At 36.5% G+C, this 72,089-nt stretch overlaps 3 protein-coding genes across 3 annotated transcripts; 2 read left to right on the top strand and 1 right to left on the bottom strand.

Moving 5' to 3' along the window:
• The first annotated feature begins 10,311 nt into the window (after positions 1 to 10,311).
• Positions 10,312 to 33,903, top strand: LOC145765175 (uncharacterized). The gene is made up of 8 exons (XM_082576949.1): positions 10,312 to 10,331; positions 30,737 to 30,898; positions 31,147 to 31,283; positions 31,564 to 31,681; positions 31,804 to 31,922; positions 32,084 to 32,219; positions 32,479 to 32,556; positions 32,736 to 33,903. The coding sequence occupies exons 2-8, from the start codon at positions 30,847 to 30,849 to the stop codon at positions 33,512 to 33,514; spliced, it is 1,419 nt and encodes a 472-aa protein (XP_082433075.1). The 5' UTR covers positions 10,312 to 10,331; positions 30,737 to 30,846; the 3' UTR covers positions 33,515 to 33,903.
• Positions 33,904 to 48,133: 14,230 nt separating this feature from the next.
• On the top strand, positions 48,134 to 53,659 carry LOC145765495 (uncharacterized). The gene is made up of 7 exons (XM_082577323.1): positions 48,134 to 48,274; positions 48,884 to 49,038; positions 49,456 to 49,643; positions 50,144 to 50,235; positions 50,971 to 51,162; positions 52,320 to 52,542; positions 53,314 to 53,659. The coding sequence occupies exons 1-7, from the start codon at positions 48,208 to 48,210 to the stop codon at positions 53,474 to 53,476; spliced, it is 1,080 nt and encodes a 359-aa protein (XP_082433449.1). The 5' UTR covers positions 48,134 to 48,207; the 3' UTR covers positions 53,477 to 53,659.
• Positions 53,660 to 55,292: 1,633 nt separating this feature from the next.
• Positions 55,293 to 68,827, bottom strand: LOC145765011 (glycerate kinase-like). The gene is made up of 5 exons (XM_082576743.1): positions 68,686 to 68,827; positions 64,627 to 64,792; positions 58,786 to 58,946; positions 57,932 to 58,104; positions 55,293 to 57,626 (listed from the first exon to the last, which is right to left on the bottom strand). Exons 1-5 carry the CDS (start codon positions 68,795 to 68,797, stop codon positions 56,757 to 56,759), a joined length of 1,482 nt encoding a protein of 493 aa, XP_082432869.1. The 5' UTR covers positions 68,798 to 68,827; the 3' UTR covers positions 55,293 to 56,756.
• Positions 68,828 to 72,089: the final 3,262 nt, after the last annotated feature.

Genomic DNA, 72,089 nt, shown 5'->3' with positions numbered 1-72,089 from the left:
GAAGCATTGTCAGATTGTCGATGGAATACTCCCGGCACATGCACTTTCTGGCTGTGACACCGTCGCCTCCTATTTTAAATTTGAAAAGGCTACTGCATTCACAACACTTCGATCGGGGCACTTACTTAACTTGTTGCGTGCACCAGGGCATTCAATGAAATCTGTTGTTCAACAGGCTACCTCCTTCATTTCCGCGTGCAATGGACAAACAGACTGTAGTACAATGTCAGAGACAAGGTTAAAGGTATGGCTGTCACAAACATGCAAAGGGTCATCAACACCGAAATTGTGCACCTTGCCACCAACAACTGAGGCATTTAAAGAGAATGTTAAAAGAGCTCACTACCAGACTTGCCCCGAACTAGCCCCACAGATGGTACTATGTCTAATAAAGTGTGGATGCCACAGTATTATTCCATGCAGTTCACGCGCTTGTAGTTGCAACTCTGCAAATATGAAATGCACAATATTTAGCGCCTGCTATAATCAGGGTTGCTGTAACCTGACATCATAGCTGATTGCATGTCTTTGTGATGCACATGGGCAACACAATGCACAACAGTGTAGATCATTTGGCAAAGTAGTACCCATCCTTAATAATTATGAATTGTATAATGCGCTTTTGGTAGTCGGTGTGAGAATTCAGATTTACAATTAAAAAACATTTGTTATAATATAACACCTGTGGTCGTTTTCCTTTTCATATTTTCCTCCAAGGTTGAATAGTGTGTGGGTACTTTAGTGTTAGTTAGAAGATACTTAGTTAGTAATTAGTAGTTAGAAGATACTTTAGTGTTACGGCGGCCATCTTGGAAATCACCATTGTGTAATACAATATTAACATAATACTTAGTTCCAATGAATAGCTTGACCCCTCCAACCTAGGTAGACAAAAATCACCTTCCTAATGTGAATGGGTAAGGAGTTATGGTCATTTATAAGTAATGGCGGCCATCTTGGACGCCATCTTAGAAATTATCATTATGTAATACGATATTAACGCAATACTTAGTTCTAATGGATAGCTTGACCCCTAAAATCTAGGTATAGAGACAGAAATCACCTTCCTAAGATGAATGGGTAGGGTGTTATGGTAATTTCTAGGTAATGGCGGCCATCTTGGACGCCATTTTGGAAATTACTATTATGTATTACGATATTAATGTAACATTTAGTTCTAATGGATAGCTTGACCTCTACAACATAGGTATAGAGACAGAAATCACCTTCCTAATGTGAATGGGTAGGGAGTTATGGTCATTTCTAGGTGATGGCGGCCATCTTGGACGCCATCTTGAATTTCTCAAATTGCTCAAAGGTGACAACATGTCATCAAGCAGTTTCTGAAAATAGAGACCCTTGGCTACCAAAATCAACAGTAAAAAAAACTTAATACAACAATGCAAGGCCAATCGTCTCTGCCCCCGGACTATTACTTTCAATCACTTTAAACAGGAGTTCGATCGAGAATTGCTGATTTAAACTCAGCAGTTAGAACTTGGATAAATGGCCTATATGCTTATGACTATGGTGAGGTGAAGTACTTAAACTGCAATGCCTTAAACGTTTGGTTTGAAATGTCAATTTACGCTAAAGAAATCGGAGCGAGCCTACGCATATTGAAACCAATACTTGCTAAGAATTAGGAACCACTCCTTCGCATTTTACTAGTCTTTTCAGTAGGCTATGCTTTCATTGCAAGCATATTCAACCGATCTACACACCTGCTTGTAGAAACGAATTCTTAGAATTTGATAATAACAGTTTCTTAAACTCGTTGATTGTTCACAAATTAGTGTCTGCTGTGGTAAAGGGTGACGATTTCACTCTACAATTGTTATGAAAACAGTTCTATCAATAACGTCTTGTTCCTTTAACAATTTTATTTTTTATGTTACGGTAAGTGAGTTTCTGTATTGAGGCTACGTTTTATAAGTTTTTTTGTTGTTCTGGTTGTCTTTTCATCACTTGAAGTGCAAATTATACTTTTGTATTTTCAAAAAATATTGATTTCAACGGAGCAATTTTTATTGTCTTGTTCACTTGCACAATGTACTGTATACACTACACCAGAGAAAAGTATGTGCTGCGACACACCAGTGTACCGTGAGAGGGTCGCATGTGTGCCGCAAAATTGAGTGCTTTTGACGTTGCAGCCGTAGCGCAACTGATCAGTGAACTGATTCTAGCAATTTGTTTTGAACAGATTTCTTCATTTTGTCTTTGCTTGTGCCATATAAATAGATACAGACAGCCCGTGTTCTGGCCCGCCTGCCGTATGTTGCACACCCCTGTACTTGACTATATATATACTAGGTTATAACATATAATATTATACAGAATAAATACAGTCTCTTATTTATACAAAAAACTTAAATTCAAAACCCAAGAATGTTGCTTGCCATCTAGCGTAATAATAAAAATATAAGCAAAACTACAACGTAGGCTACATTAAAGTAAAAGACTTCGTCGCTATGCTGTGAGAAGCATTGTTACAAAGTATGAAGCGTTTTATCGAAGAATTGAGATACTGCTGCAAAATGAGAAAAATTCGAAGTTAGTGAGAGCTTAAAAAAAATTGTGATAAATGCAACTATTTCGTGTGAATTCAATACTGTGTAAGTTTTTGTTAAAGTTTTTGCTATCCGTATTGTGGAAAAGAAAAATGTCCAGTAAGCTACATTTGCAACAAAACGTGTATTTGGAAAATTCCATATCTTCCACTCATTTACGTAGTTGTCTGAGCTTGAAATTGCATATGCTTGTTAGATTATAATAGTTTCACCACATATCAATGCAATAAATGTGTCGTGGTCTACAAGAAAATGTATAGCTACTAATCGCAGAGCAATACGTACGTGACAATTGGCTTTTCATGGCCTGTACAATCCTCTTTTTGTATAGGCCTCACAAAATACTAAAACCATGGCTAATTCTAACTCTTTGGTTCTGCTAGATAGAACTTAGATGATACTGTAAATTGGTTTGGATTACAGTCACAGGCCTGGAGATAATAAGCAAATGGCTATATAATATGAGTTTACTGAAAGGATAACATTTCACAAATGTTAAACTGCGCATGTGCTTGACGCATGCTACACCGCAGATTAACAGCTTCCTGCCTAAAGTCAACAACAGCGCTTCAAAAAATTATTGCTCGCTCAAAGAGACTTCTTCCAACCATTTAAGGACTCGACTTTTTGTTGACGTTGATAAAGCCTTGCTACTGACGCAAACAAGAAGCCGCCATTCTTTAATTAACTGTAATAAAATCTTTTAAAATTATCTGTGGAGTTCGTTGAAATGTTAAGTGTGTTTCAACAAGAGATGATCACATGTCATCGAAATGGCTTACTATTAGACAAGTCTAAAGTTGTTACAACGATCCAATGGAATGTAGCGAAACATTAAGAACGAGCCAAAGTCGTAAAATCTTACGCTAGTTTCAAGTATTAAATTGTTTTGAATTATTAAATTGCGTTTCTTGTTAACCTACGACGAGCCAATTTGGCGATATTACGTTTGTTTAGCTATTTTGTAGCGTGTCTACACAAAAACTGAAATGGAACGCTAGTTTTAAGCCTACTGAATTACAAACGTTTGGTATTAATTCGAAGCTTTGCCTTTTTAAGAATGCTCTGCTAATAAACTAAGTAAAAAAAACTCTTTTGATGGTTTACCGACGCTTTGCGTTCGAGGATGTAATGTAGTCTACTGTATGTTATAGTTTGTATATCAACATTAAAAACAAAGCTTAAGGCTTTGCATTTTTTTGGCAGTCTACTTACAACTGTACAGTCTATGATCAGTACTCGCAAACACTTCAAGATGAGTTGTATAAGCTCAACAGATTTTGTCAGAGTTAAAAATCAAAAACTTAATTTTGAATTTTTTTGAAAATTTGCGTTAATAGTTTTCCACTAATGTCGAGCGCAATAAAATGCGAAATTTCAAACGTAAAAACAACAGAAGTTTATGAAATTTAAAGGTTTTTTCTCACTTTTGTTATTAGTGATAGACTGATAGTATTTTCGATGCATTAGGTTCAGATCAATAATAATTTTATTCAGGTTCTAAAATTGGTGAATTCAAACTCGATCGATTCTTTTTTGAGTTAATCAAAATTACAGACAAAATTTTTCTTAACCTAGATTTTACGTCTTATTAGGCCTACTTCACATGTTTAGATTGCTTTCATGCAGTATGCTACATTGACGAATATACTTCCCAATATCAAAAATATTACTTTGGAAAATAGGTTCTCAACTTATTCTTCTCTTTTACCTATCTTCTGGGATTTAAAAATAAACTTACCCCCACCAGATATTATGAATTTGAATTTGGATATTTTTTATGCAGCTTATTTTCCTGCTGTATAGTAAATTTAACTTTTTCATACTACGGGTTAAGTTTACCCATTGTTAGGGATCTTTGCTTTAAAAAGTAAGATCTTCAGCTAGAATGCTACAACTCTGACCACTGCAAAAAAGTTGCTCGGCAATCTAATAATTAAGCTTCAACTAGACCATTTGAACACAAACTTTCGCAAACCGTGTAGCTTTTGTAATCTCTTTGTAGAGATGAGTTTTCCATTGAACATCATTTTTTTGGCATTATATTTGGTGAAAGGTGCAGTAAACAGACGCACTTGAAATTTTTTAATTAGCTCAAAACATCTTACAGTATAATGATTTATGAACGTTTGTTATCGCTCTCTGTACAAGTTCATATTTAGTTTGTTGAAAACCTAAATTATCACACTGTAATTCCAACTGAGATACAGACCGGTGATTATGTCTTTATGTTGAGTGCTTTGAATTGTTATACTGTGGAAGCATTGAAGTTATTTGGGCTCAGAAACGTTTTAATTTAGGACATTCCAAAAAGTGGTTTTCACCTGAACGATTTTATCGGCAAAGAAATTCCAGACAAACGTCAAATTGCCAAACGTCAAATTAGTTAACCGCTAATTAATCATTCAAACTCTGAACAAACCATTTTATTCATTACAGAAACACGAAGACATTTGAAGCATCCCACTGAAGATTAAAATAGAACATAATATTCTTTCTTATCCGTGAGTACGATGCTGCGCAATGTTATCACGAAGCGCAGTCTTTAAATTACTATTCTTAAAGCAGTGGTTCTCAACCTTTTAGTCTTGGTGGACCCCTTTTGGTACCTTCGAAGCGGTCACGGACCCCTAAAAATTTATATTAAATTTTGGTATATCGCGTCTCCTTATGGAATCATATGTTACATAAGTTTCAAAGCAACACACTTGGAAGGATTTGCTGAATTCGCAACGCACTTGATGATTGATGAGATTGACGAAATTATGTTATAATAAGTATGAGCTATCTGTTGGCACACAGGATCAAACATCAGTAGATGTTTGATGATGCTCATTTGATGTTTTTCTATAAATTTTATCAAAAGTTAATAGAATACTTGCGACCATTGAAAAGAATTTCTCCCTTTTTTCATTTGTAAATCAACATTAGATCAACATTAATTCGTTATAATCACAGCCACTGCAAAACTGTGAGTGGTGATGGAAATGCAAACGTTATTCAGCAGTCTAAGTTAATCATTGATCAACAATCTGTTGTCTCAAAAGAATTAATTTAAACATAGCCAACAGAGTCTTTTTTTTAAAGGGTTTAAGTTATTTAGTGTAGGTATATGATATGTTTTAGTTAAGAAACCAAACCTTTGTGCTATGTCCTTTGTAATTTCAAACGACGCACCAATGCGTTGCGACTTACAGTTTGAGAATTACTGTAGGCTAATACATAAACAAAACACAAACAAATTTTCAATTTCGTAATTTGTTAATCATTCTAAAAACTCAGAAACTTTCACGGACCCCCTGAAATCGCTTCACGGACCCCTTGGGGTCCGCGGACCCCCGGTTGAGAACCACTGTCTTAAAGTATCAAAAATTTAGTTTGCCCTATACGTTCAAAACATAGATATAAATCGCTTCTAAAGTACATGCATTATAATAAAACAAGTCACAAGCAGACATCGTCATCTCCTTTTTCATTGACGTTTTTCAAATTATTTTATCTCGAAAACTAGTAGACCACCAGCGTATGAATTGAAAATTTAAGATTGCATTGAAATTTCAAAGTCAAAAAAGGTTACCAGTTAAAGAAATTACAAGGTATGTAAAATGTAGATATTTTTACTATCGCTATTATCAGGGTAAACGTTGTTGCGGTTAACTGCAGGTTTAGTGAAGAACACGCAGTGTCAAAGTACAAAAATAAAACATAATTCTGGACAAGACTGGAATGCCATCCTTAAACATTATTGTCTATCACAAGATACGCCCACATCAAGTCATTTTTCAATAATAAATACCTCTCCTACGCAGCCGATTTATCAGAGCGACGATCTTGAGCATATCGATATGCACAGCCAACGTCAAACATTGTAATTTCCACAGCAAAGTGTAATCGGCTTCTTCGACATACATTAGAAGTAAAAGCAATCCGAAGTCCGCCAAACAATCCAGATTGCGCAAACATGTTCTCCAATGTGGTTCTTGGGACAATTTGCTGACGGCAATGCTTTCAAGTGCAGAGCAATCAAAAATCCTTATAATGGGCTTCCGTATATGGTATTGTGTAGACCGATTTCAAAAATTTTATGCACCGTAACTTAAAATAGCTTGCGAATTTAATGGTAGGCTTGCAACCACTAATCGAGTTGCCACAACTGAATAATTTCTAAGTTAATTTTATATGAACAAAGAGCTTAAAAAAGTCCCAATATTTCAAGTGTTTGCAAGAAATAATGGCCATGTTCTGGCACAGGCCAGGTTGCCTTTGCGTGTCATGATAGTTTGTCTAAATGTTGTGCAATGGATCAATGACTGGGAAGTGGGGAAACGTCATTAAACTAGGAAAAATCAAAAAAGAAAAGCGAGATTTAACTGTGATTCAATTTTCATGTTTAGCAGCTGCAGTGACGCAAAGTCTTGTATCTGTTTAGCGACACCTAGTGTGCGACGGGGGTGTGATGATGCAACGGCGTTGGTTTTCCAATTATGCAAATCTGATTCAACTCTCGGCTTCAGCTGGTTGTTGAAAACACCGCTCACTTCCACCTAGGGTGTAATAAATTATATGGGCATAATTGCCGCAGGAAAGGCGGCCGAGAGAAAGGAACTGGCCATGACCACCCTACTCTCCTTAGTGCCGAAGGCCGAAGTACAGTGAGAACCTTATCTTCTCATACCTGACACTTGAATCAAGTATGGGCCACCTTTACATTTTAGTGTAGGTAATCCTTACCAACAACGACACGACAGCTCAAGACATAACAAACTTCAATGCCGAAATTTTAAAGTGACAACCCCTGTTATTAGGTATCATGTAATTTGTTTATGTGTTCACACAATGGGTGAAGAGTTTAAAGCTTCTACTTGCAGGCTACGCGAACTAGCTGGAAGTTTATATACCGTAGTTTGACTTTTGCAGCAGCAGCAGCAGCAGCTGGGATTAAACTTTCAAAAAGATGTTTTTAGTTCAGCGATAAAGGTTTCAAGTATTAATCAACATAAATGCAACATGTCTGTGGTACAATAAATAAAACAAATGTTTCAATATTTTAACGCAAAAGGGAATGGTTGTATCAGCTTAATTTTATGCATATATTTTACTCGAGGCCCCGAATGAACGCAAATGAAAGACTCCAGAAGATAGTTTAGTTTTATTCTTGAACTTCTGGACGTCCTTGACTTGAGTGGGAATCGAACCTCTCTCGAGGTTGTACTACGGTGTCAGCAATGTACTGGATAGAAAACAAAACCAACTGTAAACTAGATAGTTTGTAAAACTAGTATAGCAAAACTGCAATGTGAAAGTAGGTAATAACTTAATAATTAACCCTTGCGCATCAACAAAATAATTTTTCAAAAAATGCGACGTAATCGCTTAAGTCTCCTGTGACAACACGTGGTCTGGACGATCGAAGAACCAGCAACCTTCAAAACGTCGGTCGGACGCCATTACCGCTCCGTCATGAAGTCAGCATTGCGTAGATGACCAGTGGACAACGTGCTGCAGCCAACATGTTAAGTTAGACTGAATGTTACCCAGTGCTGTATTCTACAACATAAAGACAAATCGAAACTAACAAAAAGCGCATTATTATACGCCAGAGATCCATGTAAAGAGTGAGATAAATTTTCAAATGCGTGAAATCGCAGGAATGTTTGATAAATGTCAATGAGACAAGCTATCAAGTTGCTTGTAACCAAATGCACGACATTGGTCGTGACTCACAGACGCGGACGTGATACGAAACACGAAAATTTTCACCTGCAATGGCTGTAGTCTACATTTAAAGAAAGATTTAAAAGCCGCTGACTTTCGAAGACCATGCTAAGCAAATATAATCCGTCCTTTTTACAATGATTCGACGTATGTAGACGTTGCATTGGAAAAAGCGGATACGCAAAAAACAAATGCATTATTTTAACGTTATAACTATACAACAACAATGCAGTGAAGTAGACCATGGCTATGAGTAGACAAAATATTTGTTAGGAAAGCATATGTTATAAATCCACCAGCTTGTTAAATCTTACAACCTTGTTACAAATTTTTGCTTCTCTTAAAGATAAAAAATCGTTTCGTTTCGACCAAAGCGCGTTTGTAGTGGTCCGCTGCAGTGCATGATGGGACGCAGCTGCACAAGAATACGTCATTCAATAGCAGCCTAATAGATCCCGATCGGAATAAACAAACCACTCCCAGGTACATTACATGTAAAAACTTGGTTCTCTGTTTGAAATGATTTTGCCAGAATACAGTTTGCATCGCATATGGGCGTATTTTAGCCTCCTGACTTAAAACTCAAGTTATGCCACGGTCATTAAATGACATTGCGATGTTAGTTTTAGTTTGCCCACGTGCAGTTTTACTGCTACTGGATATAATTTGAAAACCACTTAGTGCTTTATGATAAAGGACAGAGTCATGGTACAGCAAATAGTGCAACAAAGATGTGCTTTGAAGGTTATAACCCCTTGGGAATTGGGTAACGCAACAATAATTAAATTAACAATAACAATATAATACCGTAATAATAGTGATAAACAATCATACTTCAAATGTCAAGGAAAATCGTTCAGACATCTCCCATAGCAAGCGTTGAGACAATTTATTTTGCTTGGTGTCTTGTGGCACTCATCCACTTTAACCTAAATCTTCAACTACCAGGTATAAACGAGAATATGACGGCTAAGGACAGCCCCTTGACTAATGGATTCAGTGGTAATAAGAACTTGTTCTTCGATGAACAAAAAAAGGTAATGATAAAAAATAATAATGAATGACAAAACACAATGGCTTTAAATTTTCTTCATGGGTTAAATGTTCACAACATGGCAACTAAATCTACTTTTGCAACATTCACTCAAACCTTTATTTGCTTTCAGAAATAATTGCACCTTAGAACTAAGCAGAGTTGATTCTTGCTACCATACGGTACTACATTATAAAATTTATAAAACGAACCATTTGGTGGCTTTCAAAACCGCAACTAATTCGTTGCATTTCCTAGGAATGTTCAATTTTTTTTTTAAAGAAATGGGCGTCGTGCTCTAGCCAAATAGTAATTAATCTCAGTAGTGTATTTATTTATAGATTACAATCGATTGCTGCTTGTTTTCATTTTGTTGCAGCAGAAGCGCAGGCATTGTCGTTTGCTCCTTTTTTTTTATCCTAATAAGGACTTGTATAAAAAAAAAATGAGAAAAACGTATCTATTAAAAAGATTTGCTTTCTGTAAATTGTAGCTGATGAAAATATCTTTCAAACTTATTTTTGCAGCAACAGTGGCAACGGTTAATTACCATCATAGTTTTTCAGGCCTTTGTGAACAAGGTCTCCACCTAGCTCAAATGTGGCGCCAGTTACGCTGCGAACACTGCAATCCGCTTACGTGAATCATAACTACATCAACTGCTAGAAGGCACTTAGCAATATTTGTGGTATATTTATCTCAAAACTTATTCGCATCAAAACAAGTCTGTGCTCAGAACTGTTTACCTGTTGACAGAAATACTGAATAAACGCAGACAAGGCGAATCTCATCGGACAAAATTATCAAAATCAATATATCTTACTGACTAAATTTAGAGTAAAAGAACAAGAGGAAAAATATTTCTATATTCGTTTCCAAAATCCAGTCACAAAAAGATTGGATCTATTCGATGCAGTTGTCATTGTTATTCAATTACTTGAAATGGTTAATTTCATGGTCGTCTATATTTTACCTCAAACAAAACACAGCTGGAGTTAAAATAACAGGAGGTATGTCATGTATTAGTTTTTATTACGGTTTTTTAATAGTTTCATTGGTATTACAAAACATATTAATAGCAAGCCTTAATTTATCCAGAGCAATACGGATGTTATTTGAAACTTTAAATTTTGGAACAGGAACTTTTAGCTACAGGTGTTGTTGGCTGTTGCAGCCACACGAAAATGTTGCGGTTGTTTTAATGTGTTAAAAATTTCGACTTCTTCTTGCTGATGGTGCGGCAGCACTTCATGCAACAGCCCCAACTACTGCAACCAGTAGTAACATTAACAGGGAGAGGAAGGGGCAGTTTTACACCCGAACCCTGGATCATTTTAGGGGCCGGTAACTTTTCCAAGCCGCTCGAAAACGAAGAAACTGTCCGGTATTTTTTGGATATAGTGTTTTTTCTGGCCCTGGATGATTTTAGGGGCCGGTAAGATTTCCAAGCCGCTCGGGAACGAAGAAACTGCCCAGTATTTTTTGTATATAGTGCTTTTTCTGGCCCTGGATGACTTTAGGGGCCGGTAACATTTCCAAGCCGCTCGGAAACGAAAAAACTGCCTATAGGATTCTTTGGATATATTGCGTTTTTCTTAAAAGTATCTTTGTTTGTGGCTAGAAGATCTCATTTGCACTAAGCCCAAATTATCTTCTCAAGGGCCTTGGTTGCACCCAGTGCACTATTTAGCTCACCACAGGTAGATTGAAAAATAGTACAATGATGGTTGATGTGCTGTGCAGTTTGAGGTTCACCGCAGGTGCAGGCTGATAAGTCACACAAGTCCGAGTAAAACGTGTTGTGTTTGAACCATTCATATCAGCACTTAAGAGAGAAGTTACGAGACCAACCCAATTCACAGTCCTTCCCAATACCAACACTCCACCAGGAGCAGAACTATCTCGGAAGGAATGGATGAAGCTCAATCGCCTGCGAACTGGGGTGGGCCGTTTCAACAGCAACATGTTCCAATGAGGCCTCGCCTAGTCACCATTTGGTGTATGTGACTCAGATTCTCAGACTGCACACCACATTCTCTACCATTGTCCGTATATCGACCCCAGGACAAACATGTGGACCTCACAACGCTCGATGAACGCACAATCCATTGGCTGCTGTGCCTGGATGTAACAACCTCAAGCGCAAACAGAAGAATGTCAGCACTGAGACTATGTAAAGTCACAAAAAACCGTGATAGCTATGCTGTTAATTTAACATGTATCCGCTTTCAAACGGGACAAATGTGGATGTGGTAGATGAAACTAGGAGTACGACAAATGAACTGACTCAGGCTCTGAATGTTGAAAATTATAACCGAGTGTATAAAGACGTTTGAACATTAGACCCTATTGCACTGTAAATACACATATGAATCAAATTTTCAATGCAACAATTTACGTAACAGTAGTTGGCTTGAAACGACAGAGTCTCTCTACCCTTGGACTGGCAAGGAAAAAAACTCACATGAACAAAAATACCGTTACAAAGCAAAGCTACTTTTGTATAGGCTATAGCCTACTTGGCTTGAGTAAGCTATGTGTTGAAGCCTACAGTGACGAGCCAGCAACATACTGAACAAATCTTTCGAGAATGTTTAAAATAACTGAAATTTGAAAAAGTTGTTTATTTCGTCTAGGTTTAACAACAAAAATAGAACACTTGTTTATGACGGAGATAAACAAGCGAAGTTACGTCGATCACTCAAGCTTGCTTACCATAAGTCATTGGATTAGTTAATCCGTATTATTTCTAAAATTAGATTAACGTTTTTTCATTAATGAGCAATGTTAAGTCGGCTATGTTGAAACGTCAAACTGTTTTCTTGACCTTATATCGCCTTTTGGCGATAAGCTTGCTGTATTAAAGCCAAAAATTGAAGTTTAAATACGACATTTCTTATTTACGTTTACAAATCAAATAGCGTAGCCTACTTTTGGTGGTAGATGGTAACTTTCGTCGTCGTCGTCGTGTGAGCGTCTGGGGCCGAGGGTCTATCATTTCACCACCCCAGATTCACGATGTTCCCGGACTACAGTGGAAGGCTACTAGAGAGCAGCCAGTCTTTGGTTTCATCATCCATGACACGCAGACCTTCCACTCCGTTAGGTGGTTTGAAGGTGGAGCAGTCATTGATGATGTGGTCTGCGGTCTGCACCACATTCACAGGAGGAGGAAGAGGCCATTCCCCATTGGTGCATGGTTGAGCAGAAAAGCCCGACGCCCGTACGGAGACGGTTGAGGCGCACCCATGCCTGTCTTGGTAGTGTTAGACCGATGGGGCGTCTCAAAAACTTTGATCAAAGGAAAATCGTTAACACAAGTCTACATGCCATAATGATAAAAATCGCTATAAGCAAATTAAGGGTGAGAGAGCAGTTGCAACATTTTTTTTCAGGAGTACGACCCCCTCTCAGAGCATATCACTAATCTCAGGACAAAACCAATTGCACTCGAACTAACATTGTTGCCTTAAAAGTTATTAATGAGCAAAAGTCAATGTTGCCAATCTGTCTGCATGAGTTATATAAGGTATTTATGCATTGTCCTACATATGAAAACGTTATGATAGATGGCTGGTTGGATTCTCGGGGTGTGCCCTTGAGCAACGCACGTTAAAGACTGCTCTTCATTCAGTGGCATCCAATGGATGGAAAAATTCTCCGGCAATAACATTCAACAATCGGAAACTTCACCTTGTCAATCTCGGTGACCGGGCCTGCGTCAATGGTTCAAAGCCTCTACTTTATGCAAAACAGCCAGGACATAAGCTGTTAAAGAAGCTTTTCCTGTCCGAGAATAAAGATTCAATCAATCAACCAAATCATATTGCTGCAAAGTGCAAATAAAAAAATAAAAAATTGAATTAAACATCAAGACACGGCCTATATTTTGATTTGTCTTTCAGCCACTCCGTGGTGGCTAGCTCTGTGGTTTACCTGAGGCAATATTTGAAAATCTTTATTTGTCTTCAATGAGAATAACTTTTCATATTTGAGAGGAAGCTAAATTTAACTTTTCAGATTTTTACTTGGTAACAGACTTGGCACATCCACTAAGTGTTTTGTTTCGTTAACGTCCTTTATTTCAGGACAAATGTTGTAAACGTCATTTCTGACAGAGCAAATGGCACAGCGGACTTGACACGGCATATTTTTCACAAAGCAATGAAAATGTTATTTTGAAGTTTATTTGAAATTTATTTATACAGTACAGTAGCCTACATATTGTAAGACAGGGGTTCTTAAACTTTTTGGGCTGCTCACCCTGTGGCGTAACTTGTAAAACTTTGTGCGCTCTTTTCTCGTTTAAGTTATAAATCAAAGTCAAACTACATAAATTTTACATCTTTTGGGCTCTAAAACAAATAAAGTTTATTTTCTCTTTTCCACCATACATAAATCAAACAGTTCAGTAAATCCCAATGAATTTTCTCACATTAATGAGAAGGAGCTCTGGCTGCTTTTTCAAACTCTTCACGACCCCCAGGGGGGCGCGCTTTCCAGTTAACAACCACTGGTGTTAGAGCTAGTAGCCTACTTATGCTACACTGCACAAATAACTTTACAAGCAAAGGAAGGAACAATTTTAGGTTAGGAAATGTTTCAAAATACTAGGCTACTACAGTATGTTTCCAAGTGCAAGAAAATGTTTAATTTTTTAAGCCAAGAAACATGTGAGTTTCTTTGGCCGATCGGCAGTTCCATGATCTTTCTTTTCCTACTATGATTCAGTTTTAATACATTATCACAAAGTAAACCAGTTTGAGTCATGGCCTACATTTAACGAAGCGGCTTTCTCTACAACGTGAGAAAGCAGCCGACAAACAGTTTCTATTTTAATTATGTTTTTGTTTCTTGACTTTGCTCCAGTTAGTATCTTTAGGAATTTTTTTTTTTACATAGAAGCTCAAAGTTATTGATTGACTCTAACCCAGGGATCTCAAACTCAAATTATTTTGAGGACCAAATGAATGTCGCATGCGGCCAGCGGGCCGCACGTTTGAGACCCTTGCTTTAACTTTAATATTCAGAGATTTTACCAAGAACCATATCCGCAAGTTTACTAACAAAATTAGACCTTATTGAAAAAACTTGCTATTGTAAATGTAACTATGTGATACTAAAGTTTGGCTCGTCTTGTGTAACTTAAATTACCTTGTAACGTAAACAAAAAAAATTGCCGTTTCAAAAGAAAAAAGGTAAATTCATATCCGACAAAAGGGAGTGATAGTTTATTTATAAGATGCTTATTTGCCCAATTTGCTAAAACACGAGTATTGAAGTTATCAATCTACTAAAACAATGGAATTTATGATCAAATTAACTTTTAAACATCCAAGTTGTCCATATTGCATACATAACAAACAAGCAAGCCTATACTTTAAACTGTTTTTTTAAAGACATTCTCTGTTGTCATATAAACCTTGCATTTACCTAATAGACATTTCTGTGAATTGTGGCAAGACTTTTGCTTGGTACCAGTCGTCGAGGACTTGGGAACGTATTACGAGCATCATTGAACTCGTTACATTCTCACGCGATGGTGTTTAGCGAATGTAGTTACTTGCTAATCGGTTAGCATATTAGATCCCATCTGAAACATTTGAATATATATTTATAACTTTCAAGGTTGGCAGAATGGAATTTACAGAAAGATTATGGCGTCGCTGATCAAAGTTAATACGGGTTACGTTTCGTTCTGAAAAGAAGATGCTGCAAAAATGTGAAATTTTAGTTTTTGTACTGTAAACTTTTATATAGTTGGACAACTACGGCGAGAAGTTCATCGAGTGTTACAACGAAGGTAGTGGGATTGAACAAGCACTTTTGTTTCGACTATGTAACCTTGTGCTAAGCCAAGAAGTTGAAATCGCGGATTTCTTAAATAAAATTTCAATCAAATTTTATTCTATTTGAATAAGATAAAAGTACACCAATATAATTTATTCAAGGAACCAAACATGTTTGATTTTGTTTTCTGTGTCTATTCCATCATTCATTTGAGTCATTATTCATTGGTTCTTGTTTTACTTATCATTCTTCGTCCAGAGGCTAAAACGAAGGTTGCAAGACATCCGTTTTTAATTTAATACGATTAAAAGTTAGAAGATTAAGAGATTGTTTCTGTTTGTTTTTAAATATTTAGAATAGTTAAATATCTAAAAATTTAGAACCTCATTGCTGGTTTGTATTTTTACAGGAATTATAAAGCATTAATTTAAACGGCATAGTTGAATTTTCTTGGTTTTGGCTAGAGACCGCTACAAAGCCATGTATACTGCTCTAAAGGCGAGTATTGTAATAAACACAACTGCACGAATCATTTTATCCGTCAACTCTTTTCAACATGTATGCCATTTTCAAACGGCTTATAAAACGACTTAAATTTTAAAAAACTGCTTGGTTTATTTTCACTCAAACTCTTCTCTTTTATGTTCTCAAATCTTTTTCTTTAAAGCAGCGGTTCTAAATTTTTTGCCTTGTCGGCACCACCTGAAATTACCAACCAGTTCTCGCACCCCCTCCTAGGATTAGCTGAAAAGTAATAGTCCCCTACAGTTCAAAATTTTTGTTGAAACCTGGTAAAACAACTTTGCTTCTTACGTCATAGTATAACAAACCTTGATAATTCAGCATCCCGCACCGCCTAGGCACAGGTCTCGCACCCCATAGTGGTGCGTGCACCCCTCGTTAAGAGCCCCTGCTTTAAAGGATAGTGTATTGCATTCTAAGTCGTTTCTTTATTTTGATGTTCAGTTAAATGTTCATCTAGGGATATTGTGCTGGTAAAATCAATCAGCAGTTCTCTTTCGTGTGTTTATTTATTTGAGCATATAATATTATTGCCATTATGGAAAAAAATATATACCAAGATTGACAGATAGTAAGTTGGCGAATAACATAAGCTATACAAAACAAACTTATTTGGTTTGAACTACTAAACAAATGCACCGTATTAGGTTTGAAATGAATCGCAAGCGTGTGTACTGTGTACTTGTGTAGCCTAAGCAATTCACATCGCAAGCATTGTCTTTGATATGAATTTTGTTGCAAGACAAACGTTTTCAAGGAAGTCGTTACCACAACTATAAACGAAGAGCACGAACAGAAAATTGTGAGGGGAAACACGTAAAAAAATTATTATTGAAAGGGGCAAGATGCCATCACGAAGTGCTACAGTAAAAACAAACAATGGAACCGCAAAATGACTAGTCATGTCATTTCTTTTTAGAACTAAAAATTTTTCTGATGTCATAGCGATAGGTTATGCAAATTATTACCACTTGTCAAAATGAAACAGAAAGTCTTACAGCCTAAAAACTTTCCAAGTAGGTTTAAAACCTGCTGGTCTACCACTTACAGCAGCAATGGAATAAACTTCATCTTCTGCTTGCAAAGCCTTTTAAAAACCCCTCTTCAAAAAACGTAGGCTACTCATGGCAACAACTCATGGGCAACAACACAGAAACTGGTGTCTAATTTTTGTTTTGGTTTCTCGATTTCCACTTGGACTGAGTGTAAAATTGAAGTGATACATACACGTTGAGAGGGGAGTAAATAAAGGTTTTGCCATCAGAGTATTTTATTGAAATTAGATAACTATTCACACTCCTTAACCAATCAATGGATTTATAAACTAATGCAAACAGACTGTTTCTATCAACCTTTGTATTTGGTACATTACAATTCAGCTCTTCGGAGTTGACTATATTTGCTTTGTTTCTATTTTTATGTTTGATTATAGTATGGACCATCTTGGTCTCATGCAAATAAATAAATAAAATAATACAACCTAAGCAAAGATGGCTTCCAGTTTTCCTTTATTTGCAAAGTAGAATTTTTTTTCTTGTTTTCGATCAATTTTACCCAGGCATGCAGAGCAGCCAAGAATGAAACTCTGTAAGTCAACTGGTCGGGTTTTTCGTTTTATTTATAGATTGTCTGCAATTTTCTTTACAAATTGTTTAAAAAAAATCTTTCCACGGAAATTTACAACAGATTCTTTATGACTTGTATGATTTCAATTCAATTTTTTTTGTAATTTTAACCTACAACTAAAACACTAGAAAATTAATTCTGGTGAAAGCAGCAGTTCGGTGATCAAAGATACTTTACATTTTTTAGTTCACTCATATTTGAGGTCGGACTAATGTTATTTGATACGAGTTTACATTTTTCTTGTTGGCCATAGTCCACTTGTAGCATTTTAGTTGGATTTTTAAAAAGTTCCACCTAGATGTTTGCACGTGTTCTATTCAATGTTTGTGCTAAGAATTTATGCATTATGCCATGTATTCGACTTTGGTTGCTTTTGTAAGATGTTTCATTGTGTTCTGAGTTTTGTAGTTCATCATGCAGAATGAGAGCCGTCGCCAGACATGGGCTAGGCTAGGGAGTCGACTCCAAGTTTTATAAACCGTGTTCTAGCCTACAAAGTTTTACAAGTTCTACAAAGCTAAGACGTGTTGAGTTGACTTCAAGTTCGACAAGTTTATATTTTGTAAAGCCTATATCCAGAAATTGAAAAAGATAACTCATTTGGCAAGAGTGAAAGCCACGTGAAAAGAAACTTTCCCTCATGCAAGAAACGGGTTTGTGTTTTTGAATCAATCATTTCTTCGCTGATAGGAATTTTTTTTCAAAGTTTAAACAAGATATGAAGCTTGAACCAAAGTTTGAACTAAACTTGAAACTAGATATTTGACTGTACGCGAAAGGTAGGCTACTTTTGTTTTCTTCTTTTCTGACAATGTGAATAACATGGTTGGCTGATAGATTTTCGCTAACTGACTGGTTTCGTTTGACATCAGTGCTCAGTGCAAAATTAAATTTCAGGCCTATGTGTCACTGTGACAACGCCTTGATTCATTTTATTGATGTGTACAATTGGTTGCGTTTACAGGAAACATACCATGCATAAAATCTGTGCAATTTTCCCAGCAAAGCTGAATTTTACTTTTGAAGCGCGTTTTTAAAAATGTGAAGGCGGAAAGTACCTGCTGCATTTTCATAGCTTATTCTTTTAAGCAAAGTTAGTGAGTACCAGATGGGGTTTTTATTTAAAAATTATTGCTGAAGCGGTGTTTTTTCTTCAAGCGATACTTGATCTAGGAGGTTATATTAAGCGTTTATTTAGTGCTTGTTTCGTAAGGGATGCAATCATTAACGAACGATCCCGGGTGGTCAGCAACGTTGCAAAAAAAGTCACAAATTTAGACAAATTTCTACTGTACAACCATTTGGGAAAAGTGTGCTAAACATAAAGCAATAAAATTACTTCAGCTACAACAATTAGTCTACAAGCTTCATGTAAAATTTTCATTTGATACACTCACATTGATAAGCACAATTTTGTATAGTGAAAAATATAGCAAAATATAAGTAACGTTTATGTAGGCCTACAACTGTACCATGTCGATTAGGGCATGTTACAAATACATATTTATTGCAAATTACCTAGCCATTTAGTTGCTTAAGCCTATTTTGAATTTGAGTAATTCTTTTATGAAACTTCCCAAATCAACACGATGCAGTTCAGGATGCAGTTTCCCAAAAATCTAGAAAATATTTAACTTCATACATTTATACAACATACTGTACTATGTCGATTTGGGCAGCCATAAAATATCACATTACCTGTATCTCATCTTACTGATCAATATGTTCACGCAACTGCCCAGAGCCACATAATGTGGTTGCCTATTTTATTGAACATAGCCAATTTATGTGTTTATTTATTGTTGGTAGCCATCAACTTAATTGTAATAAGCTATTAATATTCGTAACCACATATATAAAACATTTTGCGAATTTTTATGCATACGTCCAAAGTAACAGGCTAACATTAAAAAAAGCTGTAAAACCTCTGGGCACGAAATTTAATTCACGTGCAGCTGAAAGATAGCTTTCTTTTTCAGGAAGATTGAAAACTTACATTCATTTATTTATGAAACATTAACGCTTATTTATTTAATCCATAATTACTATTGAACGACGTTTCACAAACAAAGTTGATATTAGCTCTGTTGATATTTTTGGTAACCTGCATGGTTGAGAAAAATACTTTTAAGATTTCGGTATTGCGTCTGTCCGGTAGTTAATCTAAAAGTAAACTTTCTACAAAACTCGTACCACTGCGTAAAGGACAGCGTCATCGTGAAGTGTGGAGTTTCTGTTAGCCAGGTCACAGTAACCAGTTTCACAATGGCCCTTTGTGCAGTTATAATTCATCTGTTCTTAATCTCAGCAAATAACAGTTTCGTACATAGATATTTGGGCCAATTCCGTAAAATCTCGCAGATTTGGTCAATTTTTGTTTTCGTTTCCCGAAGATATGTAGGTCTCTTGCAGCTATGAATACAATTAGAGCATGCTTTGAGTAAGAACATGCAAAATGTTCGTTTCTTTGATGACATCCTTGTTTCAAAATATTAGTCTTGCTATTTTTAATTCAATCACAGTGTAATAAAACCATTCCGGAAGACTTTGACAAATTGTGGCCAGTTTGTATATTTCTACAAGTGTTAGATTTTCCTTCTACGAAAACTCTTTTTGGTAGAAATTGTTTTGCGTGTTGCTGTCAATCAAATTTACGACCAGGGTATAGTGAATTTTAATTTTGAGGGCTGTGTGTAATTTTAAATGACAAAAATATTTAGAAAATGCAACTCAGTGTCCCGCCGTAACCTGTACCACCTAAGGCTCTTGAAATTTAGAGAAGTGAAATTGTTTGACGTTTAGCTTTCCAAAAAAGTAATAATGCACAAAATCATAAAACATCACACGCTTTAGCATAATTTAATAAACACCAACAGTGTGAAGAAAAATAAAGTTTGACGCTTCTCCTTTTGACATTGAAACAAATCTGCACCCTCACGTGATTTTGCTTGATTTCACATAGTTTTGGTATAGAGACATTTTTAGATTCTTGCTATCAAGCTACTTTTAGTTAAGAAATTAATACATTTAAAACACTGTGGGCACCACAGGCATGCTGTTACCTTTATACAAGCTCTACAGAAACTCCTGAAACTCAATGAACTAAGAAGATAAATAGAATAGACGTTTTTGTTTGTCCGTTTTAAACTGTGGTTTTATGACGTTGGTGCAAAGCTGTTCCAAGGAAATTGGTTTAGTTAATTATAAAAAATATTTTTAAACTTTAACAGCTTTTTCTGTCTATAAACTCTACACCACATTACCGCATCCAGAAATTGAATCAGAATTGGAAGTTATAGCAAGAATTCCTTCACTTCACAAACTCCAACAATTAATTCACAAATCTTCCAATAAAATCACCCAACAGAAGTTAATTATCATTTACTACTTTTTACAGAAATGAGTTCGACAAGAAATTAAAAAAAGCAAATAAAATGACCTCTTTTTTACTTTTGTATCTTATTTTACAAGGCTATTTTAATATTCTAAAGTGCGACTTTTACTGTTTCGAAATGAAGATCTGTGATGTGAGGACAGTACGACAAGTTAAGTGCAAGAATGCGTTTTGAAGAGGCTGTGTTATTTTATTGGCAATCAAAAGAGCAAAAATTTTAAATACGTTCCGTTACAGACCGATTTGTGCTTGTCTATCTAAACTATCGACACAGCACTACCTTGTGAAATCTTCACAGAATAAAATTCAAAATGCTGAAGCAAACTACAATAGCCTGTATGTGTTTAAACTATTACGTTTTTTTCATGAGCATGACTTGAGAAAGAATCTTTTCCACTTCCAAACCGCAAAACCAATTAAATTCCAATCTGCTGTTTTGTAAAAGCGGTTCAAGTTTTGTCAATTAGGCTAAAATTAATTCAATTCTTTTTTATTAAAGGTCTTTCAAAAAGCGAAAATGTATAGCGGAGCACGAAAGCTTTGTAAGCTATATTTATAAATAGAAATAATTGATCACTAAAGCGCGTTTTTGGCATCACTCAGATTATTTCGGGCCTTTTAGAGCTAATTTCTATCTGTGGAATGTTGAACAAAAGACTTACTTTCATATATCAAGGTTTCTTCATAAGTTTTCAAAATCAAAAATTTCATTAAAGTCGAATTACTTCTCAAAGACTTTAATGCGGTTGTCAAGAGTCGGAATTCGTCGATTTCTAAAGCCTACTGACAAAAAAAGCAAAGCTTGTGTGTAAAGAAAATGCAATCGTGGTCGAACGAGCTTATTGCTTACCAAACGAAGCCAGATATGTTGACGACAAATGCGTTCACCTTCATTTCTGTTAGTCAGGATAACTTTTCTTGTATTTTGGCAATGACTGGTTGAGCTAGAGCGTTGCATTGGTTGCTCTACCACTAATTGCTGTAAACTGTAAAATCTATAAACGACTGAAACCACAAAAATGTGTTGTTTTACGTATGCTCTGTATGAAGCTTGTGTTGTCAGCAAGCTTACACAACTTGATGCAATAACATTCAAGATACGCACAAACTATACTGTAGGTTTACTGTAATATTGAAAACAAAATTTTCCAAGAAGGATCAAATTTTGAAATATTTAGCAAATAACTTAACGTTTTGCAACCTGAAACAACACCAGGTTGAGATAGCGAAAGTTATAGTCGGACCCTATACAGTTGTTTCGTTTTGAACTTCAGTCAACGAGGTCTTAACTTAACCATGTCATTCACCCTGTACACGTACAGTATCATGTATAACCCAGTTGACAGATATGGAAGGTGTTTCCGAAACGTTAATGAAAGAAAAAAACCGTCAATCCGTTTGATCAAGCCAATCCCACAAACGTGGGATCCGTGAGAGATTGGAGTAGGAAGTAGATGTGGGGGTGATGGTTATTAAAAATGTGACGGTACTGTTTATGGATTTAAGAAAAATGCTGACCAAGAAAACTGCAATTAAATCCAAATAAAGAAACTTGCTGGAAACTTTTATAGCTGAAAGAAGCATGAGATGCAAAGAAAAGATGTGAGATGTAAACTGAGAAGGAACTTGCTGCAACCGGCTAAAACAGATCGTTAGTATCTGCATTGTAAAGTAATCAACAAGCATGCTGCTAAAAACGAAACTCAATCTATTGCAAACTAAAAAGAATGAAAGTAAATTAAAGAAACAAACGCGATTCAACATTAACAGATAGTAATTTTTCAACATTCTATTTCAAGATCGAAGATTTTCAAGATTTAGGATTTTTTCAAGTTTAACCCGCCGCCGCTATGGTCCAATCGTTTGGAGTGACAGAGTGGCAGATGAGACACTGTGGGTTCGATTCTGACGGATTTTTTTGAACTTGCTGCACGACACTGGGAGTCGGTTTCATAGCCGTGCGTGTTTGTACCTTTCGTCACAGCCACCGCAAAATATTCTACGAGGACGATTTCTCATGGTCATTAACATTTTCTTTTGCAAAACAAATTAATAAACTTCGTTTCTGCTAATCTAAAGCTGATTTGATTGCATAACTGACTGGGTTTATTACTCACAGCACGATTTTTGATTCTCTAAGAATATTTGATTTGACTTTCAACTGTTGATGAATTACAAACGGAGGTGAATCATTAGTAGTTAAAACTATTTGTTTGTGAGTTTGTGACGGTCTGTGGCATGCATCTGTTTACACCAGGTTTTCTTCCATTTGTGTTACACTGGCCACTGATGAACTATACAGAGAACATGGGTACTCGCATAAAACTCATAAAAGTAATTTCAGAAGCCATAATATATTACCATCTAAATTCTAAATAATTAGATAACGTTATCTTTCTTTTACTTGACTTAAATTTTCATTTTTTTTAATTTTCAATTAATCGCAGTAAATTATTTCAAATAAATTTAACTTTCTATCTATTTATGCAAACAGTCCAGCTTGTTTTATCGCAGGCTTACACGACAAACATATAAAAACTATTTAGGATTAGTTTGACACCGTGGTTGGCATTCACCCTTTTTCGGTTGTTAAAATTATTGAACAATTTCTTGTTAAAATATCTTCACTGCAATGTTGGAGATACAATTAACATGCATGTTTTACAGCAGTCTACTTCTAGCAACTGCAGGTACCTTTTAGTGATGAAGAGCATTAATATTGAAAGCACCTCATCAGCATTTTTGAAATATTTCACCCAGTAGCTGTTTACCAGGCGAGTTTTTCGTAAAAAAGTATTATGACTAATTTTCTCGATCACGGCATAGTACATTGCTGCAGGTTCATATCGCGTGACAATGCAACGTGTAAAGCCGATTAAAATGAAGTTTATAGGTCCTAAGGTTAGACAATGATGAAGCTGGGCGTATTATGGTTACTGAATATCTTGCTAAAGGCAGACACTTTGGCATGTAGCCACAAGAGGCTATGTATAGGACTGTAGTGCAGCGTCAAGGCAGTCTGGAAATTACTTTAATATTATAAATTAAAATTGTGATAGCACCAAACATTGTCTGCGTGAAATGACAAACGAGGTTGATCACCTTGCAAAAATTAAATTAATAGATTTGCTAAACCAGTCATGACTTATGAGTCAATTGTACACGTGATTAGCATTACACGTATCACGTGACTAAGACACCAACTTTTGGAGTTACATTAAAATTCTACATCACCAGTAAACAACTCAATAAGATCTCAAAAAGAAATACTGTATTCAATTTTCCTGTAAAGATGGCGGTTGTTCAATGTTTAGTCGTCTTAGCGTTTTATGGACAATTTGCAGTTACAACAAGTGCGGTTGCATACATCCAATAAAATCTATCGCAACAAATCTACGTCAGCAAAACATTAGTTTATAGACATTGACCCTAAAAGTACTATTGAGGTCATTTCGATCCTTGTTGTTTCGTAATATCCTGCTGGGCAGTAGCGTAGCCAGAAATTTTGAAAGGGGGGGGGGTTGACGACTCAGCGGCGGGGGGGCTGGGAGCCTCCCCCAAAAATTGAAAAATTGCTTTGAATTTGGTGCATTCTGAGAGCATTTTCAACAAAAATGTGGGTATGAATATTCCTGTAAAATGGTGCTGTCCGGTGGCATAGCAATAGGATAAGATCATGTTTTCTTCGTCATTTTTTGGAAATAAAGCTAAGTCTCTATGTTTTCTTGTTGCTAATTCCTGGCTGAGATGTTTGAATGTTTAGTATTGGCAAAACTCGCTCTTTAAATGCAGTTTTGTTTAAAATTAGGCATTTTTTTTAGACTGAAAGCATCATTCTCAAGCATAAAGAGACTGAAAGCATCATTCTCAATATCGTCACACGCGTGCCAAAGGGGGGTTTTAACCCCCCCCCCCCCCCCTTGGCTACGCCACTGCTGCTGGGGAAATGTAACTTGAGCAGATCTTTTAAACTGCGTAATTTTTCAATATGATTGATACTAGCCATTTATACTCGTAAAAACGTTGTATTTTAAAAATTGAAAACAATAGATTTTACGAAACTTATGACTGAGTGATTTATTTTACCATCATTCGTTATGAACAACACCTAGTAAGCTTAGTATATTCTGCCGCGTTGATGTGGCACCATATCAATTTTAGTGTTATTTTTGTGTAGTTTTCACATTCATGGTGTTGTACTGGCAAATGCTTCTGGAAATCATAAAAATGTATTAAAAGTACCGGATGGTGAAAATGCTTCTGGTAAAAGTACCAGAAGAATCGTTTTCATTTCTGCGTTTCAAATGTAAATAATAATTTACACTGATTTTGAAAAGGAAGTTATACTAAATTCTTGTTCTCTGCTACCGGCATGTAGCCTTACAATACAAGTAGCCTACAATGACAATTGTTTATATAAAACAATTGTAAAGTATGTGTTTTTTTGAAATCGAGAAAATCAATTAAAAATTTGGAGGATTGTTTTGTTTGTTTATTATAGTTTTATGCTTTAACTCACAAAATCTAATTACCGGCATCAGATAATAAAAAGCAATTACATTCGTAAATGTAGCGTTGAATTAGGCATTTCAATATATTCGAAAGTGTAATTGATAGTAATTTTTGGGCCCTTTTAAGGGCCTGTAGCTCTAAAGCGAATCGATATAAAGACTAAAGCAATACCTTTTCTTGATCAGAACAACGATGTAGGCTACTAATTCCCAGCGGCAGACCTTTTATACTTGACACTGTAATTGAACTAGGCTAGGTTCTCCAACGGCTCTGTTTTATAGAGAAAGAGAGAGAGTAAGAAAGAGAGGAAAAGAGAGTGAGAGGGAAGGAGAGGAAGAGAAAAAGAGAAAGAAACCTTTCATTTCGTCTCGTCGTCGTCGTCGTCGTGTGAGCGTCTGGGGCCGAGGGTCTATCCTTTTACCACCCCAGATTCACGATGTTCCCGGACTACACTGGAAGGCTACTAGAGAGCAGCGAGTCTTTGGTTTAAAACTAAAGCAAGAGACTGAAAGAAGATTCGGCTTCATTTCGTCTGTTGCGAGAATAATAGTATTTAAAATAGCTCCATAACAATCTCGATTCCACAACAGACAGGAAGCAGCGAAAGTATTGGTCACCGAGTCAACTGCTAATACCACTGAACAAGTGCATGCAAAATCAAGTTGTTTTTGTGAAGGCCAATTATATCAGCGACATGTATAGTAATAATCATATACTGTATATAAATTGTGATATTTTTGTAGACTTCTTAAAGTAGTCAATGCCTCTGAAGCTGGAAACAAAATATTATTCAAAGTAAAAAAGGACATCATGGTTTCTAGCTATCCTCCCATTATACGAATAACAAGGCTTTTTCGTACATCCAATCACACCAGTACATCACCACACAATAATTGGATATTTTTAAACCAAATACTATGACTCTGACAGCAAAATTTGTCCTTTTTACATTTATTCAATGTCTGTAGACGTTGTGAAATAAAACGTTGTTTAACTACAGTTTCGCATTACGCTGTTGTGACACGTCATGAACGAAAGCATTTATGATTTGAGACTTTTCGCAGCTACAGACATGTACGTTCTGCCGTTTTTCATTGATGTCAAAGTAATTTTTTATTACAATTTCACGTCACCAGCGGCAAAACTGGAAATTAACGTCACTCGATGAACTGTATTCATTCTATAGGGTATTATTATCAAATGCATTTTGCAATGCAGTAGCCTAGTTTCGTTCAATACGTTTCGATTAAAGTCGTGCATTCTATCGCTTTTTTCATCGGTATGCAATGAAAATAAACTGCACGTTTTTGCGTAAAATAAGGAATGAGATATTGATTTTTTTCTAAACTAAACATACATTTAAATTCCGAGTAACGCACATAATAATTCTCTAAATTTATGTCGTGCTCTATATAAGCTTATGGTATTTCAAACGTCTTCTTCCATAACCATCTTCAGAGTGAAATTCCCTTTGTGGCTTACTTAAGGTGTGGTGCGTTGCAGCGTGCCTCCAGATTAGCTATTTTTGTGTGTTGATTTAAGCCTTCTGTCTGCTAAGCTGTATTGGTATGTATGCTATAAACATTCACACTGTAATTTCATTGAGCTTCTCTGGATCCACTCTTGACCTTAATTATTTTGTTATTTTCTTGCTGCTTCTGTCATCACATGAAGGATGTTAGCTCATTTGGGACTTCATGTTCCTTACGTCGTGACGTAAATTGCTAACGAATTGTCTTTTCGTACCAAGGCCTTGGCACAGGAAAGAAAGATTGAGACCCGATAAAGCACATGCCAAATAAACCAAAACGCAGTGACGATCGGTGAGGGAAAGCAAGGAAAGCAGTACTTACTTGAGCGAAAACTATGCAAAATATAATGACTGAATTCTAGGTTTAACTTCTTATTATTTTTATCACGTCTATTTTAACTTGAAAATTACTGTATTCGTGACTAGAATTACTCGTAACGGTTGTGAGTAGTCTAAGTCCTCACCAAACCGCATGTCTTGCCTATAAATGCCAATTAACGCAAAGCTTCTGTCAGAAACAGCCATTGAAGCTCCAAGGAAGCAATTATCAAAATTGCTTTCCCAGTTTCAAAAATGTCAAAAAACGCCTTCGTTTTATCCAATCCTCACTCGTTTTGCAAAACGTCACCAGCTGCTCAGCCAATCAGATGTGTTATGGTTATGGTAAGGTAAAGTTGCTTACCCAGTGATGTCAATGCGTACATTCGCTAGAGCGGCTAGACTAACTCGTCAGAATGGTCTCTCGTCACGGTACACAGCACAGCATCATAATGCCACAAAGCTTGTTGCTGTTTTTTGATGTCTCCTCGCCATGTACTTTAGCCTACTAGCTTTCATAGTCATGCCTTTGCCCTTTTTACAACGTTGATATAACGTTACTTCGCCAATGAACGTTCAGGTGCGGATGCAATATTTAGTTCGTTAAGCTTCTATACGCAGGAGGCAAACTTATCCAGCTTTTAGTACAAATTGCTTGCGGTTGTAATGTTTAGGCCAAAGTGTTAGTTTTTGTAGTGTAGGCCTAACTGAATATCTGAGAATGAACATTCATGACGAATTAAACATTTAGACAACTATTATTCAATGTCTAACACAGGATTTTGGTCCTGCAACGTTAAAATTAAGATTGTTCATGACTTTTAAACATTAAATGGATGTATGATCACGACATAGGCGAAGCACAATTTGACAGATTTTTATTTTTGATTTGTTTTGGAAATGCTCTCAGAGCGCACCAAATTGGAAGCGTTTTTCAAAAATTTCTGGGGGAGGCACCCCAGACCCCCCGCTGGAAGTGTTGCCTTCGGCAACACGCCTTCGGGCTTAGCCCGACGGTTACGCCCTTCGTGCCTACCACCTTGCTGCAGCATATTTCCAAGTTGCTTTCACAACGGTTTAAGCCACCGAACGTCACTGCCAAAACGAAATGATCCGCACTAAAAAACTGTAGTACATAACCTGTTTCAAACACGAAACTGGTGAGAAGAAAGGTTTAGTAAAAGTGTTGACATTATATTTTTGTGTCTGTTCACGACATCAATGTTATTCAAACACCGTAGCCTACCTTACATAATTTTGTCCATGTCATCATGCCTTGACAAGATGAAAATATTGCGATAAACAGCTTATGTCACGAAGTTTGATAACATCAAAAATGGATACATTTGTGGAACCTTTGGAGTGCTGTAGAAAGACTGAATGAAACTATTGTCTGGAGCAGGTTGCATTATATGAGTAAACATGTTTTGAGAAAGAGATGGCCACCTGATAACACAAACATGTCATACACTCTGAAGGTGTCTGGTGAGCGGACGGCCAAAAAAAGATATCGCGGCTGTGTCTGCAAACGACACAGCAATTCGAGACCACTAATTTGGTCCCAAAGCCGACAGGATTGCAAGTCGAATGTTGGCACAGCAACCCTGAAAGGAATAAGTTTGTAAACAAAAAAGAAGACTTATACCTGTGTTTACGTTTGGAACAAACAAGAATCGAAAACAACCAAAATTAATTCTAAGGAAGGGAGTTTTTCCATACAATGTCAGATATATTTGTACAGCACGTAGAACCTAATACCTCAGGTTTTTCAAATCCATAAGTAAACATGTCTTGTCATGTGAAAGTTTCTTATCGCTCATATATCTTGGAAAAAATCATTAAATTTATGAGTTATCAGGTCTGGTAAATCTTTTGTTTTTTAAATGACACCCATTCTTCACTGAACAAATTTGGAACTGCTATGTTAGGCTCCTGATGGAAAAGTATTAAATTTAGAACGTTGTCAATATGAATACTATTGATATGAGTCACATTTAATTTCTCCTGTTTTCTTGCATACACACCACAACAAATGTGTGTGGGTAGTACTGGTAGGAGTACCAGGTCCCAGACTTTTCATGTGTATACTTAGTTAAATTGTGTATATATTTAACTTGATCTGACTCTGTTTGTACTACAGAGATAGACACGCCCCAATATTGTACCACAAAGTATAAATTTAATAGCAAAAGCGTCTCAAAAATGAAAGAACCGCGCTATTCGGCAATATGCCGGTTTGTTATTTCTAAAAGGTGTTATGCCTGAGTATGACGTAGCTCGTTTGAGAATGGCTTAGTTAGCACAAAACGTATATTTAGCAATAACCAAAACAAAATTCAATAAGAAGGTAAAGCTACAAATATGGTAAAGCTTGAGCTAATTTGTTAGCGAATGCAATGGCTGCAAATTCCTTTGAAATTGTAATTAACTTGTTCATGGTTATGTTTAAACTATTTCACCTGTGGGTCAGTTTGGGAAAATATGTTGGTTTTTATGAAAAGACTCATATAAACAAAAAAGAAACTTTTTGTACTCATCGCAGGAGAAAGTTCAAAGACTAATTTTTGATTGATAGTTTCTCAAAATTATACAATCTGCTGTTGAAAAAAAAAACACAAACATAAATACTGTACATTATGTAGACATTCATGTGACTACAGAAACACGGCAATATAAGAAATTGTGGTACAAAAATTTCATTACGACATCACCAGAAATAAAGTTAAAATGTAGACCAAGTTAGGTGTCATGTGGTATAGACAGTACTTCAAAGAAAAGCAGACCACTGTTTGATCACCTTTCTGCAAAAATGGTGTTTTATGCGTAACCGCAAATCCGTAACGTCACAGGCACAAGATAACATTGCGCAATGCGCTTGAAACTTGTTTGCGGACAATCAGAGGACGAATGTGAAAGGAGACGTTCTTAGACGGTCTTCCGCAGTGGTGAAGGGAGGATAAATATACAAAATGGGGTACCTTTTGCTGGTACCCGGACGTTTTGCCGAAAGACATTTTGCCGAATGGACATTTTGCCGAATGGACATTTGCGAAGCTGATTTTGCCGAAAGGACTAATTGCCGAAAGGACTAATTGCCGATTGGACAAATGAGTTTCGGCAAAATGTCCATTCGGCAAAATGTCCATTCGGCAAAATGTCTTTCGGCAAAATGTCCGCGCACGCCTTTTGCTTATCCTTTGCATTAACATTTGTCGAAAAATTAGCCTGTTGAGAAATATTTTCATGCTGTAAGTGTAAAAAATGATGATTAAATATTAACTTTAACAAACGAGCTTGAACTAGAATATAAGGTTCTCTCGCCAATTTTTGTTTGAATTAACAGTGCGAAGATTGAGTTTGTGTTGATAAGATGACCTTTCCATACCCGCTGATGCAGATGAACGAACTTTTTTCACAACTGTGATGTCATGCTGTTCGAATTCAAAAATTGTTCGAAACCCAAAAGTTTCACATGCATTAACTTTTCTTGCTCACGTTTAAGAAATATGCCAATTTCAACCCTTTCTATGAAAAACGAAAGGAAGTTGTCTGACCACGTGATCTAAATGGGACGTTTCGATACCCGAGAAAAAAGCAATCGCCTAGCAGACTGGCAAAGCCTCAGGCATTGCTGAAGAGAAAAGAAGTAAATTGAACTTGACTTGGCCTATATAAGTTGGAATTTCGTTTACTAGTGTCATATCAATTTGAAAGTGTTTCAGAAAAGTTACAGAGAAAGCTGAAGAGTTGCTTTATTGCTGATAAGAAAACTACTGCATCGGGTTGCTTTTAACTTCAAGAACGTTTATCGGAAACAAATTTATTTACAAGGATGAAGCTTTTTATCTTATCCATCGCCCTATGCTTTGTATTGGAAGCACAAGGTAACCTTTTTTTAAAAAATATTTTTTCTAACGGTTTTATTTTTTCACTCATAGCGGGTAGGCTAAGTGTAAAATTGTTTTAAAAAATTGATACTTTATAAGTTTTCAAATGTTTGAAACAGAATAATTTTTTTTGTTTCTAACTTTATCGTTACATTTAGGCTCTAAAATATTTCCCCAATAACAGTTGCACCACTAACTTTTTCAAAAACAAAGGAATTCTATTCACTTTAATCTTCTTTCTTCAGGAGCACCAACAACAATTTCTCGGGCACCTTGCTCCGATCGGTTTGTCCAAGTCCAAATAGATCTTCAGTTTAGTAGCAGAATCATTGAAGAACCGCGCTACATCCCTGAATGTGAATCAGATGGAGTTGCTTGGAAGGTAATTATAAAGTCTTGTGATGTCTGTTTTAAGCGTCAATTTAGCAGCCTGATTATTACAGTTACCAAAATGCATAAGTGAAAAGGGTATGTCTTTTAACTTGTTTGTTGTTAGATTTTCTATTGCTGACTGTACGGTAAAAAAAACAAAATACAGCTCTCATCTTCCATTAGCCAAGATATCAAAACAGTTTAAAATTGGATGACTAGCAGAAGCGTTTATCACCTAGGATTATTTTATTAGTTTTCACTGTCTCAAATCGAAATGATTTTCATTTTAGCGCGCTCAGTGCTCCCATGAAGGTGAAGGCTTTTGCTTCTGCGTTAACCCAGAAACTGGATCTCCATTGGAAGGCACAAGATCCTTTGAAGAAAGCAAAGAAACCATCAACTGTGATGGTAAGTGTAAAAACTAACCACAATTTCACTAAATACTTTAAAGAACAAAAATTCATTGTGCAATGTCTGTTTTGTTTTTGGTTATTGCCGTCGTGTAAAAGTAAAATTGTTTGTCATTACAGAACCTACTGAAGCCATTTCTCTTTGCCGACAAAACCAACAAAATTATCGCCAAATTCCTGGTGTGGCAGGAATCACAGCAGAATATTACCCAAGCTGTGCTGAAGACAACAATTTTATGGTGAGTAGCCTTTCCCAAAAAAATGTTATAAAACTATTTTGCCTAGCCAATTGAAAACTTTCAACATTAATTAATTCGATATAAAGTCTGGAATTGATGCTGACGAGTTAAATTCTTGTTTAGATGTTTTTATTTGTACTGATTTACTTTTTAAATTTCAGGCTTTGCAAAGAAACTCAATGAACTTCTTTTGCGTGAATACTTTGTCTGGTGAAATCATACCAGGAACTACTTTTTCCCAAGGAAGGCGTCAATTGCTTCTTCAAGAAAATGTCTGCCAATCATACTCAAATATTTGTAAGTTTGCTTTGATTTTACGTGATGCATTGAGCAACTGTTACACGTAAATCTCAACTTAACTTTGGTACTGCTGTTTTGCATTCATGAAATGCTGGCATTTGCACAACAATCTAACCTCTTAGTGTAATTTATTAAGAATCGATTTCGCTATAGTAATAGCATCTTCAGCTAGCATTAACTTTAATCGACTTTACGAAACATCTCAGGTCATATGGGGCTTTATGTATCCAAAATTAAAATTTTATTGTTTTCTCAGGGCAACGATACTTGGTTTGGCTTGACAGTTCAAGTGAAGCTTTGGAGGCAAGCAATGAAAATGGGGAACACACACATTGTAAGTAACAGACTCATTTCAAACACTATTTATCCACACTTTGACAATCTTTGCAAATTTTTAGTAATTTGAAAGTTGAGTGTAAAGTTTGCTAAAAGTTTTACTTGTTCGAGAAGAGAAGTTCAATAATGATAAACGTTTTGCAAGCTTTGAAATTTAATATTTTTGTATTTTTTTAGGGGCTTCGTTTTTGCAACAAAACGCAGACGAAATCTTAAGAAGTTTTTGGCGACTTGCTGATGGCGAGCCAACAGAAGTCACTGGTGAAGATTCATCTTTCGAAGAAACTCATATGAACGAAAATTCAAACGAAAACTTTATCCCGGAAGAAACAGAAAACTCTGAAACAGAAAGTCAAGAAGAAGAAGATGAAGAGTTTGAATGGGAGGAGCCAGAGACCATTGAAGAACCCACAACACCCATCGAAGAAGAGCCAACTGTAAACAATGGCGAAGAAGAATATTACAACTACCATCCTTATTCTGTTGATGAGGAAGGAGCTTTTGATCCGTATTTTGAAGAGAATGGTCATGAGGAAGAATCACACCAATTTCCAACCGAAGAAAGCTCTTACACTGAAGATGATCATAATGACAGCTGGAATGAACAGATTGAAAGCCAGTATAACCAAAGGATAGAAGAAGAACCAACACAACCAGCAATTGATATCGAAGCTCTTAATCGTGCATTATCTGAAACAAACTCTGAGCACTTTGACTGGGAAGAATTTTTACGTCTACTAAACGCTGAAGAACCAGAGCAACAAGAAGTACAAAGTGAAACACCAACAGAAAGAAATAATTCTGAATATCAACACATTGACGGAGAAAACAGATATTTGTCTGGGGACTGGTCGGAAAATAATGCTCAGCCTCGGCAGCGCAATTACGAGCGTTCAGAAACAGCTGCTTTTGAAGACAGTCGAGCAAATCTTAACGTAAAAAAATCTTCTAAATAATATTTTTTATTTAATTGCTTTAATTGCGTTGTGTTCGTTTCACTGTGAAGTGTTCATGTATCCACTTTTGTGCTATCAGTTATTTTTATTAATACACATTTTCAAGCCGAAATGTTTTAACATATCTTATCGAAATGACGCCTAGCTATTTGCTGAAAGGAATTGTTATTGTGATATGCTAGACAAAAAAACAAAAACAAAAAATGTTTAACTCTCACCAGCATCACATCAGAACAACGATTTTGTGGCATGGATGAAATTTTGTTTATTTTGTTGCTATTTATGAATAATAGAGCTGTATTGTATGTTTCTTTGCTTCAACGTTGACTTTCGTCGTCTTATAATGCGTTTAATGTCGCAGCATAATATATTAAACATTTCAAACAACGAAAGAACGGTGCATTTGCTACTAACAATCCACCCAGAAAAAATAGTCCACTCTGCATAAGATTTGTCTGCAGACGTTGCTCCAGTGTTAAAAGGATAGGTTTTACGAGCCGGGAGTGTTCTTCACCCAGGTGTTTGTACCAGCTTCAATCTTTCAGTAAGATCCTAATTGAATTAAAGCACAGTGGGCTGCACTTGAAGAACTCCAAGCTTAGTTTAACCAAAGTAAAGAATGATCTGATTGGAATAGGGAGAACATGTTAGCAAAGTGTTTGAAAAATTTTGATCAATGAAACGCGTTGAATGTACATTGAATTAAAACATGGAAGATCTAGCAAAAAGGCAAATAGCCGACATATTAATCACTCGTGAATGTGCTAAAAATTGTTTTTGCGACAAAACAAGTCTTACAAGTAAACAAGTTGGTTTAAATTCCGCGTTGAATTAAGTAAAGTTTGAATTTCGCGTTTATTCCATAACGGATTACCTCAACAGGTCACGAAAAAAATATCGTGATTTAATCTTTGCTTAATGTTGAGCTATAAATGCAAAAATCTTCTAAGAAAACTTCGGATACCGTTAAACCTGCTGAGATCCAGCATTGACCGATCAGCTACTGACCATTACCGAGGACAGATGTGAGCCTCAGGACGTTGTATCTCAGGAAATAAACAGCAAGCCAAGCGTCACATGATTATTATCAAACCGTCTGCAATCGCACAGCTAAGCAATTCTTAACTTGGAGAAAATTTGCCCGTAAAGGTAAATTTCTTAATTTTTAAGTCTTGAAGGAAAATGATTTGGACAACCGGTAACCAGTATCGTTGAAAGGGGAGTTCAGGGGTACTTTTGGACCCGAACCGGGCATGATTTTAGAGGCCCATAACCTTTCCAAGAGGACTTGGAGTTTGAAACTACCGCTTAATATTTGCATATAGTGCAGTTTTCTCGGGAAGTGTCTTGATTTAGGTCCGAGAATCTCATTGGCACCGGGTTTAAATTATCCTCGTAATGTTTCGCCGGCAACACGTGCTGCTAAATTAACAGCTTCGTGGTGAAGCTAAAGGAATTGTACGATTGACTGAGAAAGGGACATTCCATTTTTTAGTTATCTAATGAAGCGTTAAGGAATTTGGAGTAAATCTTGCAATGTTGTTTAATAAAGGAATAAAATATGCAACAAAAATCAAAAACTATTGTTATATGCTGCTATCACGCTCAAGAACACCAGCTCAGTGACCGAGCGCTTATCGCCTTCGTCTCTGGAGCTGGTTGATCTGAGATCGATTCCAGGTCGGGTCAAAGCGACGACTTTAAAAACGGTATCGATTGTGTTCTTCGTTGCATAACGTAGTGAGAATACGTCGAGTAACAATGTGATCACATCGTCAACCAAATGTAAAATTAGAAATGAGCCTTGTCGTTTTAAGATATTAGCTGTTGTACAGCGACGATAGATAAAACCATCACATGATTATGATGATTACGCTCAAGAACAATCAAGCAGCTGATTTGCTGAAACGAGAACTTACGTAATATAAACTCAGGAAGGCTTGTTGACGTTAATTGTCACTCGGTCAACCTTCAGACAACTACCTTCCCACGATTCACAGCACATTCAGTTTGAAAATTAAAGCAAGCTACTGATAGCCAAAAGCTGCTGTGTCTAACTAAGACATTCTCAGCTTCTGTGACGTCATGATTCAGACTTTCAGTTCCAATTACAGAAATATTCTGGAAGTTCTGATGCTGTGACTTGAACTTTTAAATCGCCCTTCAAAGAAGTTCTCTTGAAATATAAGCTTTGCGCAGCCAGTTGTGTATGTGATTCTTATAACTTACAAATTAATTTAAGTTATAATCGATATTAGCCACATGAATAGGTTGTTTTCATGATTGAAACAAATGCTACAAAATAGGTTACAACGAGTTTTAACCGATTAATCTTTGAAGACAACGTCGGTTCAAAACTAGCATTTTTTAAAGAAAGGTTGGAAAATATTAAAAAGCCAATTAACAAATCTCTTTGAAATTTTATGACTTCTGAAATTTATATAGGCCTACGCGTAAAGCTGCGCGTATATTCTTGAAAGTGTCTATCGTGTCCCATAATGACCTTGTCGATGTGCCAATCAACAACTGCCTGCGAACTGTCACAGGTTGCCTCCGTCCAACTCCAACTGACTGCTTGCCTGTCCTCCAAACATTGAGCGAGCTGCACTACTGTGCCAACGTGCTGTTCTTTCCGTGAGCCGTAAAGCCCTAAGCCCCGGCCATCTTCTACACGCAACCACGCTGAGATATCTACTAAAGCAGCGGTTAAAATCAAGAAGGCCATTTGTACGCGCTGCACAAGACCTTCTGGCAGCCTCTGGTGGAAGCCCTAGCAAACAGTGGTGCCACGCGGCATGGTGTGAACAATGGTCAAGCAGCACATCCCCACTTCGCCAAGTAATTAGATCCCCGCCCGAGAACCAGCTAAGCCATGGCCTCTCTAGACTTGCCTCATCAAGGCGTAACTGTTTGCTTACTGGTGTTGGACGCTATGGTGCAGACATGTTGCGCTGGGGCTTGGCAGAGAGTGCTGCTTGTGAGTGTGGTGAAATGCAGACGGCAGCCCACATTATCAAGGATTGCCGGCTACACAGACCACCTCATGGTATGGAAGGCCTAGTTTCCATCGATGAAGACACCAGGCAGTGGCTAACCAACGGATGCCCTGACATATAGCGACAACACGAGAGAAGTGTCTATCGTAAGATATATAGGTTTGCATTGCGCATGTATCATTATTGCAACATACTTTAATGTTAATATTTTAGCTCCGTGCCTTCGTACGTCTTCAAATCATACGAAACTGGTAAAATGTTTTGGTGACAACGGAAGACAAGTCAGACTTTGCCAAAGTCTAATAAATCATCTGCTTTAAACAGGTCTCAAAAATGTAAAAAATGGCTTAGCGGCACTACAATTACAGACATCTACATTCTATAGCTCAAAATACGTTAGTTTCTTTGGTTTCTTGCACCTGCAAGCTAAATTAAAGCTTTCTAAAAATCTTCCGTTCATTGCAGAGTCGGGTATGCTGTCCTCTGCATCACCCTTCAAAATGTTGTGTAACTTTTTAATCGGATGAACGTGAGAGATACGGGACAGAAGAACAAATGAATACTCAAAGTGTTTGCCTTGATTGTTGTTTGCTGCGTGTTGATTAAATAAACTAGAAGCATTTTGTACACAAATTTTGTAAAGCTTTTTAAAAAAAAATTTTTTGTGGCAAGATGCCATGTACCATGTACACCACTCACTGATAGCTTCCAAAGTTGCTTGTTTGGGATTATTTCGCTGGCTCCAAAGTACCTTTGTTTCATGACATAGGTTCTTTGTTACAGTAAGCATTACAAGTTAGTTATCATAACACTTTAGCATTGTTGATATAAGTGATTGTTAGGTTATATTGCTTTGTCGTCGTGCTACGTATCCATGAAGCTTTGATGAATTACCCAGAAAGCAAAATCTGTCATTTTACATTGATTCAACGTCTGCATACGTTGAATCAATGTAAAAATGACGGATTTTGTTGATTGGGTACATGCTTAGGTCATAAATCATGTCAGCGTTCCGGTGTCGTGCAGTGTCCCAAAGTGTTTTTGGAAGCCAAGTTGATTTACCTTGTTGAAAATTTGATAAGATAAATCCTTCGTTACTTCATAAACAATCAAAAATTGAAATTCAGCTTAATTTTGTTTTTTGTTTAAGCAAATTTGATAATTTAGAATTTAGATGATGATAATGAATGTAGGCAACATAGATTAGTAAAAAGGTTCAAACGATCGGCTGCCCTCTTTTCAACTCGATAATACAAGATATTTTATTTCATTGTAGGTTGGTTGAGATACAATACACAACGTTCTGTTTCCATCAGCATGTAAGTTGTTATAAAATATTTGAGTAGGCTACTTCATTAAAGAAACATTTTAATTACTGTCATGTTACTGCACAGAAATTTTCAACTTGACATTTAATATCTTTGGATTATTGAAAATTAAAACTTTTTCTGCAAGCTTTGTAAAAGTCATTTCAAATTAAGATTACCACAAAAACTTTTAATCCCGTAAACTTCTGTTTAATGACATATTCTTTCCAAATCAAGACTTCCGCAGCTTAAAACTCAAACGAAAAAGATTGTGTAACAGTTAACATGTTTTGACTAAAACAGTATGGCTATTTCCGTTCCGTCAAGAATGCGAATGTAGGTAAAAATCCACAAAGAAAAAGTCCAGAAAGAAAATATCCCAAATGGTAAATATCCCGAATGGTAAATATCCGTTCAGAGAATGTCCATACAGAATAATTTTCCATCCTGGTAGTTGGCCTACAGCATTTGAAGGTAGGCCTAACCGTAATTTTTAGTAGATACGCAATAAGCTACTGCCTTGAGAACAAATTTTGGAACCATATCTGTTTGTGAATAGTGCAAATCTGCAATAACATCTTTGGTAATAGGTAAAAATTCAGCAAGAAAAAATCCAGAAATGAAAATTTCAGAAAGAAAATATCCTGAATGAAAAATATCCATACAGAGAACTATATTTTGGGACTTCAAGTCTTGTAAAGTTATAATAAAAATTAAAATAACAATTAAATTAGACTATTTAAGGTTAGTTTTTTTTTTTAAATAAGATGGGCAGTAACCATACCAACAACCAATCGGGAAGCAACAACCAACAACCACCGATACACACAGACCTTGTCTACGTAGTCTGTAGACGTTAAATCAATGTAAAAAAATAGTTGATTTGCTGTCTGGGTAACTTTCTGACAAGAAACCAAAAATGAATTGTTAGTCTGAATTGGTGTGGTGATTTGGGTTTTGTTTGAAATCCAAAATAGACTTTAGCAACAACATGAAAGTGACATTTAGTTGATTTTCTATTCGACCGAAAGTTTAAGTTTGGGAAAATCTTAAAATACTTCGTGTAGCCTACGTCAAAAGTCTGGTATTATCTGATTTCCTTTAAGGAGCGTCCTTGGCAGGTTGAGAAAATCAGAAAAAAAAATGAGATCAGATAACAATCAGCCAATAAGCGGTTTTGATGTATTTTAAGCAAACGTGGGCGTTCATAAACACCACAGAATTAACGCAAATCAAAATTACATTCTTCGAAAACTTGTATGAAATGAAGCTGTTATGTTGCAATCCGAATGAAACTTGCACATCTTGGAAGCAATGTGATCTTTTTGTGCACATAAGGCTTGTTCCTTTTCAATTAACAATTATGTAGTCTACATAAAATGCAACAGCGACAACTCATGAATTATTATCAACCAAGCAAGTTTAATAGGATTTTCCTGGATATCTGCAATATAAGAGTCCTGCATTATATTGTGTATAAGGGAATTCCAACCGAACTGAACGCAGCATTGCACTCTACTGCCCAATCTGAGTCCTTTTGCAAAGCTGAAAAGAGGTAGCATTTTGGTATTGATAGAACTTTAATATCTGGTTCGGTTTTCACAGCTTGAAACGTGTAATTTTATTAACAAAATCTACTTTAATTTCCTGCTTGTGAATGCTACACAATTAAGGCAAAGCAAACACTTGTTTTTAAAATGCTAGACCCCCACGGTTTAATCAAAATCAAAATTTGCTTTCTGCGACATGCGTACCCGTACATTGCCAACTGGAAACAAGATTTTTATGCGTCCAGTGTAGACTTCTATTTAAATAAACTTCACTGAAAATGGTGTAGCACAAGGGTCACCAACCTTTTTTGCATGCGGGCCACTTTGGCACTAAGGAGAGCTGTGGCGGGCCGCACTAATAAAATTTTAGGTAGGTTGACTCTTATGCTAGAAATGAACGCATTTCGTACCCAGTATCTAGCGTTACATGTTGTTACTATTTATCTTAGAATACCGCAGCAACAAAATTAGTCGAACAACGCTACTGCCAGGCCAAGCTCCTTTAACAACACTTTTGACTTCTTTTAACAATGTCTAATAAGCAAGGCCACTTGTTTTGCGCACTTGTAGCGAGGCGAACGGTTTTATTAGAATATTCATCGCCAAGCAAGAGTGATGTTGTCACTTTGCTTCGCAAAAGATATCTTGCAATTAACGGTTTCAGTAACCAAAGAAATGTTTGACACATCGCAATACAGGCAACAACAGTGACCTGCTATGCTGCTAACATATCAGCGAAAAATAGGCTCCAATAACAGGGAGAAACAAACTAGGCACCATGAAACAAACGCTTGTAGAAATCACCGAAAAAAACGTTTCTATCGTAACTCATGAACAGTGTTCCTTCTAAAAAAGCAATGAGTTGGTTTTTCATCTTTTTGTAAGAGTTTATAAAACCATATTTCTTGATTATTAAACAACTGTCACTTGCGGTGCTTATCAGCATGGCAAGAATTGTTGATTAACAACATTTTGCAGTACCAAACTAAATATTTTCATAATACAACCGGAAGTTGTCTTATGAAAATACAACCATAATACAACCAGAAGTAATTCAACCAACACCTGCTGTCAGAAGATATTTCATTTTCTTGATACAACCAGAAAATGTCTTTAAATTTATATATAATATTTTGCCAATTTATTATAAATTGAGTTGGCACACCGGCCTATTTTGCTAACAAAAACTTGCTTGAAGGGAACACTGCTCGTGAAACACAATAACGGTGAAACGCACACTAGTGTTTACATGACACTTGCAAACTTAAAATAAGCAACCCTATGCTCACAGACAATTTCGAAATTCGAAAACAGACGTTTTAATCAACCACTGGGACAGTGTGGCTGGACATCGCATTGGAATAACGTTGAGCGACCCCCACTTAGAACTATACAATCTGAATGGTCGGTCGGTGGAATCGTATGCAAAGCGAAAATATGCTTTCCGGGAAGTATTTTTGGTTATACTTGTACGCTGATACCTTCCGCGGGCCGCAGCGATACAGCGTGACGGGCCGCATGCGGGCCGCCATTTGGTGACCCCTGGTGTAGCAGATCGCAATCGAATTACAGTTGTTTAAGACTAAGCTTACTTGTTTGTTTGTATTTAAATAAATTTGTTTGTATTTCCGTATAAACTGTTTCAAAATCAACTTCTAGTTAACCTCTTAAGTGCGTATAACGACAATTGTCGTCCGAGACAGTCGCTCTTGCTGTGCGTAAGACGACAATTGTCGTTTTCGTGATCGCAGCTATTCATGGCACTTTTTATTTCGCTTTCCTCTATTCGCTTTGTCTGGAAGCGCAATTGTGACGTGTGAAGAAACATAGATGCATTGTTTACACTACAATAATGATTGCAGCCTGATGGAATTCATTAATCCCTAAATCACTCTATTACAATATTAGGTAGCTTCTGCACTCACCTACAATATAACCACAATTGCAAGAATAATAAGATTTCGTCCTAAATATTTTTTTTTTCTGAAATGGCTTCCTTCCAGTGTATAAAATTCGAACCACATCATGCGCGTTCATAATAAACGATAGTGTCAGTCAGTGTGAATTCATTTTGATGTAGCCTAATGTTGCAAGCAGTTTCAGAAATATTTTGTTGTGTTCGAAAACATATTTTCTAACATATATTCAACAAAACAATAGGATTTTGTGTTGCTGCTAATGTTAGAACAAGCGTCAGAAAATGGTAAGCTACAGTTTGAATATTTCCAAACTAAATTTATGTGTACTTTGTTTAGTAACCTATAAATGCTTAGAAATTATTCTGTTCTGTGAATTGATGTATTTTTTTCTTCGTAATAAACAACTAGTTAAATAATTTCAAATTGGTGAAAGGTATAATCACTTGAGAGTAATGCGATTACACCAGAAAACAATAGTCCTGCCGGAGACTTCTTCGCAATAGTCGATGAAAAAGTAAAGCAATGGACACAAAAGGAAATCGAACAAAAGCGTATTGTGCTGCGTCATGGGGGTTCCCCAATATCCTAGCAAGCAATACTGCGACGAAAAATACTGCGAGTGATCAAATTAAATACGCACAGTAAGGAGAGTTTCGAAAATTTAATTACGCACTTAACGGGTTAAAGGCCAGTCCAATTGACATCGACAATTTTTATTTCAATTTACACCGTGAAGGTTTTCAGGAAGAATCACGTAAGAAATGAAAAAAAAGTAGCGTGAGCTGGCCGCAGGCAGTCGACAATGATTACGCCTCTGCGTCAACTGTAAGTTCAGACAAATATTTTGCCACATTATAATTGCGCATATTTTTACGATATCTACAAGTGAATCTTTCAGTACCACGCCGTTCATTTCAAGACCTAACGAGCTTGTGTGAATGAAATTACTGTGTTACGATAGCTACGTTAATTTTGACGTAGGTTCACTTCCAGACATGATATGCGTCAGCCATTGGCTTGAGAATTTTAGGTGAAGCTGCTGTGATTAAGGGTTTGGTTTATTTTCATAACGAAAGAAAAACTACAATCTTATAATTTTATTACAGTACAGCCAAGCCTACAGTCTATATGGGCATGCTTCAACAAACACAAAAGCTAGGCTACTACAATTGTAATCTTTATTTTACAGCGTGCCTTCATTCAAGAAATTAAATTATGAACTGTGCTTAGATTACGGCCCAGGCTGGTTTAAGTCTGGTGATTAAAGACAAAAAACTATGTGGACAAAAAGAGAGGTAACTCAATCTTCTTGTTCTTTCAGATAATCGGGTGCTTTAATGAACTAATCTGTTCGATTTCTATCTAGTCCTGAACGTATCTTGCCAAGGCAGGGCTAGGTGCTATATTAAGGCGTCCAAAAGAAGTTTGGTTGTCATCTTTTTGGTGTTCTAACTAGTTCGTGGCATAGCAGATACGGTATGACATGGTGTGAATTTTATTGGTTGAACGATGTGATCTTTATACAACATATTCATGTACCTTTTTGATCCCATGTGCTGCTTTCGTACATCACCTGGCGGATAAAAAAATTACGATTATTTAGCCACATAACACAGTGTTACAGCAATTCAGTTTTCGAGTCTGTATGCCAACCAAGCTAATTAATATATTTATTTCAAACAAAACATTGAATAATTCTACTCTAATATAAAGTCGAAAACCTTCTTATGTAGTTGAATGGGCCAAAGGCACAACAGTTTTGATTTCGCGCCGGCCGAAAGAAAAAGTTTAAAGTTATCCCTGGGCAAAAGGTAACATAAATCGCTAGGATTACTAAAAGAACTTTAGAGTATCTAAACGATTGCATTTTTTCCATCGACCTTTTACTTAACCTCACCATAGGAACCCTCTTTCCCAATAACAGTACCGTTGTTTTATTAGTCTATTAGGGTTTTACAAATTTAGCTATTTTGTGGTGGTAGGCTAGACATTATTTTTTCCTTAATTTATAAAACAATTTTTCCATTAAAGATTATTCCTTTTTTCGATGTGGAAGATTCCAAATAGCCTCATAAATTTTTGCAATAAAGCTACGCCATGCAATATTAACTGATTTAATTACGTTAAACTGATGAAAAAGAATGCTGAAGACTCAATTTAGTTTTGCAATTTTATATGTCACCAAAATTGAACTCAACTTATACTTGGCCTAACTACTACACAAGGTGAAAATGGGCATTTTGCAAACTGGCAGACCATGCAAACGGAAATGATATGGCAATATTTCTATCGACTTACTCGTGATGGCTTTCCAAGCTGTAATCAATGACTCAAACGCCTCGTTAAAAGTGATCTTCCCACATAAGCCTATAATGCACACATCAATCATGAAATGAAAAAACCAACAACGAGATGAGAAATGCTTAAAGAAGTTAGCCCACTTTCCTGAAAACAATTTTGTTGTACGTGTTGTCTTCCTGCATTTTGAAAAATATTTTCTCAAATTACCTCTATTTTTTCAAATCTCTTTTTTGTAACTGTAAGTTTCAAATTCAATTCTTTTTATTTCAAATTCTTTCCTTTTATTCCAACTTGTCGCCTTTGCTTTAGGCCAAACAGAAATATAGGCCTACAGAAAGAGTGCAATCGAAAAAGTTTAAAAATCTATAGCCTGGTTTATCCGCCTGGAACTAGGTCCAAACCTCTCCAACAGCACGATACACGAAACTAGTGAACTTAATTTATAAACCAAAGCTTTCGTCACAAATGTTTCGTTTTATTGATGAACATGTATTGATTCCGGCGATTTATTTATTCAGAATTTTGAAACGATGGAAAGTTTCACAGAATGTAAACTAATCACAAAATTTGCTCCATTCCAATATGGTAGTGTTAAGTTGCATGGCAAAAGTGTGATAGCTCATTGGCAGCTTATCACTTGACACCTTGGTGAAATGTTTTCCATATCGTCGGAGTTGATTCAGCCAGACATGTTCAAACTAACATGCAGAGACAATAAATTATCGGAAGAACTTCCTGCTCAGATTAATATTCGAAGAATGATGACGCAGTCTCTGGCACAGTTGACAAAACGTTTTGTTAATTTTAATGGCTAGAAGGGAGAACAAACGTGTAAGTTACTGTTGTCATATAATTTATTTCCCTTTAAAACGTTTGGATCAGATTTTTACAAAGTGTTACATAACCGGTTAAAAATAGGAAGGAATTCTTAATCAAGTGGGCCTACAAGGAAACATGCTTTTGCCAGAGTGATCTGAAATTCATGATTATTATCAGTAGACTAAAGGTGACTGGAACTATAAAGCATAGAAAGGTAATCCCACTGAGCAAAAAAATTCATAAGAAGTTTAAGAATTTGATTTATTCATTGAATAAAAAAAGAATTCACTCGAAACTAAAGAGATTTGAACAAGTAACTCTCCAAACAAAAACAACTGTTAGTTTTATTGCAAGGATACAGTTTATTAAACTTCAGACACATATTCAAGCAGGCTTCAGCCTCAGAGTTTATGGAAAGTTCCAAGTGCTGATGAAAGGAAGTTGCCATCCTCATTTTCTGATAAAAATATCTGTTTGAAAGCAAAATAAACTCAAAAAGGTCCAAATTTTTGCATTTTAAGTTTCTCAGAGGATGGCATTTTGCTTCTTCCGATTTCGCCTTTTCTGAGATGTTGCTTCGATTTATAGTTTATTTCTTCTTTAAACGTAGATTACTGTAGGCTACAGTCTACTTCATGAGGCTACTGCCGTAATCATACACATGGAAATGAACTTGACTTGACAATGACTATGGCATCTAAACTCAGGAGCATTTTTGAGCAAGACATTTTCTGTGACCAGTTTTTACAAACGATAAAGCATCATTATTTGACCGTATATCTGTTTTCTTCTTGGAAGCAAATGATTTCCGTTCAATCAGTAAAATACATCTCTCACACTTTTGTGGAAGAAAGAACTTTAAACACGTATCGTAAAAAGTAAAAACATATGTATCATGTTACCAAAAAGAAACAAATAAAAGTGAATTTAATCACACTGAAAACATTTAACCGAAGCTTCAGTAACGTGAGGAAAATATTTGCTCAAAATCGTGATATACTGATTTATTTCTGTTCCTTTTTAGTTGAAATGCGTGTTAATGTCAATTGGTTGATCGTAATTACTCATCTTTTTTAAAGTTAAATTTTATTTCAGGAGATTCTCACCGATTTCATCAATTGTCGTTTCGTTAGATGCGTAACTGACAATGGGACCAAACTACTTTGTCTCCAGGCAGGTTTAATATTGAAACTGGGCTTCGAGGTTAATTTTATTTTACTTTGAAATGCAACAATTGCACCAATGATATGGGCAATAGTTTTGATCAATCAACAGTTTTGTTTCTCAACATAAGATATATATTGGATGAATCTAATAGTAGTCTTTTCATGACTACACACCCACACCTTAATTGTTGCCTGTACTTTTATCATGAGTCGCCATAGCAGATCTCAGTATTTCATCTGATTTCTGATTTAATTGTGTCTTGCTCTTTTGGCTTCTTCACATGTGTCTGTTGCAGCCGGTTGCTGTAGCATGGCTTACTTTTTTACCTTCTGCAGTAGTTTTGTACTTTTCTCAACAGTAGCAAGAATTTCAATTTTTTTGTTAGTTTTTTATTGCTCGAAGGTCAACAATGAAAAAAAAATGATTAGTTTTTTTGAACTGTGATTAATTTAGTTAGTCTACTAATGTACCAAATGTTTGCACGCAAACATAACAGCTTGCACTCGTTTTTCGTTTACAAGTGCTCCTTTTTTTGGAAAAGTGAAATATAGTTCTACCTCCAATTTAATAACATAGAACAATGAATGTTATCAGCAAAAGTCCTATAAAAATAGGTCAATAGCCTACTTTGTCAAATTTAAGTTGAAATTATTAGGGAATTTGGATTGTAATGAATCCTCTGGATGAATTAATATCGTTATTAAGCTGTTTTTTTAGCAAACGTCTTATTTTTATTTCTAATCTAGTTTATTCTGTAGGCTAACTACTTTTTTTTTTCACATTGTGTACCTCACAAAGCGATAGCCTACGTTTTTTGAAAACCAAAATAAAAAACTAAAATACGTTTTTAATGTTTTAAAAGTAATGTACGAACAGCTGAATTAAGGAATGGCTAAGTTTTCAATAAAACTTACCACATTGTGCATCTTATAAAATGGCATGCGTTTCACGACCATGTGCACTTTTTGTGCACTTTATGTGAATCATTGAGCTGGGAAACAAGTTTACGAAATCAAAAGACATAGTCAATTTATCGAGGTATTAAAAATGTGTTTCATGACACACTTCTAGCAATTTTTACACGAACTTTACGGATACTAGAAAAAAAACGTCAGCAACCAACATATCACAACTTTTCGCTTAAAAGGGTAACTTATCATTTACACCGTTCTAATATTCAACAACTGACGAAATAATTATTACCGTCACCTTCCGGTACAAATGCGTAAACTATAGAAATCGTGAAGGAAAAATATTAGATTCTTGTGCAGTCTGACCACTACTTGGAAGCATATAGCATTTTAAGTAGGCCTACTTTGCTGGTATACGGTAAGTAAATGATAAGCTTGATGAATGTAACGGCGCAAGCGTTTGTGTCGGTTGCAAAATAATCCATCAAAAGTTGGTTCTTGGTATGAAAGGAAAATGACGAATGGTCGAAATCATTGTTTGAATATATTGCTTTTGTGTAGGTAGATTTCCGGAATTTTTGAAAAAAGTACGATTGGTTAATTGTTAGCCTATTTCCTTGTTGTATATAGAAGTTTGCTAGATGCTTCCATCCATTTAGCTTGGACCAGCTTCTCAGAGTAACAAGCGAGTTCTTTTGTATTTTAGTTAGAAGCCTTTCCAAAAAATGTGACTTCAAAATACTTGAACAAAAATTCTAGAATCTTTTTGAATACCGTATATAAATTTGTAATATTTATAGAGATCAACGCAGAACAAAGCAATCATTTTTTCTAAAAGAGACAAGGCTTTCGCAAAGTAGACGCAAAATAGTTTGAAGAGAATTCAAAGATTAGCGTTCTCAGTGAAAAAATGTTTTTTGCAATGACCAACAAAAAGAAAAGTTTTCTTGGTGATTCAAAAATGAACTTCTACTTTTTTGCATTTAATACTTTTTGGTACACTTTTAACTCTGAAGTATTACAGCAAGTTAAGACCTGAAAACCTGTTTAAAATAATTCACCATACAGGTAAATCAGCATACTAGGTCAGGTGTTCGCACGCGATTTCTTTTTTAAACGTATTGACTTTTTCGCCAGTCGTTTAAACCTAACTGACTTTTCCATGAGGTTGATCCAGGTAAAACAATGGTCTGCCAGTCTTAAAATAGAAACTAGGTTACCTTAAAACTGCTGCGTCACGTTAAAATGAACTGGATTCATATTTCATAACTTATTCAATGATCAAAAAAAGTCTAATCACATGAAAATAGAAAGAATTTACAATTTTATGTAAAACAGACTTCGAATTGGAGTCTAATGTCGCACAGTGCATATGAAAACAGGATAAACGATTGATATATATATCATCGCGCTGATCAACTGCATCACACACCAGTCAACATTATTTTGTTTTCTAACAGCAAGGCCTTACTGGCCTACTTTTCTTGATTCAATTATAAAAAAAACATGATAAGTTGCAAGAATTGTTAACTGCTGTATTAACTGATAGGTTACCTTTGTTTTTTTGCTAAGCTATAAGAGGGTTGGGTGGATATTCAGATCACAGATTTTATTGAAGACGTAACTTTAAATTTAATTGGTTTTGTTGTAGCTAGGCTACGATTGTTATTTTCGAAGGCGTATTGAAACTTGAAAAATTTGTTGTAGACCTATTCTTCAAAAAATGACGATGAGGTGGCTGTGTAGTATTGTCTTTGGAGCAGCTATTCTATTTCAAATCGAATGCCATGGTGAGTAAACAGCAATTGAAACTATTCATAACATTTTGGGAAAAATCTCGATGTAAACACTTTATATCGTAGCTCATTGTAGGCTACATATGGGCCGATGCTGTCTTTGCTGATAGCAAGTGCAGGCCTATCCGTAAGTTAAAGACACACTGATAACCTAATCTAGTCTACGTGCTGACACAAACTAGGGTCACATCAAATCGAGACAATTTGCTTTCTCGAGAGGTAGCTTATACCTTAACAAGACACAATTTTAAAAGTAATTTCCTTACGTGTGTGCATTTTTTAAGGCTATGACGATGTTTAATAAAGACTACATTAGCTGGCCAAAATCAATGCTTCGTGGCATATTACATAATTCATCCTCCTTCGAGATCACTGAAAATTAAACAAGATTTCCAGCTTTGTACTGGTATTCTTAGCCACATTTCTTCTGATATGTTGCTGAGATTGCTCATATGCCTCTGAGATGCCTTCAACTTTCATTTTTATTGTTACTGTCTTTATGATGCCCAAATGTTCCATTGCGGTACGTGTTGTTAATTATTCCAAACGGGCGTCATCTATGACGTTTTCTTTAAACATCGAGCAATCTTTTTGTGTTTTTAGCTTCGTCTCGCTCCTTCCGTCGATTCCAACCAAGGCCAACCGTGTACGACGTCGGGTGTTACGCAGAAACGTCAAAACGTATAAACATGATTTCCAATTCTAAATTTGAAGAAGGAAAGCAATTACCTTCCTGTGCACCAGGTGGCCTTTACCATGTAAGATCTAGCTACAACTCATATCTTGTTAAAACTAAGCATAATCTTTTAAAAGATGTTAATGGAAACTTAAGCCAAACTAAAATAATTTTAGTTTTCAGTAGAGGTCGAAAGGTCGAAAGGTCGAAAAGTAGAGGTCGATACTGATCATGGGTGTCGTATTATTTATCACTTCAAAAATTTACTCTGCTCTCTGCACCAAATTTACTCCGCTATTTGTTACTAACAACTCGTATGTAGCTAAGTTTTGATGGTCTAAATTAAAACATGAAATAGACACTGACATGACTTGGATGATGTATATTGACTTTAGTGATTACACACCTGTGCAATTGTAATTTAATAAATGTTGATTTTTTTGTTTCATAGCAGTTATTTTAGCTTTGTGGAAAAATAATCATTTATGTTTATTTCTAGCGGGTTCAGTGCAGCAATAACAACTGCTATTGCGTGTACATTGATACTGGAAAGAGATTTGGAACCTTGAGTCTTGAAAATTCTACGTACAGAGAATTATTGACTAAATGCCCCAAAAAAATGGAAAAATTAGGAGCTATGTGCAAAGTACCACCAATTAACTATCCGTGCAACTTCTGGCAAAGAAGGTGAGTTTCACTACATTAGGCTGTTTCGAGACTAAATAGTTTAAAACGATTAAAAATTTTAAAGTGTGTAAGCTGAAGTGGAAAAGTTCTATGTCCTTGAAAATTTCGCGTATTAACTTGATTATAATAACTTTAAAAACCATTGACTAATTTAGTCTAAAGGAGTAAAGGTGAGTCCCATGCTTGAATCCAAGCATCGGAGGATGAGAAGATAAGGTTCTCATTATGCCTTTGGCACTAACGAGAGTAGGGTGGCCAATTCCTTTCTCTAGGCCGCCTTTACTTCAGCAACTACGCCCACCCAATTTATTACCCCCTGGGTAGAGGTGAGCGGTGTTTGTTAACAACCAGCATAAGCGGGAGTCGAACCAGGATTGCATGATTGGAAAGCAAGCGCCTTATCCACTGCGCCATCCCACCGCTGGATTAGCCTACAATTTATTTAAGTCGTAAAAATGAATGAACTCATTTTTAACATATTATTATACAAAAAATTGTAGATACATGTACAACGCGAACGCTAATCGGTGCGAGAGAACTTATTTCGGATGCCGTGGCTTTCTTTCAAGAAACGAATGCCAGAGGAACTGTGGTAAGCTACTAATGTAGATAAGCTTGGTCAGTGGCGTACGCAGGGGGCATCGAGCCATGGATTTAGTATTTGCTTGATCTACGCTATAACAACATTGTTATTTGGTTTGGCAGTGCTATCCAAAGCATATTAAATGCCATACTTCGTTAAATTACTGAAACTTTTTTAAAACGGAAGGTAAAACCAATGCCCGCTCCCCTTGCCTACGCCTTTGAGTCTAGTGATGAAGTATGACACGGCAATCGAAACAACCTGTTGGCAATCATGATTTTCTCAAAAAAAAAAGTGACAACAAGATTATAAACGTAACAAGATAGCAAAAAGATAAAAGTAGTGGATTTGGCATCTAGGGCTACTAAAATAATCCATTTTATTGTGTATTTGACAATACTTTGCAAAACTGACAAATAGTTATAAGCAACAAAAACAAAATAAAGTTGTCTATGTCGCTTTTGCTGGGTTCCAGAACCACCCTAAGCAATAAAGGAAAAAAAAACTGATAAACTTAACTTTTAAGAACTAAGGTAAGTTATTATTACTTATTATGTTATTTGCACTTGACCAATAAGTCCATATTTATCGTCAAACATGCATAAAACAAAACAAACAATTCAAGTAATAGTGACAATAACATCGATATAAGCTAAGCAAGCTACCGTACTGTAGCCTATTTAGCCTACTACGACTTGTTTTTGCGGTTTTAACCGCTATAAAACTTGATGTTTTTATTGACAGGAAATGTCACAATTGTACTTGAAATTACAAACCATAAGCAGTTTCGAGCTATGGTTCCTGCATCGCTCCTTGGGCGTTTCAATCTGGAACGACGTAGAATCAACAGGGTGACCACACGAATTTTTAGAAGAATTTTAAGTCACGCACTTGCAATAAGAACCCAAAGAAAACCAAGTCGTTTTGCTTATAACGGTATGCTACAATAACCTAATTTGCTTGTTATTAAAATTTGAAAGACTTATTAGATCTATTTGTGGAGTATAGATCTACATACTGAACGGAAAAGACTTCAAAACGTAATTTAACACAGACATTAGCAGGAAAGAACTGGATTGTATGCAAATAGGCATATGTCGACAAATACAAAAAAGTTTCAGAAAACTCAGGTCATTTCCATTCAATTCTAATAACTTATACCTCTTTGACAATTCCTTCTTTTTACTTTCAATTCAATTCTTTTTTCTCTGTTGAAGAAAAACTGTACAATCATCATAAACAGTAATAAATGTAGCCTAGGCTACTGCAGTGACTTTCTACTATTGTTCCGCGAAAGATCGTCAGGTATTCCGCAAGAAATTTATTACTTTGACTACTGTTTCATGAAACACCTGTCGAAAACCACAAGAGCTTGCAATTCCTGCCCGAATATCAACTTTGCACTCATCCAATTAGGCCCAGATATTACACAGAGAAAAACTAAAAGTGAATAAATTGTTGTCGTGTTGTCCATTTTATTGCATCATTATAAAATCTCGTGTGGTGTTTCTCAAGGTTATTTTATTGCATAAAGTTTTCCGTGGCTCAAAAAAGGTTGAAAAACATTATCTTTTGTATCTAATGTGCCCAACAAGAAACGCAGTACTAACCCAAGAGGTTATCAAAGCCAGCTGCCATTCAGTAAGCTTCTTTTGAAAAACATAGCCTACATGAGCTTCGAACATGCACAAAGTGTAAAAACAAACCTTTGATGTAAATATGGTAGAACAAAAAACTAACAAAATTTAACAGTTTAATGAAACAGTGCATTTTTTGAAAACCTTTTCAAGTATCCAAACCAGACCGGATTATACTTTCAAAAGAAGCTTTCTCAGTCCGAGGATGAAGATTCTCGCTGTTCATTTGCAAAGCTGGGCCTTAACTCAACTGAGCTATGTTCATTTCTATTAAGTTTGGTCCAGCGTTCAATATGGTCTACTTTGCTGTGGAATGTAATATGTTAGCCTGCCCGATTTGTTTCATGAGTTACCTAGTTTATGCTTAATCGTCAACAAAAAGGTAATTAAATTGTATCGAAAAGTGAAACATAGTCAATATTTATACCATAGCTGATTCTTAATAACTTACTACAGGCAAGACTATGCCAACCATTAGACCAGCTACAACCACTACTACCACCACCACCACCGCCACCACCACCACCACCGCCACCACCACCACAATGACAACACTACCGGTACCACTTTCTACTACAACTCCACCTGACGAAGAGATTGAACGGAACAGAAGTGAACCTGAAAGCATTTGCCTGCTTCCTCTCAAGACTGGATTTTGTCGCGGCTTCTATCCAAGATGGTACGGTGGTTAAAGATTTATTAGCTATCTAGTTCACATTGTCAAGAGCCCACCAATTGCAACTGTAGCTAGCCGTCGCTGAGACGTTATAAAATTAATAATTTTAAAACCACCCTTCCACCTCACATTATAATATCTGGATGATTTTGTAACAAAAATGTTACTGTTGAAATAGGTCCATTGGCAATTGATGGAGTAAATCTTTATCTTCTGAATGAGAAATCTTTTTGGAACTCTAAGCCCGGCACTTTCGCATACTTGTAAAAGTTTTCAACCACCGACCCAGGTCCGGTCAGCGAGATTAAATGAGTCCAGTTTCTGCTTGTTGTGGCGCTTAATGAAGAAACATGCACATGTGTGGTTTGGTTCCATCATCCGCCTGCCAATGCATTATGATGGAACAAACTGCTGACCTTGCCTTTCTTGAATGTCCCATGTACAAGGCACCAAATGAATTGCATAGTATAGCAGCACTCGACGAAGTTACAATATCCTGGCTTTCCATCACCTGCCCTGGAATAAACAATCATGTCGTCTAAAATGTCAGAAAAGCTGTCCTCAAAGTAAGTTGCTCAAGCTTATACCTTGACAGCCGCTTTATGTAATTTTTCTATTTTTTGGGTAGGGTCTGGTTATGGACTACTCTATTACATCTCCCTGTCTGTTGAGTGCAACAAAGTGTGTGTAGACTACCTTTGTAATATTTAAACTTTTGCTGTGATTGCAAGCCAAACCGAGACCTTTTGTGACTAACATTGACAAAATATGCAGGTACTTTGACCTAAGCGAATCCAGATGTAAAAAATTCATCTACGGCGGATGTTCTGGAAACGGGAACAACTTTCTCACAGAGGATGAATGCATTGCGTATTGCCAAGAAAAACGTGGATTAACTGATAATGATGAAGAACAAAGTGGATCTGGCTCAATCTGACGGATCTTAATCAACCTACCTCTTCAGCGATAATATTTGGTTTATTTATCTTAACTTTTTGCTCATAATCAGCAAGGTGTGTTACGGCATTGGCGATAATGTTCGATTTGTGTTCAGACTTTTCAATAACTCTGCAAATTTTTGTACTGTATTGTAGAAATAAAGCTGTAAGATTAACTATTTCTTCATACCTCGTTCGCTGTTCTATGTCTGGCACTATTCCTTAAGGTCAAGCGCCGCTTGAGCAACATATTTCCAGGACTGCTCTCTATACAACGTCACCAACGACCATGCATCAAAAGCCTCTACAAGTAGCCTATGCGAAACTGCCAGGATTACGTTCTCAAAGAAGCTTTTTTGGTTTGAGGACAAACATTTCTTTATTCAATCAAGTTAAACGTAACGCGACAAAAAAAAACAACAACACGTTTACATAAAGATGCCAGAGGTATAGGCTACCTAGAGCTACAGGAGCCGGAGTATTTAGGAGTCGGAGTCTCGGTTTTTGCCGGAGTGGGAAATTTTTGGCAAAAACAATAGCCGGAGTCTGATTTTTAAGCCAATTGACACTTTTAACATGCAAATATTTACGCTGTAGGCTAATTATCGCAGTTGTTATTTTTGTACACTTCTATCGTTTTTATTTTTCAAGCAGTAACGTTTTTTCAGTTAAAATATGCTTTGCTTTTCATGACAGAGGATAGGGAAGGTATAAGTGTTTCTACGTAAAAGTCTATGAAAATTCTGGTTTGTCGTTTATGTTTTGCGTTTGTAGTCAATATTTTCAAAGTATTTGGAGCAGGAGTAAATTTGGAGTCCCAGACTTCGGAGTGGAGCAGGAGTCCAAAAAACCTGAGTCCGTACACCTCTGCAAGATGCACCATTTACATGGGTAGCCATTTTAACATGTCAATTTTCAGTAAGACCCAATAACACCGCCAAAACCAACCAATCAGAAGACGTTGAAGTGGCTGCCATCGAATTGTGACCCATCTAGCACTCAGCCAGAGAGTTGATTCGTGCTTTGTTTGATAATTAATTAGTAAAGAGTTATGACAGGGGTGGAAATCAAACCCACATCATCAAAATGTATTCAATAGCCCTCTATGCCATGCTGGCTACGGCGGAACGTTCACTTAATTTGCTTTCTATCAGAACAATCTGCGTTTTTCCTTTGTTATACGGTACCTTTAACTTCTGATTGGTTGAAACGCTATTCTACTTGTAGGCCGACTTCTGATTGGTTGATTGCTTCAAAGCTTTACTGGCTCTTACAAAAGTTGTTCTTGTCCGCCCCGATAGCTCAGTTGGTCAGCGCGTGGCTTCGTGAACGAAAAGCTTCAAAATGAAGCCGCGCTGGTTCGAATCTCGGGGTGTGCGTTTGAGCAACTCATTTCAAGGACTGCTCTCCATTCAGCGGCACCTATTGAATAGAATAATTCCTCGGTAACATTTTAACAAACGGAAACTTCACTCTGTCAATCTCGGTAACCGGCCCTGCGTCAAAGGCTTCTGCAAGTATGCGAAACTACCAGGAATAACATATCAAGGCTTTGTCAGTCTGAGGATAAAGATTCAAAACCAACTAATTATATTAAAGTGGCTACCATTTACATGCATGCAAGCATCAGGAAAACATTAATGGACCGAAACGAAATTTAAACTTGAAGATGGCTAACCGGAAACTAGTAGGCTAACCTAACTCCAGTAAACGCAGTTCAGGCCAATATTCATTTTTTTTGTAAGAAAAGGGGTTTCAGTTCAGAGTGCGTTGTGTCCTTGATTAAAAGCAACTTGCCTCACGGATGTCAAAGAGAACATTGATCGGTCACAATTTTTATACTCTCTTCAGAACAAAATAGGCCTACAGTAGGCCATGAGCATGAAACGACACAAAAATAAAACTGTTCCGTGAGAGCAACTCAACAGCGCTATAACAGATATGTTGGCATCACTTCATCTGAATTTATCAAATTATTGCACATTAATTGTCATTGGCGGTTGGCCTACTCAGTGCCGGTCTTTGGGGTGTGCAAACCGTGCGATCGCACAGGGCCGGCAAATTACTCAGAAAAATGCAGTAATTTTGTAATTTCCAATGGAAAAATTCAACAAGTAAGTTCAACAAAGGAAGTAGCAGCAAGAAAACACAGAGACTCATGGGTGCAACCTATTTCGTCTCCTGAACATTTCGTACCCTGAAAAGATCGAGAAAAAAAACAACAGAGCCGAAGTCGCTGATCGGAGTTGCCGCAAACATTTCAAAATTTCTTTCGATCTTTTCAGGGGACGAAATAGGTCGAAATTTGACTTTGTTACACAATTTCAGGGTACGAATTTTTTAGAGGACTAAATAGGTTGCATCCAGACTCAACATAGACACATAACTTTATTTTCGAAAAATGCCAAAGAAAGCATGATCTTATCCTTTTGCTATGCCACCAGACAGCACCATTTTACAGTAATATTCATACCCAAATTTTTGTTGAACATGCTCCCAGTATGCCCCAAATTCAAAGTAATTTTTCAAAAATTTCTGGGGGAGGACCCCCAGCCACTAGGTGTTCGCTCGCCGACCGTCAAAACATCCCCCTTCCCCTTTCAAAATACCTAGATACGCTACTGAATTGGATCATTGTCATTGGGGCCCGCAAAGCATATTCCGCACAGGGTCTGAAATACCCTAAGACCGGCACTGGCCTACTTGTCGCAACGAGGCCTTTTGTCAGTGGTTGAAGATTTAGAATAAGTAAATGAGAATTCAAAAAATCCAACCTTTTTGTTCAAGGGCTGTCGTGGTGCGTAAAGGGAGCAATTGCTCAACGTTCGACACCGTTCAAGAGCATGTGGCTGTGCATCGGTAAATACATGTTGAGCTGCAGACAGGAGGATTGCATATTATGACGTCAGTATAGCTGGCTTCAAAAAACAAGCTTATGCTGGATAACACCAAACGTATTGAACGCACAAAAATTACAGGCGATTCCTACGTGCAAACCTGAAGGAAAGGTGGTCCCATACTTGATTTCAAGTGTTGGGGGTAAGAAGATAAAGTTTTCGTCGTTTTAAGCTTTTGGCACAAAGGAAAGTACTAAAGTAGGGTAGCCAGTTCTTTTTTCTTGCTGCCTTACCTTCAGAAATTATGATTACACCAGTGACCCTGAGTAGAGGTGAGCGGTGTTTTTTAACAACCAGCTTAAGTCGGGAGTCAAACCAGGTTTGCATTATTGGAAAAGCAACGTCTTTTCCAGCTGCGCCATCCCACGTGGAAACCTAGCCGCTATAAATTAGGTTCAAAAGTGAGAACCTGAATGTCCATCACGTTCGTACCAGTCAGGCCAGTAAGAACTAAGCAATCTTTAGCGGTGTTAGCAAAATAAGAATATGAGTCGTTTCGATTCAAATAATCCTTTGCAGCGGAGCTATCGAACGCGTTGAGATTGCCTGAAGAATACACAGCCCCGGCAGACGATGTGGGTCCATCTTGTCCGTCAGTTCCAGCTGACAAAAATGCTATGGAACAATTTTTAAAACGATTACTAGACCCTTCCGCAAGCTCGTGTAGTTTGGCGGCAAATGACAACACCATTTCCTGGTTTCTTCCTCCTAAACCGTGTTTTTTGGATAAGGTGACTGTTGTTTCTCCACCTGCCAGCACACACAGCTTGACATTTTTCGTCATGGCAGATGTTAAACTGTTGAAGAAAGAATTTATTTCCGATGCTGACATTCCGTGACGAATTAGGGAATTCATCAAACATTGGTCTTTGTTAATTTTGATCAACGATGAACATAACTCTGCAAAAAATACACCTAAAAACTTTGCTTCTCCTTGCAGCTTATCACTCAGTACGACAGGCTCATATCCCAATCGTTCCGCTTCTCGGCAAGCGGAATTCAACGCAAGTGTGTTGTTTCCAATCACCTTGTTATGAACATGAGTCATTTCCTCACGTGAGACATCCTCATTTTCATTTTTGATCAATGTTTCCAGTGCTGAAATGACATTTGGGGACACCGATGACAGAATTTGATATTGTTTTAAAATGCCAAGCGCATCGGATGGTTGGCTGGTACAAGGGACAGTAGGACCACTTGCTATGAGTTCAATAGGATCAGCTATGATATCGGACAATATAAAGCTCCAAACCTGAAACACACAAAAAACGCTAAAAAACCACCAAGTGATAAGTTAGCAACGTACAACTAAAATATCTATGAATTTACTAGGCTTGTTGCAATTGATAAAAAGTCAAACTTGCTGTCTACCAATGTAAAATAATCAGATATATGTTACGTGTAGTTTGCGCAATGTTTGACGATTCAAATTACGATTTCGAGAAATCTTTAAATTAGACAGTGTTTTTTATGAGTATTAAACAAGTACTTTATTCTAACACTGTATTAAGCGGTTTATACATAAAAATTGCATAGAACAAAAAAAAATTGAGTTACCTTAGCTGGTGAGGCAAGTTTTCCTAACCGACCACCTTTGAGTGAAGACAGGTGTTGGCGAACAATATTTAACTTTTCAATGCTTGCTCCCTTACCAGCCAGCGTAGAAATAGCTTCAGCTTTGTCTTTGAGTGTGAGTGGAGATATGGGAGCAGGTAGCAAGGCAGAACCACCTATAGAAAAAAATTACATTAAAAAAAATAACATAAACTGATCAGAATTTAAAGATAGTTTAAGGTTCGGGAATTCCAAGTGCGTTTCGTACATGCGAAAATTACTTTGAGCTGTGAACTACCTTTTCGTTGTTCACAAACTTAAGCGCTTAGACTACCCAACTAAGCTATCGGGCTATATCATTAGACAGATACTCATAAAGACCTGTTCTAATTGAATAAGAAACTAAATATCCCATCTTCACGTGAATTATGTGGTAATGAAGTTTCTTAAGTTTGTCACAGACAACTTTCAATTAACACTTTTATTGCAACAAAAGTTAATGAATTTTGATATGGCAACACCTCTTTATTAAGCAATTGATTGAGTTTCGCTTTCAGCAGCATGATCGTTGCTTACTTCACAGTGTAGATTCTAACTATCTGTTTTAGCCTGATGCGGCGAGTTCGTTGTGGCAATATCGAATTACACTAGCTTTCGGAACACAGTTCCCTAGTCATGTGCTATGACGAATCAATCAACACTTTATTAAATATTTCAAAAATCTTGCTTGCCCAAAACCTTTGATGTCAATTACAAAAGTCACATAGGCCTACTATGTGAATATTTTTATAATGTACAATATTTTAAAATCACATTTTTATCTTAAAATAGTAGCAGAAAAGTAACATTCCAATCACCTCCAGATATCAATGCAATGACTAAATTGTCATGATTTGCATTTTTACAAATTTGTGCAATATGATTAGCAGCTAGCAAGGAATCTTCATCAGGTAGGTTATGGCGAGCGCCTTCGTAAATAGTCACTTTGTCATCATCAGTAGTTGCAGTAAACTTCTCTCTGTGAGTTTATTGTGGTGATATGAAATGTATATCATATAGGCCTACTAAAATTTTTGTCTATACTTTGTCTGCCCGGCATTGTTGCATGCCTGCCTTTATGAGCAAAGAAATAACAAGATCTTGCAATTTTTGGAAGCATCACTTCACAAATAAAAACCTTTATGGTGACCTGCCACCTCTCACTGAGATATATAATCAGAAGACGAAGACTACAGCTGGCAGGTTACTGCTTTAGAAGTCAACAGAAAATTAGTAGTCGACCCTCGATTTAACGGACAAATGCGGACCAGCAGCAGTCCGTTGCTGGAAAAAGTCCGTTAATCAAAAATACCGTACTCCCACTACTGTACACAGTGTACAGTCAAGTACTCTGCTATAGCGTAGACCATCTGTCACCGCTTAATAAACCAAATACTGTACAGTACAACACAGTAGCAGTTTAAAGACACATGAAATGCGTTCCTTGTTTGTATTTTGTATAGCCTGCGCGACTACAGTACACAGGTACATTTACAGTACACAACTTAAATGTAGATTAATCTGAGTCAGAGATAATCATCAACTCATCATGTCCATCCTCCTGAACATCAACCTCAGGGATGGCGGGACGATGACTGCAGCATGGGGCATCATTGTTCAGATTTTCAGGGGCAGGTGGGATGCGTAAGAGAGATGGAGACGACACAGATGGGTTGGCTGGAGAACCATGTTGAACAGGGCGGCTAGGGGCAAAGAAGCTGTTGATTTTTGTCTGGCGACCTCCCATATGCTGTTCTTTGATGATATGCTCCCTGATCATCCTGAGCTTCCCATATTGGTGCGCCATCTCAGGTAGTTGGCTGTAGACGGAGTAATCAATGAGGGCATCGATATAACTCCGTAGAGTTGACAACTTCACCTTGGGGACTTCAATCGCCTCTTCCTCGTCACTGCTTTCCTCTTCTCCACCATCCACCACAGATGCCACTATGTCGGCCTCAGACATGAACTGATACCCTGGGTCCAGATCTAATTCGTCCAGCCAGTCTGTTATATCATCGATGGAGGTGGATACCTCCCCACCACGCTGCAACATTTGGAGAAGATCTCCTGCCTCTATTCCTTCAAAGTTGGCCTCTGAATCTTTGTCCTCTAAGATTTTCTTCCATGAATTTGCGAGGACAGACACCTTAATGTCTTGCCACGCTGCTTCAAAGTTATAAATGGCTGAACGAATATTGTAATTTTTTATGTTGCTTAAGGTCCGCTGGCCCCTGGTGTCGACCTCAGCATCTGTTTCGTCCTCTACAATGACCAGGACCTCATCCAAGTAACGTCGGATGTAGCGCCTCTTCAAGGCGCTAATAACCCCCTGGTCCATTGGCTGTATAACCGATGTTGTATTAGGGGGCAGATAAAGGACTGTTATCTTGCCGTCAGCGCTTACAAGCTTCTTTTCACTAGGGTGCGCTGGGGCACTGTCGAGTATTAGAATCGCTCGTACATCATCAGGAGAAATCTTCAGCACTTCTTCTTGATATTTCCGAGTCGCAGGCACAAAATCCGAGAAAAACCAATCAGTGAATATTGCAGAGTTAAGCCAAGCTGTTTTAGAGTTGTAGTAAACTACTGGCAGGTCACGCTCGACGTTTAATCCCTTAAATGCCCGTGGTTTCTTCGATTTGCCCACCACGGCTAGCTTCAGTCGGTGAGTACCGGTGGCATTGGACCCAACCAGGACCGACAGCCTTTCCTTGCTTGTCTTCTTCCCCTTGGTCTTCTCCTCACCCTGACGGACTTGAGAATTCTTCGGGAGAGAACGCCAAAAAATTCCCGTCTAGTCTGTGTTATATAGGCCTACTTGAGATAGGGTGAGGCCTGCGTCACTAATCAACTTTGTTAATTTTTCGCGAAAGGGGGCCACACTTGCCGTATCTGCATCACCAGCCTCGCCATGCAGAACCTCGTTAAATAACACTGGCCGACACAAGTTTTGGTGCCGGCGGTTTTTGAACTGATTTAGACTAACTTTGGGGCGCTTAATCCGAAAATGCAATCAGTTTTTTTCTATCAGGTCAACTTTTTAAGTTACAGTGATTCCACTGCATAAGTGAACTTGTGCATAAGGGCCATTCCGTGTCGATTCACACAGTCAAGAAATTGAACCTTTCGATTTTCTTTAAATTTTACACACCTTTTTACTATTCTATATGATGAACACTTGCAAAATTTGAGTGAAATATATTGAGAAACACGAAAGTTATGAACCATTTAGTTTGGGGGGGTCTGCTGAGGGGGCACAATTTTTTTTATTTTTGGCCATGTTTGAGGCCCTATTACTGCTAAACTAAATTAGGTAACAACCCAATTTTTTTACAGGTGATAGTACTTCTGCCAAATATTGAAAAAACAACATCGTTCACTTTGTCACTCTAAAAGGTCAAGGGTCATAGACTCCCAAAGTTGGCCGTTTCCAGCTTTCGGTTAAAATTTTCCAAAATTTGAAAAGCTCACCAAGACCCCATTTTTGATTGATTTTGGCTGAAATTTGGTGGAAGTGTTGTTTACAGGATTCTCTATGAACTGAAACAATTTTAGTACAAAATATCCCGGTTACCCATGACCCCAGAGAAAATTTGCACTGAAATTTTATCCACATATTCACTAACAGGAAAAACAGGACTTTCTTGCAATATCCAAACCTAGCTTCAGCAATTAGGCCAGTGCTACACACTTGTACACAGTGAAGAACTTCCTGTTCCTGTTTTTGAAGATTGCCACAATTGGATTTACTTTGACGCATACTTTCTATAAAACATTGAGAACCATGGATCAATTTTGCATGGTAGACTTGTCATATCTTAGTGAATATGTGGATAAAATTTCAGTGCAAATTTTCTCTGAGGTCATGGGTAACCGGGATATTAAAAAGACCCCACTTTTAGCTTTTTTCCATTTTGACCCATGTTTCATATAAAATTTCTCCCAACGTCCTTAATATTTTGTACTAAAATTTTTTCAGTTCATAGAGAATCCTGTAAACAACACTTCCACCAAATTTCAGCCAAAATCAATCAAAAATGGGGTCTTGGTGAGCTTTTCAAATTTTGGAAAATTTTAACCAAGAGCTAGAAACGGCCAACTTTGGGAGTCTATGATCCTTGACCTTTTAGAGTGACAAAGTGAACGATGTTGTTTTTTCAATATTTGGCAGAAGTACTATCACCTGTAAAAAAATTGGGTTGTTATCTAATTTAGTTTAGCAGTAATAGGGCCTCAAACATGGCCAAAAATAAAAAAATTGTGCCCCCTCAGCAGACCCCCCCAAACTAAATGGTTCATAAATTTCGTGTTTCTCAATAAATTTCACTCAAATTTTGCAAGTGTACATCATATAGAATAGTAAAAAGGTGTGTAAAATTTAAAAAAATTCGAAAGGTTTAATTTCTTGACTGTGTGAATCGACACGGAATGGCCCTTATGCACAAGTTCACTCATGCAGTGGAATCACCGTAACTAGAAAACTAGATCTGATGGACAAAAACTGACTACATTTTCGAAATCAGCGACCACAAATTAGCTGAAAACAGCTGAAAAATCTTCGGCACCACAACTTTTTTTTTGTCGGCTAGTGTAATCCGTGGCGATTCCGGAATCGCCAAAGCCACCCATCACTGCCCTTAAAATCGGTTAAGCCAAGACTGGTAGCAAGTTTAGCAGCAGCTGCGATTAACTCTGTCCCACGCACATTCACTCCACTGGACGGTTGTTGAACGTACCACTTCATAACTGCTGCGTCCAAAGATTGTTCCTTACCCATCTTCATATGTTTTCTGTTGCTCACTTTACCACCCTTGAAAGACGCCGCATCAACACAATAAGACGTAGCTTATTTCAACAGCTTGTCCTTGCTCTTCTTAAGGTCTGAGACTGTTTGTTTTTTGACACCATACTGATCGCAAACACTCGCAACGCTGGCTCCTTTTTCAAGCTTTTTGATCAGTTCTAGTTTCTGCATCACCGACAAGTTCACACGTTTACGTTTTTCATTTGGCTTAGACATAATGCACCGTACTAAACACAGGCAGGTTCTAACTGATTCTAAGGTGCACCGAATGAAGGCTCTTGCTAACAGAGTACAGTACAGAGTAGCCTACGCTGACAGAGTACGCTGATAGATCACAATACGTATTGTGACGTTGTGAGAGACAGCTTTCTAATCTGGTGAATTCCAAAACAATAAAAACCGTTTTTTTGGTACATTCTTTTACTCATAGATCTGCGCATATTGAGTCCGTTAAATCCGAAGTCCGTTAAATCGAGGGTTGACTTTCTCTTTGGGAACCGAACTATGGCATTAGAAAAAGAGGTAAAATCGACAAAAACCTTTCTTCATCCATTAAAACAAGACAGAAGTATGAACTTTTAAATTTGATAATGAAAAGGGATGTGTGGAGAAACTATGTTGATAATGTCAAGGTATGCCCGAATGGATAATGATGAAGCTATGAGCTAAAGCAACACATTTCAAGGATCATTTTGCATTCATTAGCACCTAGTAGATCCAGTAATCCAGACAAAACAAGCAGAACTTCACTATGCCGATCTCGGCATCTGAACCTGTTTCAATGGTTTAAAGTGTCCATAAGTATATAAATAAGTATGCAAAACTGCATGGATTAAGCTCTTAAAGAGTTTTTTTATTGCAAGGATAAGTGTTCTCACAATCAATCATTTTTTAAACTCTTATGAAGAAAAAATTTCAATAAATTGTTATTAATGTACCATACCGGTATCAAACTTGTATTTTGACACAATAACATACATTCTTGTGTTTTACAATAATTGCTCAATACATTCGGCTATATCAAATTTAATCAACAATGAAAACACACATGTGGTAAAGTGAGAAAATATCACACAATTATGGTTTAGAAATCAAGATGAAAATCAAAATGTTTAATCTATGACAGTGATTCTCAACAGCGGGTCCGCAAAGTGATTTCAGGGCGTCTATAAAGTTTCTGAAATGCAGAGTGATTAATAAATCATGAATTTAAAAATTGGTTGTGCTTTGTGTCTTACAGAGCATCGTTTGACATTTCAAAAGACGTCGCACAAAGATTCGGTTTTCTAACTCAAAAAAGTCATATATATAAATGAGTTAAATCTTTTAATAAGGCAATGTCCAACTTAATTCTTTTGAGAGAGCAGTTTATTGATCAATGCTTCTTAGAAATGCAACTGTTTGTCAGCAGTTAATCAGCACTCACAGTTTTGCCATGGCTGTGATTGTAACAGATTAATATTGACTACAAATAAAAAATGGAGAAAGTTTTTGTAACGGTCACAAAAATTCTATTAATTTTTGATAAAAATTATAGTAAAGCATTAAATCAGGATAAAGATTACTGATTTTTTATCTTGTGTGCCAACATATAGCTCATCACAAAACTTCGTCAATGTCATCAATCTTCATAAGTTTATTGCAAGTTCAGAAAATTCTTCTAAGTGTGTCGCTCCGAAACTTATGAAACATTTGATGCCATTAGAAGACGCAATATACCAAAATTTTAGAAAATTTTTTTTGGAAGTTTGCGACTGCTTTGAAGGCACCAACAGGGATTTGCCAAAACAAAAAAAGATTGAAAACCACTGATCTATAATGCTTAAAATAATAAAGAAAAGGGGCTACTTACATTTTTTCAGTAGAAGTGATATCTTTTATAAGTCCATGAGGGACGCTTAATGCTCCACTAATCACATGCTCGGATATAATATTCTGAACAGCTCTGCACATCCCATACACGGCCTTGCCAAAACCAACAATATAGACATTGTGGTTCAATGTGTGCTCCTGATCATCTGCAGTGAAAACGTTTATATAGGTTAAATTTGTGCTAGTAAAAACTAACAACTTTGTTTCTAAATGTAGTTTAAAGGTTGTCATAATATATTCTATCTGGGGCTATTTTTTTAACCTCCTAGCAGTGAGCCCTAGTAATTGATTTTTGCAAACAAGCAACTGACAAAAACTAAAGCCAAAATTATAGCTCACAGAGCTCTATGCACCTCAATCCTACACAGTCATGCCAACCCAGAGCATGTGCCCTTCATATCAAGTTTAACTGTTCAGGACAGACAACATCACTCTGTTGTTACATGGTAATGAATGTGAAAAGCCTGACTATGTTTTAAAAAAATAAATGTAATAGTAAATGGCTGCTGCCATGCTAAATAGAGTGCTGAAAAAGCACTTAAACTACTACGTAAAAATTTTGATTTTTCAGTAAGTCATACAGTAGGCCTATTTTTTGTTTACCATGTCTGATATCTATGTATTGAAAAATCAGATGGGCATTAGAAAATACAAAAACGTACATCAACTAATTTTCAAAGAAATTTCTCCAAATTTTACAGAAAATGAGAACCATATGCTAGACAGTTTAGCTTAGTACAGCGGTTCTCAACCAGTGGGTCATGGCTCACTGGTGGGCCATAGAAGCATTTTGATGTGGGCCACAGACATATTTGAAAAATTGAAAGATTTATTGAAACATTTTGTTTCATTTTTGTCACTACAGTACACATATAGCCAATTTTACACTTGTGTGTTTGTTTAGTTACAATGAATGATGCTGCTGTTTTTAGCTACAAAGTGGCAATCATCCTTCTAATTATTGCAACATGCAGCTTACATCAACTCAGTTTTACAACACTTTATGATGTAATAGACTAGTTTGCGGTTACAATTAAGCCATGTTTATAAGTGGTAGCCTTGTCGAACTTCTGCAGATCCGCTTTTTAGTACGTGCAGCATTTTATTTTGTGGATTATTTTGGGGAGGAATTGACAATACTTGAAGCTTTAAGTTTGATGAAAATTACATTCAGTATATGAAGAGCCCAGTTCCAAAACCGCTTAGGCGCCACTTTTACCAAAATTGAGTTTAGAGTGTCATTAGGTAGAGTATTACCATAGGTACCTACTATCAATTCCTTTTTTTCCAAAACCTTCTCTTTCTGCTTCAAATTCGACACTAAAAATTGCGTTTTCTTCCAAAACCGCTTACGCGCCATCACACTTTGTTTCCAAAACCACTTGTATCCACAATTAACCAATCATATTAAGCCATTGTATGACGTGACATATTGCTGATTGTTAAACCGTTTTCGTCATCGTTTCGTAATAAGCAGCAGTGTTACCATTTGGCAAATTTCACTACCAAATTCGAGATTTGGCAGAATTTTACGTTGTTTGGCAGTAAATTTTGAGTTGGCAGAACTTTGGCAAACATTTTTGGTGAGTTAACAGTCAGTCTCTGGTCAGTTTGGCAAAATTTGAAATGTGTTTGGTAGTTTGAAGCATCTACTATCTGGCAACACTGATAAGCACTGTTATAGGCTTGCAGCCTATTGTTGCAGCTACCAACGGTGCTCAGACTGCTTAGTAGCCTACTTGAGCTTAATAACTGTGTTTTTTTGCTTTGTTTAAAGTGAATTTGGATTGTGGTGATGAATTAGTGGTGGTCAGCTTGGAAAAATGGTTTCAAAAATTGGTTTCTGTCATTCTGGCAATTTTTATTCTCCAGTTTATTTCCAAAACCGCTTATATCCACATTTCTAATTTTATAAAAAGGCGATTCTAAGCCTTCTAATATTCCTTAGATCTGGACAAACGTCATGGCTCAATTCAGTAGGTAGTTATACATCGTTAGAAATCAAAAGCGCATTACATTTACCAAGCGAAACTGTCATAAACGTTTTTCGTGGTTTTCTCGAAATCACCGAAAGTGGATGTAAGCGGTTTTGGAAACAAGCTCTTCATATAGTTTATATACATCAATTTTTGATAACAGTGAAGAAAAAGGACAATGTGTATTAAGTTGTAAAGTTCTTAGTCACCATTCATTGAGGCCATCAAAACTGAAACTTCACCTGGAAAAAGTTCATCTTAATTACAAGCAGAGATGGGCGTGATCTTGATCTTGAAAATCACAAGTGATCTTGAAGAACAAGATCGTGAACTTGATCTAAGATCAAGATCGTGAACTTTTTTTTTGGTGATCTTGAAGAACAATAAGATCAAGATCACTTTAAATTGAAGTTTACTTACTAGATAGAGGCATTTTTTTAGAACTTGTGCTGTACAGAGTAGTTAGTGGCAACTACTAACATTAAGCCACTGTTAATATGATATGTGTCCAACAAAAGACGATTTAAAGTCTCCATCTGATCTGGTCAGTGTTGCCATTTCAAAATTGAAAAAAATTTCTGTGTTGGTCATAATAAAGAAGTCAACTTCCGTGTACTTTATGTTGACGTATAATAAAAAAATGATTTAACTTTGTTCACAATCTCCATGTGTGAATTTTAAAGAAATGTTTGCTTTCATTGACTCAATTTTAGATGTTTCAAAAGTCTAGAATGGCGGTGTTAAAAAATCTGGACTCTAGCCGACTTTGGTCATGTAAAGTGGTTTATTGCAGCAAATCAACCAGACCAAGACTTGTTTAAGGTCTGAGTAATAAGAACAACATTTATATCTAATTTCAATACATCAATCAGCCAACCAAGAACACTTTGGGACACTGCGCGACAAAGGGAACACTGGAAAAATTTACGAACTGAGCATCTAGTTCATCAAAGGCCGCATCGGCTATGATACTGTTGATTGTTGAAGGAGCGGTTTGTCTGACCGCAAACCTCTGAACTTAGTATCTAGGTTGCCAGATGGGTAAATGATGCAATAAACATTGACATAATACAGTGAAAGTTAAAACTACTTAGTAACACGAAGAAACTCACTCCCACATGAACCAGACAAAAATTTGGTAATGAATGATGCAGTTCAAAGTTTATTTTTATTTATTTATTATAAATAAAAAGTATAAAACTAATTGCAAATTTTGCGACTTTTTCAGTACTAGTGTAATTAACCTCGGCCTTGGGTGTGACGTTGCGGTTTTACGCAAACTATGTCAGCAATCGATAGGCCCAATAGCAACAGTCACTAATTTATTACAATTCTTAGGCCAGTGATCGAGTAGTTAAAAGTAAAAGTTAGCAATACCAACTATATACCTTTACCCAGGTTACTTATAGTAATTATTTTTTGCAACATCATTGATCAAAAACTTTATTTTTTTTGATCTTCAAGATCACATAGTTTGGTGATCTTGGTCTTCAAGATCACCTATTCTTGGTGATCTTGACCTTGCTCATCTCTGATTACAAGTATGAAGATACGAATTTTTTTAACGAAAAGAAGACAGTGTGAAGCTGGGGTTTTTTTTTTGCTGAGACTTTTCGGTCATTTGTCCGAAATGCCTTAAGAAAATTTGGTCATTTTTTCTGGTGAAAATATTTTTTTTCAAGTATATAGCTGATACAAACCAAAAATTTTTCGGACATTTTGACCGAATTGACTATATATTTTTTTGGACATTTTGACCGAATTGATTATATTTATTTCAGACATTTTACTAAAAAATCGGTCAATGACCGATAAGTAACCAAAAAAAAACCCCAGGTGTGAAGCGTCAGCGCTTGGATTCAACAAGGGAATTTCAGCAACATTCCAAAGGCAATGTTCTGCTGCTTTTGTTTATAAACCTTTTTTGTAATTTTTTTCTTCCATAAAAACTGAATGGGCCACAGAACTTTTATGCAAACAATAATGGGCCACGAAAAAAAAAAGGTTGAGAACCATTGCCGTCTGGCTTAGCACAAACTATTTCTAATTGAAAAATAGCTTACCAAATTTTAAAATGTTGCCATTTCTAATAAGATTCGTTGAGATCAGATGGCCTGGATGAACAGACTTGACAGCAGATTGAAATATCTTTCTAGCACTAAAAGAAAAACTCATTCTTTCTAACTTTCTCAGCTAGTCAGGCAACAGCTTAGTATCAAATTTAAAAAAAGTAAATCATCTTTCTACAATACAAAGTAACAAACCTTGAAAATAAACTGGAGCGTAATTGGGAAATTCCCTACATGTAAAGTGGCAACTTTTAAAAGAAAAAGAAGGGGTTGAAGAAAACAAAAGAGAGAGAAAACTTTTATTTCGTCTGTTGCAAATTTCAAAAAATTGCTTTATTTATGTTACATAATTTCTTTGCATTGATTCTCTTTTCGAGCTATACTTCTCAAACGAATTAAAGTCTTTTGGCCGATTTGCTGCAAAAATCGTTAATTTATAGCGATTTCATCATGTTTCAGCAAAAGCAATCAAATTTTGTATTCAACAAAATTTATTTATCGTGAAATTGTAAATCAGTGCGATCCAAATTAGCACTGTCCGTGATTATACATTAATTTGTTTGCAAATGGTTTGTTTCTAATGACGATGCTGGTTCAAATTACTGACGCTGAATTTGCAATTGTTGAAAAAATTATCTTATAATGTTGGTAAACAATATGATATCATATGAAGGGTCGAAACGCTGTATCAACAAGGGTGTAAGACTATAAGATATTTGCAAAAGTGAATATCACCATTGAACTACTTTGGTCGGGTACAGAGTAAAAGTAAATCGATCACTGCAACAAGAATTGTGGTGTAACTTTATCCTAACAACCAAGCCACTTCTTCTTGTAGGCTGCTTTGCAGGAAAGACCAACCAAATGCTGCGCGCGATAAAATATTTGTGGAAGGTGAATTGCATTATACGAATATTTTAAACAAAAATCGTACATTCGGTTAGATTCACAATAACTCAACACTTTAGCAGCTCTGATCATGAGTAAGGAAAGGGCTGGTCAGTTGATACACTTTTCACATTTGTTCGCTTAGATGATGATGATGATTATGTTCCTGACCTGATACAGACGTTGGCGATCATGGTCTTCCAAATTTCTCTGTCCTTTGCCATTCGTATAAAATCGTTCGTTTTGACTGTTGTGTTTGTGGCCCATTGATTCAAGGTATTTAACTAAATTAATCTTTGTCGACCTCTGCTTCTTTTTCCCTGTAGGCCTATCATCCCCGATAGTAGCCTACTAATTTTTCCAAATCTCCATGTCTGTGAATATTGTAGCGATCCATTACTTCAACATATAAGTTTTCCTGCCTTTTACTAACGTTTCTGTAGTTTTCCGTGTAAACTGCTCCCGAAGTAAATAGAAAAAAGGGAACAGAAAATAAAAGAGTTTGTTCGCCCTTTGACGAGAGCTCACACGGGAAATCGGACGAGCTCTATCACATCAAACCAGCTCAATTAGACAAAGAGCTCTATCAAATCGGACCAGCTCAAGCAGAGCTCAGTTAGACCAGTTCAGCTCTCAGAAAGACATTAAATTGATTGTTTAATTAAAATGTAATAACTCGTGATAATGTTTCACTATCCTGTAATTTCATTATTCTGTACTGTTTAAATTCAAATTGTGTTATAGACCTACAACATTATACGAACACCTTCTGATAACTTAAAATTATAATTCGAATAACAATTGTGTGGAAATTAGATAATGGAGTCAGATAGCCAAACTAGCTAAATTAGATAAATAGAAATTTCATCAGGCAGTTAGACAGCCTTAATAACAAACCATTCTCATACTTAAACATATACTTAAATAAAATACAACCTAAATAAATAAATATAACCACAATATGACCTACAAATTGCATCTGGCGCCTTCTAACTGTGATTATACTTGTTTGCTTTAGGCCAGTGATTCCCAAACTGTGTGCCGCGGCACGCTAGTGTGCCGCCACAGATTCTCGAGTGTGCCGCGAATCTTTTTGGAATTTTGGAAAAGAACTGTATAAATAATAATTAAAAATAAGACATGCAGACATGCATAATTATGCGACTTAACCTTATCTTAGTTGGCCTACGAGCTGTTTACGTACGCGGAAAGTACGTCACGGGCTATCTTAGCCCCGTGCTAATCAATCGCTAATAACGGGAGCTATAAAAATCACAGAGCCAAAATATTTTACAAGGTAATAGCCATGTGTACTGTGCTCATAGAAATTATTTTTTTCCAACAAATTTATTGAAATATAGTGTTTGAGATGAAAAATCGTCAGGATGACGGTTTTCATTCTTATTTCCAGAAAATAGTTTCAAAATTTACGCAAGTGTGCCGCGAGCGCTTTATAATTATTTTAGTGTGCCACAAGCTGAAAAAGTTTGGGAACCACTGCTTCAGGCTAAGCAAAAAGGAAACGCGATAAAAGTTTGAAATTTTCAGGTGTAGTGGGATATTATTATTATTTACTGTATTTGCTTCAGACACAAAATCCATAATATTATCTCATCTCATCTATTGATTAGTAATCTTTCAGATGTATCAACTCACCTGCCACCGCAGGTCAGTTGATACGCCAAGGAGTGTCAGTGTGATACACTACCTAAACTGCATAGGCTATACCGAAATACCGTGCTTAAATTAACTTTTAAAATACAATGTTGTAGGCCTAAGCATTTTTATAATATGTCTTGCACACAAGCAAAAACAAAACATTTTAGGACAATGAAAGAATAATTATACACTGGCCTATCAGTCTGATGCATTGAGATTAATAGATCATGTAACTTTTATGAACAATGATTAAAAACTTGTGCATGACTGAATAACTATAGCATAAAAGTAGAAAATTTCTGACATAAAATAATAGGCTACAACTTATTGAATAAGCATCATAAAACAAACATACCGCTTAAAATGTGTGTGTGGTTACCTTCATCAATCCATAGCGCCGGTCAGTTGATACACGTGTATCAACCGACCCCTCCTATATAATAATATAATGTCCATTTTTGACGTTTACCTATGCATGTAAGCAAATAAAAAATGTGTTACCTTAAAATCTCTATTCTAATTAAGATAAATGAGCCTATCCCATTGTAGCTTATCTGAATTTTGCAAGACTTTCTGATTTTTGCAAGACGATGATAAAAAATATTTAAAAAAAATTAGTCACAGATTAAACATTTTCTATTTTTAAAACTACACAATATTCTTTCCGACAAATCCATTTAATTATGTTTTTACAGTGGTGTTTCAACCCAAATTATCGCTAGCTGGCAATACCTTTTTTTTAAAAAAATTTATTTTTTCCTAGAAGGGAGGTATATCAACAGACCTTTCGTATCAACTCACCTTTATCAACCTTTCCCTTCAATTACAAGTCTACATTTTTTAACCTTTCA

The sequence above is a fragment of the Aplidium turbinatum genome, chromosome 2 (genome assembly GCF_918807975.1).
Source record: "Aplidium turbinatum chromosome 2, kaAplTurb1.1, whole genome shotgun sequence".
Lineage (NCBI taxonomy): Eukaryota > Metazoa > Chordata > Ascidiacea > Aplousobranchia > Polyclinidae > Aplidium > Aplidium turbinatum.
Note: the sequence above shows the minus strand (reverse complement) of the source record. Positions and strands in the feature narration are given on the sequence as shown.

What these genes read in the sequence shown, in the direction of transcription:
- LOC145765011 (XM_082576743.1), bottom strand. Translation starts at nt 68,797, where the DNA reads ATGAGTTTTTCTTTTAGTGCTAGAAAGATATTTCAATCTGCTGTCAAG. An exon ending in TGGCAACATTTTAAAATTTG is followed by an intron (nt 64,793 to 68,685) that starts GTAAGCTATTTT and finishes TTTTCACTGCAG; the next exon opens with ATGATCAGGAGCACACATTG. An exon ending in AACTTGCCTCACCAGCTAAG is followed by an intron (nt 57,627 to 57,931) that starts GTAACTCAATTT and finishes TGTGTGTTTCAG; the next exon opens with GTTTGGAGCTTTATATTGTC.
- LOC145765495 (XM_082577323.1), top strand. Translation starts at nt 48,208, where the DNA reads ATGACGATGAGGTGGCTGTGTAGTATTGTCTTTGGAGCAGCTATTCTA. An exon ending in CGAATGCCAGAGGAACTGTG is followed by an intron (nt 50,236 to 50,970) that starts GTAAGCTACTAA and finishes TTTTATTGACAG; the next exon opens with GAAATGTCACAATTGTACTT. An exon ending in AAGTCGTTTTGCTTATAACG is followed by an intron (nt 51,163 to 52,319) that starts GTATGCTACAAT and finishes AACTTACTACAG; the next exon opens with GCAAGACTATGCCAACCATT.
- LOC145765175 (XM_082576949.1), top strand. Translation starts at nt 30,847, where the DNA reads ATGAAGCTTTTTATCTTATCCATCGCCCTATGCTTTGTATTGGAAGCA. An exon ending in CAGATGGAGTTGCTTGGAAG is followed by an intron (nt 31,284 to 31,563) that starts GTAATTATAAAG and finishes TTTTCATTTTAG; the next exon opens with CGCGCTCAGTGCTCCCATGA. An exon ending in CCAATCATACTCAAATATTT is followed by an intron (nt 32,220 to 32,478) that starts GTAAGTTTGCTT and finishes TTGTTTTCTCAG; the next exon opens with GGCAACGATACTTGGTTTGG.